The 72,089-nt window shown below is 38.8% G+C and overlaps 2 protein-coding genes and 1 long non-coding RNA gene across 3 annotated transcripts; 2 read left to right on the plus strand and 1 right to left on the minus strand.

The window, feature by feature from the left end:
• Positions 1–13,280: 13,280 nt before the first annotated feature.
• Positions 13,281–39,267, minus strand: LOC114680290 (uncharacterized). Its single transcript, XR_013397322.1, has 6 exons — positions 38,510–39,267; positions 38,176–38,249; positions 15,929–16,030; positions 15,604–15,665; positions 14,303–14,506; positions 13,281–13,624 (listed from the first exon to the last, which is right to left on the minus strand). It is a non-coding gene; the product is annotated as an uncharacterized LOC114680290 (long non-coding RNA).
• Positions 14,309–24,458, plus strand: CA3 (carbonic anhydrase 3). The gene is made up of 7 exons (XM_015145667.3): positions 14,309–14,452; positions 15,220–15,417; positions 17,547–17,665; positions 19,503–19,595; positions 20,649–20,711; positions 21,609–21,764; positions 23,471–24,458. The coding sequence occupies exons 1-7, from the start codon at positions 14,314–14,316 to the stop codon at positions 23,588–23,590; spliced, it is 888 nt and encodes a 295-aa protein (XP_015001153.1). The 5' UTR covers positions 14,309–14,313; the 3' UTR covers positions 23,591–24,458.
• A 225-nt stretch (positions 39,268–39,492) lies between the features above and the next one.
• On the plus strand, positions 39,493–57,319 carry CA2 (carbonic anhydrase 2). Its single transcript, NM_001195417.1, is given in 7 exon segments — positions 39,493–39,539; positions 40,687–40,884; positions 49,476–49,594; positions 50,102–50,194; positions 51,533–51,595; positions 52,864–53,019; positions 56,589–57,319. Coding segments are annotated over 7 exon segments (783 nt in total). The 5' UTR covers positions 39,493–39,505; the 3' UTR covers positions 56,709–57,319.
• Positions 57,320–72,089: the final 14,770 nt, after the last annotated feature.

The following is a 72,089-nucleotide window of genomic DNA, read 5'->3' on the forward strand; positions in this document are numbered from 1 at the left end:
TGTTATCCATTGTAATATCTCCTTTATCGTTTCCAAGTTTATTTATTTGAGTCTTCCTCTTTTTGTTTCTTAGTCTAGTTTAGGATTTGTTGATTGTTTGGCTTTTTAAAAACCAATTCAGTTTTATTGATTTTTCTCTATTCTTTATTTCACATCACACTATCATTTTCCTCTTTTTGCTAAGTTTGGGTTTAGTTTATTCTTATTTTTCTAGTTTCTTGGAGTATAAATCTAGGTTTTTAAATTGATATCTTTCTTCTTTAACATAGGCATTTAATACTAGGCATTAAAGTAGTTCCCTCCTAGTACTGCATTTGTCCCATCCCATAAGTTTTGGTAAGTTATATTTTCATTTTTACTTTTGTTGAGATAATTTTTTAAATTGCCTTTTCATTTTCTCTTTTACTTAATTGTTGTTTAAGAATGTGTGGTTTAGCTTACACGTATTTGTGAATTTTCCTGTTTTATTTCTATTATTGATTTCTAGTCTCATTCTACTGAGAAGATATTTGATATGAGCTCAATTTTCTTCAAGTTGTCAATACAACTTCAAGGCCACTGGGGACCATGGTGTCCTCTGTCATGTGGCTGATACTGATAGGCCCTGTTCTTCTTCTTTTATTCTAGTCATCTTCAGATATCTCAGCTGTGTTGGTTTCCCCAGCAATCTGCGTAGATGAAACCAAAGTGCGTCTTTCATGCAGTGCCCAGAAGGCTGGGGAAGCTGGGCATTCACCCTGCTCTTCTTTTCCCTGTTTGGGAAGCTCATGCATGGGCTGGGGAGTTATCACTGGTTGCTGAACTGTGATGGCTTGGGGGATGAGATAACGCAGTAAATTAAAACTGTTCTTCCTACCATTTTTGTGCAGTTATTTCTTGATTTTTTGCTTCATTGTGTTGTGACAGTATCTTAACTACACTTCTGAGCTCTCCTAGAGCTATTTTCATTCTTGGATAGCTAATTTTGTGTGTGTGTGTGTGTGTGTGTGTGTGTGTGTGCGCGTGTGTGTGTGTGTGTGTAAAGGCTGGGATCTTCTACTCCACCATCTTCCTGATGTCACTCCTCACATGTATTATCGTAACTAATCCTTAAAACTCTATTCTGTTAATGAGTAAACTGAAGCTCAGGGAAATTGCTGGCCCTAAGTAAGTGGCAGAGTTAGTCTTAGTCTCAGGTCTCTGGAACTGAGAGTTCCAGCTCTTAATTTCAATGCTTTATGTCTTCTTAAATTTATTTAAAAACTAACCAAATACATAAATAAATGCAAACAAATGAAGAAATAAAAACTTGTTTTAGCATTACCTATTTCTTGCTATAGCTAAACCTATGTGCTTCCTTTAATGGGGAGGGAGCTGTAAAGCTTTATACTACCCTTTCTCAGGCTGCTCTGGTCTACATGATTTAAGATCTATTTTAAGAGAAATCAGCCGGGTGTGGTGGCTAATGTCTGTAATCCCAACACTTTGGGAGGCTGAGAGGGATGGATAACCTGAGGTCAGGAGTTGGAGACCAGCGGCCAACATGGTGAAGCTCCATCTCTACTAAAAATACAAAATTAGCCAGGTGTGGCAGCATGCCTGTAATCCCAAGTACTCAGGAGGCTGAGGCAGAAGAATCACTTCAACCCAGGAGATGGAGGTTGCAGTGAACCAAGATTGCACCATTGAACTCCAGCCTGGGCAAAAGAGTAAAACTCTATCTCAAAAAAAAAAAAAAAAAAACCCCCCAAAAAAAAAAACAAAGAAAAGAAAAGAAAAGAAGAAAAAAATCATATAATGAGATCACCAGGAGCAATATCAATGACCTGTTAGTTAACCTGAACCTCTAACTGACAACCATGTCCCATCTCCTAATGTGGAGAAATACGTAGCATTGTTTAATATTTAAATTGTCTTGTTTTAATGATAGCAATATTGAAACGCATAATTGAGTTTTGTTTCTTGTTTCTTCTTCCACGTACAGCGAGACAAATTTCACTACTTGAATATTTGAAACTCTATTTGAAATCTGTAGCTTCATCACATAAAGAAAATTATGCACCAGAATCATAATAACAGAAATTACTCTTCTCTGTTTGCTTTCTGCTTCCCCTTCCATTCCATTTCCTACATATCAGTCAGTGATCTGCAAAAGTGAATTGGCTTGTGTTCCTCCTCAGCATTATACTCTCCAACTTGCCATTGCCCCAAAGGAAAAGATCAGCTGTAACCTGCAGGACCCTGTGTGCCCTGCCTCCTACCATCATTCCTAACTTCACCTTGCACCACCTTCTCCTTGGATTACTACCTTCCAGCCACAGTGTTCTTGGAGCTCCCATGGCCAAGAATACTCTTCCTTGAATTCAAGTGGCTAATGCTTTTCTATACTTTAGTTCTTTAATTTCACCTCCACAGAAAGACTTCCATAATTATCTGTCTAGAGAAGATCACTCTTTTTGAGTATCAATAGCTGATTATTCCTTATCTAAGTTTTTCGTTAGTTTTCATTCTAGCATGTATCACAAGCCACAATGGATATTAGTCTATTAATTTTGTCAGTACCACCCAATAGAATGTAAGCTTGAGGAGAAACTCTCTCTCTTGCTCCTTGATATACCACTGGTTCCTAGAACAGAACTTGGCACACAGAAGGCACCAAATAAATATGTAGAATGCATGAATAGATGATATTATTTCAATAACATTCATTAGATATATTTTTAAAACTTATTGGATTTTGCTAAAATATTATTCCATTTAGAATTTATTGAATGTAGAATGTCAAAGACACTGTAACCAACTGAGGGGTTCCTCCTGCCCACTGCACAAATAAAGACCATGGCATTGCAGTAAAGAAATTCTTTAATTGACGCAAGGCTGGCCATGCTGCATGGAGATGGAGTTATTACTCAAATCAATCTCATCAAAGGGTCATAGGTTAGGGGTTCTTCAAAGGTAGTTTAGAGGAAGGGGTGGAGATGGTTAGGCCATGGGTGAGTGCTTGCTGTTGACTGGTTAGGTCAGAGGTGAAATCATAGGGAGTTGAAGCTGTCCTCTTGCACTGAGTTGCTTCTGGGTGGGGCCACAGAAGCCATTGGTAAGTGGGATCAGGTGGTAGAGCCATGGGTGTCCAACATGCAAAAAACCAGAAAAGTTATCTCAAAAGGCCAGTGATATTCTCTGCAGGAGTAATTAAAGAAATTGCATATCTTTTGACCAGTCTGCACCTTAGCAAATTTGCAGGCTCCTCTCCTCCGCCTAACCTGGTGATCTCTCATTAGCTTTATAAAGGTGGTTAAGTTTTGGGGAAAGCCCAAACTGCAAGATATGTAAATAAATTATAGCCTCAATATCTTCCAAAGTTAACTCAGCCTAAGCCTAAGAGTAATTAAAGCAGCTTGAAAGCTAAAGACAAGAGGGAGGGTTGGCTAGATCAGATCTCCCCGACTGCCATAAGTTTCTCACTGATACAATTTTTGCAAAGGTGGTTTCAATATCCCTAGGAACTTTAAAAGTAGTAGCTTACTATAATTAGTCACCAGTATCACAGACTGTAGAAAAGTGTTGGCCCAGTCATTGAACAAAATAATATACTCCTATACTGTAATGAGTTAAAAATTGTAGAATGGGATGCAGTACCTCATAAGTTTCTGTTTGTTGGCAAAGAAACTACTTCTGAGAGATTGAAGATTTGCACTAAGATTTATGACATGCCATTTACTATATCTGTAGCAAAATTTAAATTTAAAATACATGCTCAAGTCAAAGCATATTAAATTTATTATAATTTTTATAATTCATTATAAATTGTTTTTATAATAATTTATAACAAATTATTATAATTTATATTTTCCATGTGATTAAGTGCTTACATTTCTGAATTTCTTTATTCTTGTGAAAAGAACAATGAATTTTTATTTTAAGTTCTGGGATACATGTGCAAAATGTACAGGTTTATTACATAGGTATACATGTGCCACGATGGTTTGCTGCACCTATCAACCCATCATCTAGGTTTTAAGCCCCACATGCATTAGGTATTTGTCCTAATGCTCTCCCTCCCCTTGTCCCCCACCCCCTGTGTTATTCCCCTCCCTGAAATTTTTACAGGATAAGAAGTAATGAACAACTTTCTAGTTTACCACTGCCAAAAAGATCTTCCTTAATTTATTTAAATAAGGCAACGTTAAAAAAAATCAACATAAACTTCAGTTTTTGTTGCTGGAATGCAACATTTCAGCAATGTGAAAGTGTGAAGAAATGAGTGTTCCTACATCAGAACAAATGGACTCATTTTCAAAAAGTTCAGTTTGGGGATTATGACACCTTTTAATGATGCTAAGGGAAAGTATGTGCAACATCAGACACACTGGGCTGCCATTTATTCCTCTTGCCGCCTTGTCCCAGACGAGGCAGTGTCGTTGGTTGCAATCTGAGTACTGAACCCTAGTCGACAATACCCATTACTCATTCTTTCAATCAAATATCAACGTGGGAAGTTTGTGACTTAGGCCAAAGATAAAAGGATCTGAACAGCTGTTCCTCCCAGGCTCAGTTCTGATCCTTGTGGGTAAAAAAGAATACCTTAGAAAAATAACTGTGAGTCCTAATACAATGGGTGCCAAACAAAAAAATCCAGCCCTGTTTATTTTGGAAGAGACGTGTGCATCAATCTGGCTGTAAGCAAGGTATTTATATGCGTGCTTCTGCCCAACAGGGACAGCACGGTTCACCCCTCTCATTTGAATAAGATTTCTCTGTGTGAATTGTTTGTCTTCTCTACCCTGGCACCTTCTGAAAAGAAGAATATCTTTAACATCAATAATAAATGATGACTTCTGTGTGTGAAACTAAAAACCAAAAATCTGGTCAGGATAGCCTCCCTTGAGGATTCAAGTTCTGACCATACAGAAGGATCAAGTGTCCTGAGGGTTACTGTCAATAGAACCTAAGAATTTAATGAGGGATTAGCAGTGGGGAGGCGGCAGGATAGATCTTCAAGTAGGAGCAGGGCAACTCATGTCTCTGCCTCATATTATTCCCCATATGACCACCATTTCCCCACTAGTTCTTGTCTCTCCGTCTTAAGTATCAAGTCTAGATTGAAACTTTTTTGGCTCCTGAATTGTGGATATACTTTCCAATTTTTCTATGTTGTTGACACTTATAAATATTAACTAATGATAATTAGGTGCTCTAGTTTAAAGAACGACACATGAAGTCTCTTCATTGCCCTGGAAATGTTCTCTGGCTGCTCCAATCATTGTAATTCACTTTTACATGTCATGCAAGTGCTTTTCATTCACTTATATTCCTTTTTCAATAGGATATTCTGAGAAATTAAAACTACAAAGACTAGCTCTCGTTTCTAGTAAGTAATAGCATGTTTCAAGGTTAAACTATACTAGGTCCTACAAAGGAATTTATTTAGTATTGAATCTAAATTTCTCAGTCTTTTGAATTCATCTGATACTTCTGATGTACAAAGAAAAGCACATCTTACTATAGCTAAGAAACTACAGATATACAGATAAGAAACTATAATTCCAAAGATCGCAATTGTATTTACATACTGAATTGGCTCCAGAAAAAGCATTTATTCTAGCATGTAACAAAACACATTTGTTTTAGACATCAATGTTTATACTGATCTCTTTCAACACTTTTAGTATTGCAGAATTTCAAATCATTAGGTATTCATTTTGCATTGTGCTTTTCAAGGTCATAGAAAGAGAATTCTCTATATTTTTCTAAGATATAGTTAAAAACATTCCTGTTTCATTAAAAACATTCCTGTGCTAAAACAAAGTAAATGGTTTCTGTACTAGAGCACATAGAAGCAGTTAGCTTCATATAGCTATTCACGCTCAAACTGGAAATTCCCTTTCTTAATTTTATGTTCCATATAAATGAGTCTGCATTATAACTGTCTCAAAGACTATGTAGCTCATCATATTATATCCATAATTGCATTTTTCTTTACATTGATACTTGTTAACTAGCATCAGTGGGTGTCTCTGGCTTGAAAAATGGATGTCTCTGGATTAAGGATGTCTCTGGATTAAGGATGTCTCTGGCTTGAAAAACTTTACTTAGGGATTTCATACTAGTTTAAAATTATTTAAATACCAAATACCAAACCATATGCCAATATATATTTGTAGGATTTCAGTTGACTGTAACCTATAAGAGTAATTAATATTATATCACAGTAATTATTTTTATAAAAACATCACAAGTCAAGAAGATGGATTAGGTTAAGTAAAGCAGAGTAACAAACATTATAGAGCCATATCTAAAGAGAAAATACATGGTTTTTTTTTTACAACGACAAGGTGCTCCTCATCATTTAGATGCAAAATCAAAAGTGTCTAAATAACTTTTTCTAAAGGCAACAGATAAAAACTAATCATATCTTAGTCTTAGTGCTAAGACACTATTGGTGAGATTTTGAAAAAAAGCAGTGTGTTATGGTTTAATTGACAGCATTTTTTTCGTAGATGAGCACAAAATAAGTTCATCTTAGGATCCGTGGAGAGAGTAGAAATACTGAGTAGCATTTTCTTTTTGTTCCCATTGCAATCTAGGGTATGGGGTGGTTAATTTATTTTCATCCAAATGTCAGAGGCATTTGAACCAGAGGAACTCCATCTTGAATAAGCACTGGGTAAAATAAGGCTGAGACTTACTGGGCTGCATTCCCAGATGGTTAGGCATTCTAAGTCACAGGATGAGATAGGAGGTTGGCACAAGATACAGGTCATAAAGATCTTGCTGATAAAACGGGTTGCAGTAAAGAAGCTGGCTAAACCCCACCAAAACAAAGATGGCAACAACAGTGACCTCTGGTGGTTCTCACTGCTACACTCCCGCCAATGCCATGACAGTTTACAAATGCCATGGCAACATTAGGAAGTTACCCTATATGATCTAAAAAAGGGAGGCATGAAGAATCAACCCCTTATATGGCATATAATCAAGAAATAACCATAAAAATGGGCAACCAGCAGCCCTCAGGGATGCTCTGTCTATGGAGTAGCCATTCTTTTATTCCTTTGCTTTCTTAATAAACTTGCTTTCACTTTACTCTGTGGACTCACCCTGAATTCTCTCTTGCGTGAGATCCAAGAACCCTCTCTTGGGGTCTGGATCAGGACCTGTTTCCAGTAACATAAGGAACATACTTTGTCCATGATTATGAAGCTTGTTTACTCTCCAGAATACCTTACAGATATACATCCATGGCAACATGCCTATATTGCTAGACAGATAGGTAGATATATAGATATAGATAATTGATTTTAAAATTAACCTCTGGAAACCATAAGTAATGAATTGTGGAAAGAGTTAATTGCTGCTAATTGACTGGAATCTTGATATTTTAACGTGAGATTCAAATTTATCTAAGAGTATTTTATCTGTTCATTTTATTTCACTGTGCTCTTCATCATGCCTTTAGCCAATGCCATGTTTCTTAAAAATGTGTATGACAGACCAATCATATACTCTGGTCCTGCTTTGAGTAGCATTTTTATAGTAGACATGTTTACCCTTAAAATGCTAAGAATTGCATGCGTCATTATATCAGTATTTAAAACATTTTAAGAATACATTATTTAAATTTTATTACTTATTTGGAATAAATGAGATAAAATAGCTTGTGGGGCATTATACTAATTGAAAGATTTCTATTAGTCTTCACTACTTAATTTTAGAAAAATAAAGAAATAATTAACATTAAAGGACTATAAAATTCAAGCAATCAGTGCAGATATTTTTCTGCAGTGTTATTTGGAAATTTGATGAAAGGCAATCTCCAATGTCTCTTAATGTCTTTAAGATGTTATGATCTTCAGTTCACCACGTTTTGCCTTGCAAAATGGCACTTGCAATTTTTTAAATGATGCTTTAGTTTTTAAATGATGCAATTTCTTTTCTTTTTCTTTTTTTTTTTTTTTTTTTTTTTGAGACGGAGTCTCGCTCTGTCGCCCAGGCTGGAGTGCAGTGGTCAGATCTCAGCTCACTGCAAGCTCCGCCTCCCAGGTTTACACCATTCTCCTGCCTCAGCCTCCCCAGTAGCCGGGACTACAGGCGACTGCCACCGCGCCCGGCTGGTTTTTTGTATTTTTTAGTAGAGACGGGGTTTCACCATGTTAGCCAGGATGGTCTCAATCTCCCGACCTCGTGATCCACCCGTCTTGGCCTCCCAAAGTGCAGAGATTACAGGCTTGAGCCACCGCGCCCGGCCTAAATGATGCAATTTCTAAAAATTGCGCTTCCTGCATGAAAACTTCCCAGATCTTAAGTATTTATTTAATTAAACTTAGAACATGAGAATAATAAATGCAAAATATTAGTTTTTAAGTGCTTGAGGTGTATTACTTCATTTAGTGTTAAAAACCAAGTGAAGTATCCAGGGCAATTATTATTCTGAGAAGTCAGCCAACCAGCCTAGGGTAACAATGCTTTAAAGGAAGCTCCAGATGTAGAATTGAAGTTTTTGTTTGTTTGTTTGCTTGTTTTGTTTTTTCCTAGCTGCTATAGACATGAGGTAGATGATTGATTGTTTTCCAAGGAAGCAAAATAATTTATATCACAGTGAAAATAGTATCCCCCCCACCTCCACCCTCCAAATATGAGTCAATGCAACTCCAACAGTGGCTTGGCCTTGAATTAGTATGGCTGCAGGGAGCCAAGGAAAGCGGGTTTAAGACAATAACTTTTCATGTTGAACTGTTTGAGTTCCTTATACATTCTGGATATTAGTCCATTGTCAGATGCATAGTGTGTAAACATTTTCTCCCATTCTGTAGGTTGTCTCTTTATTGATTATTTATTTTGCTGTCTAGAAGTTTTTGGTTTAATTAAGTCTCATTTGTTTATTTTTTGTTTTGTTGCATTTGCTTTTGAGGTCTTAATAATAAATTCTTTACATAGGTCAATGTCTTGAAGAGATTTTCCTAGGTTTTCTTCTAGGATTTTTATAGTTTCAGGTCTTAGATATAAGTCTTTTAATTCATCTCGAGTTAATTTTTGTATACAGTGAGAGATAGGGTCCAGAAAAACAAATAATCCCATTAAAAAGTGAGCAAAGAACATGAGCAGACATTTCTCAGAGGAAAACATACAAGTGGCCAACAAATGCAAAAAAAGTTCAACATCACCAATTATTAGAGAAATGCAAATTAAAACAACAATAAGATACCGTCTCACACACATGGACACAGGGAAATGAACATCACACACCAGGGCCTATCAGGGAGTGGGGACAAAGTGGAGGGACAGCATTGGGACAACTACCTAATGCACGTGGGGCTTAAAACCTAGATGACGGGTTGATGGGTGCAGCAAACCACCATGGCACATGTATACTTATGTAACAAACCTGGATGTTCAGCACATGTATCCCAGAACTTAAAGTAAAATAAAAAAGAAAAGAAAAAAGAAAGATACTGTCTCACACCAGTAAGAAAGGCTATTACTAAAAAGTCGAAAAACAGATGTTAGTGCAGTTTTGGAGAAAAGGGAATGCTTATACGCTGCTGGTGGGAATGTAAATTAGTACAACCTCTATGGAAAATAATATAGATATTTCTCAAAGAACTAAAACCAGAATTACTCATGGACCCAGCAATATCCACCACTAGGTATCTACCCAAAAGAAAAAAAATGTTACACCTGCATTTGTATGTTTATTGCAGCACTATTCACATTAGCAAAGACATGGAATGAACCCAGGTGTCCATCAATGGTGAATTTGATTAAGAAAATGTGGCATATATATACCATGGAATACTATGCAGTCATAAAAAAGAATGAAATCATATCTTTCAGAGAAACATAGACGGAGCTGAAGGCCATTATCCTGAATGAAATAACCCAGAAACAGAAAATCAAATGCCATATGTTCTCACTTATAAGTGGGAACTAAACAATGGGTACATATAGACATACAGAGGAAAACAATAGGTAACGGGGACTCCAAAAGAGGGGAAGGTGAGAGGGGCAGTGAGGGTTGAAAAATTACCTGTTGGGCATTATGTTCATTATTCAGGTGACGCATATACTAGAAGCTCAAACCTCACCACTACGTAATATATTCATGTAGCAAATCTGCATATGTAGCCTCTGAATCTATGAGAAATTTTTAAAAGTATGCATATTTTTAAAAAGTAACTTTTTCCACATAAAATATTACATAAATACTCACTACCTACACAGTCTGCATAACTATAGGTATAAACAGCTGAAATTTGTCAGGTATAAATGAAGGAAAGGACAATTGAGCCAAAGGGAATAATGTGTGAGAAAGGCAAGAATAAAGTGTGTTACAGGAAGAGTAAAGGATGCTCTGTAGCTAAGCAGAAGGTGGGCAAATTTGGGAAGAAAGGCTGGAATAAGGCTGAAAAGTAAATAGGCTACGAGGCTTCTGAAAACTCCTGAATGCCATTTGGAAGAGTTTGAATTTCACTTTAAAAAACTTGTTATTCAAATAATATGCCAAAGGAGTTTTAAGCTTTGTCAGAATTATATGATTTTTATTGTTTAGATTCTATTCGTTTCCATTAATTATGTTAGATGAATGCATTTTGTGCATAACTGGTCACGTATGGTTGAAAATGTTTACTTTGACTCCCACTATGGGAAGAGTAAACTGGTGATTAGATTATGCAGCTCAAACAGCTGAAGAAAACGGTGAATGCTGTATTAATTTTTATCCTACATGAGCAGGACGTGTCCTTCATTTAAGTGATGTCTGCAAGTTAGCACCTATGCTTTATGACATGCAAAGAAGGCACTGTTTATGGCCAACAAGGAACAAGGATTATTTAGGGTAGCTGGTTGCCCAGAGAGAAATTAGATGAAATGAACAAGGCCAGAGAAGGGCACTAACTTTGCTGAGTGCTAACTACATCGGCCTACTCAGTTGCCTTACATTTAGCATCTCATTTAAGCCTCACAAGAACCCTGCAAGGTGTGTTATTTTCTCCATTTCAAAGATGAAGTAACTGGGGTCAAAGAAAAATTTAAGCAAATGGCCACCTAAATGCTTCTGAAATGTTAAAGCAAAATTTCACTTTTTAGTTCTATAAGCTAATGTCATCAAGTTATTGAAAACTAAACTTGAGCATTTAAATTTGATCCTAAAAAAATCATAAAGTTTAAGGAACTTTCTTCCATTTAAGATGTTATTACTATATTCTAAGAGAAGAATTTGTTTTTGAAAGAAAATACTTTGCATTTGCTGACCCTGATGATGAAATCTTGCTGCTCAGATTTGGGAGGTCTTCGTCTTTGGATTCATGTTTCTATTCTCAAAGTGACTACCTTAGGTTGATACATTCCAGTGAGGGAGACCAGCTGGGACAAGGCCCAGGCTGCTCTCCTACAAATTTGCCATGAACAGGAGCCAAAATCTAAGACCTGATTCAAGTGGCCCAGCTGTCACTGGTGACACACTCAGGGGCTGGGCCTATCATGTTCCTATACAACCTAAGTGAGTCAATATTTCCACAATATTGGAAAATAACATTGTCAGGGAGGAAGGTAAAAGTTATGTTATTTGTGACAGTTCAGTAGATTAATCAACAATTTTAATTTTTATCAGCCATTTGCACCTTCCTATGCCAGAACTTGTTTTATAAAAATGAAAATGTAATAGAAAGTGCGTGCCTCTGTAATATGTAAAATATCTAGACAAAATTTTGCAATTACTTTGTGGGCAATTTCTCACTTTTTTTTTTTTTGGTGGTACAATAGAAATGCCAAATGGTAACTTGCAGAAGGTTTGAATTAGTTATATTACCTGATATCTTGCAAAACAAAATGCCAAGTCGTGAGTAAAATATAGTTAAATTTTATATCCTCAGATCTTTTAAGTTTATAATGTTAACGTACAATCCTAGATGAAACTTCTATATTGGACACTATTTCCCCACCAATAACTTTTGTTTACTTAAATATTTTCCTCTCTCTCTCTTTCTTTCTCTATATGTGTACAGTCATTTCCTACAAATTGCCCAATATATCAACTTTTCAACAATGGCACTGTGAGAAATGCTGCCAATATGCTAGGAGATCATTTGTAATTAATCATCACTCACTCTTTTTTTTTTCTGGCATTGTTTATCTCAGTGTATACCTAACAGTTTTCTTTTTCAAGTGAACTCCGGACATCTCAAAGTCTTGAACACACAGTTTAGAATTATCTGTTTATTGACAGAGAATTTTGAAATGTATAGGCAAACATGCTGAAGTAAATCAGCTAAGATGCAGATAGTAAATTTGCCGATGAGGTTTTTGAAAAATGTATTTGCAGAAAAATTTAGATGAAGTTTCTGAAAAACTTATTATGGCCTAGAATTACATGATTTAATATAAATTGTCTTGAAATTCCAATTTCTATTAACCTCTTATGAAAAAGTATAATGAAATACAAATCATCATTTTAAAGGCCACACATCTAAAGCTATTAAATATTTCACTTTGCAAAGTTTACCTAGCATTTATTTGAAATTATGTGCTATTGTGCACTTTTAAAATTAATCATAAATAGCACTTATTTTTTTAAAAAAGTATCCTTCTATGCATAAATAATAACAACATGATGAATTTCTAGATCGTTCTTGGTATAAATGTTATTGTCTTCTGTGTATGACTACTATATCAAATAACATGAAATTTAATTGCCAATCTTCTAACCACTCATACCAGAAAAAGAATATTGTAATGATTGAGTGGATTGATTTACTCATACAAATAATTATACATTTTATAAGAACTATAAAACATCTCCATTAACCACTGCAGTCTTTCTGATCAAACAGTGACAGATAGGAGCTCAGAGTTTAAGGGCATTTGTTTACTATGTTTGCTTGGATTTTCCGAACTGCCTTAGTTCCTGATTCCACACTGCTATTGTGTGGATCAAATAATCCCTTGTCACAAAAATACCCTGGGGAGTGACTCCCCTGGCGTCCAGGTTATGAGTGTGGTCAGTCATTCCACATGCCTTAGGGATGAGCTATCTTTGCCATGACGAGCGATTTCCTTTTCGAGTTTTGTAATCCCCGAATACTAAATACTATTATCAATAAAAGTTAATTAAGGAAATGTATATTAAAATATTGTTCAAGATAGCACTGAAATTAGCTTTATCTTTCCTCATTGTCTTAAAAAAATTATTACTGAATTAAAACAGGAGAAATTTTACAATATACTCTTAAAATTGTAAATATCTACTACTGACTTCTTTGATATGAACCATAACCAGATATTGAAAAATATACTTTTGTCATGTACACACTAGATATGCCGCTTTTATTCTCCTTTGCATGGTTCAATGTATCAGAAAACAACTTAGGAGGGGGAGAAAAAAATTAAAAGCCATTCTGTAAATCTTTCCCTCTTCCTTTTCTTGCAATCTCTCATTATATCTTGGAGAGCGAGGTCACAGGTTTTAAGAAATATGACTCATTTTATGTTAGTAGCCTTCCAATACTTCAGAATATTCTTGATTTTTCATGGACAGAGGTACAGCGCAGGGAGTGTGGCTAAATCAGTGCCAGTCTCCAGCTCCGCGTGAACCTAGGATCCAGACATCTCCTGGATGCCGGGCGCTCTCTGAGATCCAGCCCTTGGCTTCCTGCAAACCAAAAGGATCCGCTAGGTTGGGAAATGCTGCCTGGTGCGATTCCAGAAAGGGCCATCTCTTTAAGGATAACGGACTTGGAGGACCTCTTCACCATCCCACCCCGCTCCGGACTCTTTCTTCCCATCCTTTGCTCCCAGGATTTTACATGTTGCCTGCAAAGGGAGTCAAACTTAGGGGGCAGGCAAACAAACGAGTTCTTTCCAGCCTCCGTAACCGGATCGCTAGAACGAAATAAACGCAAAAGTGTCCAGAGTCGCAGCCAGACCGCCAGCCTGCGCTTGAAGCAACTTGTAAGTGAGGCTGCAAGAGCCGCCGGGATGTAGATTTTAGTTCGTGGCCAAGCACAGCTACGACACCCTGTCCCTGCCTCCACCCCATCCCCAAGAATGCATGGAAGAGGGAGAGAGGACGAGGTGAGGGCCGCCTGCATTTCTGCACGTCGGCGCCAGTTAGAAAGCCCTGCAGTTTTGCGAGACAACAGGAGGAGATGGAGGGGCCAGGAGCCACGACTCCCGGGAGAGCGCAGGGAGGGGCGTAGGTGCCCCTTCGCCCACCTCCGCCCCCCTCACCTCGACAGCTGTCCCGCTCTTGGAATTCATTGGCTTCCCCCACCCGGCCTCCCAAATACCACCCCAATCTAGTTTAGCCCCCTGCCCCACCCTCGCTGACCTAATAAGGCCATGCAGTGTGCGGGGGGGAGCTACATAAAAACGCGGGCTCTCGGAGACTCTGCACCACGCAGGGGAAGAGAAGGCAGGAGCAGTCCAGCGCGGAGGAAGGCGACCATGGCCAAGGAGTGGGGCTACGCCAGTCACAACGGTGAGTGCAGGCAGCGGCGACCTGGCCAGGAGGAGATGCCGGTCCTGGAGAGCCCTGCCATTGCACAGAAATGGGCAACTTTAGAGAGTGCAGTGGAAAATGTAGGAGTAGGATAAGACCTAACATTTACTGAGGTTTTTCAACTGCCAAATGCTGCTCCTTCTGTTTTCCCTTCATCTCATTTAGTTCTCCCTAGTATGGAGTTTTTATTTCTCTTGGAGGCAACTGAAGTGCAGAGAAGTTGGATCACTTGCCTAAGATCCCGTTGCCTCTGAGAAGTCAGACAGCCCGAGGTCAGGTGTGACTGGCCCTTATTCTGTTAGACTGGACAAGCACCTAACCTGAGCTTGGTGCTGGTGTGAGAATCTCTGCTCTGCCTAAGGTTCTCCCTAATCCAAGGAAAAGGAATACGGGTGTGCTCTGAAAACTGCAACATAATGCTCAAATGTAGGTGGTCAATATTATTGTATTCCAACTGTATGATGGAAGGTGGCATTGGTTTAAAAAAATGTGATAAAGTTTATCTCAAAAATAAGCCTTTGAGCAAGCAGAGTGAACACACCGAGTTAAATAGTCTCCATGTATGCTATTCACAAAACTACCAACAGGCCTGAAATGAACGGTAAGTCTCTTATTGCCCAGTCTGAAACCTAAGACCTTTTTGAAATCGCTGTCTAGCCTCTCTGCATTTTGCTGGTTTAGTCAATTAGAAAGAGGCCTTGGGTTGTGCCACCAAATAAATACATCCCCTCGACTTTATTTCCTAGGTCCTGACCACTGGCATGAACTTTTTCCAAATGCCAAGGGGGAAAACCAGTCGCCCATTGAGCTGCATACTAAAGACATCAAGCATGACCCTTCTCTGCAGCCATGGTCAGTGTCTTATGATGGTGGCTCTGCCAAGACCATCCTGAATAACGGGAAGACCTGCCGAGTTGTATTTGATGATACTTACGATAGGTCAAGTAAGTATGACAGTGAGGTAGAATCACATGGATGTTTTCAATGTCCATATTGACAAAATGTGGGTTATGACACAGTACCAGAATTAGTGAGGAGAGGGAGCCCTTTACCTCTGAAAATGGAGATGACATTTGACTTTGCTTTAGTTATGAATAATTATATTTATGCATTGAAGAGAAATGTCTCACCCTCCAAACTTGGTCTCTGTGAAAACGGCCCCATGTCCAAGCTAAAAGTTGGCAATGCATTCCTGAAATGGAACATGATAGGACAGAGATGACAATAAGCTCAAATGAGTATTCTTCAGACTCTGATGGCCTGTACCTGAAGGATTTTTATGCTTCTTGTCCATGGTCTGGAGAGCCAGGCTTCCACTCTCGATTGCGTAGATTCCATTCTACAAAGCCAGAAATATAATAGAAACCCTAAATAGGCACTTTCTTCCCCTGGTGCCTGGGAGGTGACCAATCTAGGGGAGAGAATGGGGCCATTGAAGGTGCGAAGATGACTTACCTTCAAGCCTTCGGTGGGGTTCATCTGATTAATCATTTTGGTGAGTATTTTTGAAATATCTGACAATTTCTTCTTGAGTAGTATTTGTGTGTGAGACAGCAACTGAAAAATACATGTTTAGAAAAAACAAATCTCTTTATTTCACTTACACTAGTAAGCAAATCAGTAAAATAAAAGAATGCTAGTCAAAAATACTTTATTTCACAATAAATGAGGTAAGAAATAATCTTCCTTTAATATTTTGGTGCTTGATATACAGCAAAATAATTCCTTATAGCCACATTTCTAATAAAGTTACATTTATTGATATACATAAGTGAACATTCTTAATGATGTTGTAATGAAGAATGATATTCATAATTCCTACCTACTAGGAGGTTCCAAGTTATAGAAATTTAAATTTTCTTAAACAGTGATTTTGTATTGCTATTGTTTTCTTTTTTCCCCTTCTCCTTATATATCAAGTACCATTTTGAAAGCACCATAACAAAATTAAACATGTCTATTAGATTGAACCACATGAAAATGCCATTTTTGTGAGCAAAAATAGTTGAATATTGCCAATTTCATACAGTTTATTCTAATAAATTGGACTCACATGTCCCTATAATAACTGTTCTGAGTGGCTGGACAGGAAAAATGCAATGAATTGAACCACTCCATTTCTACATGAAAAAACTCATATAGGCCTAGCCTCATTGTTTGAGGTCTACATTTATGGCTTTCCTGGGCCACTTAGTGTGGCCAACCTCTTCTAAAATAGCTGTGCTCTGAATTCTATTTTGATCTAGCTTATATTGCCAAATCTTGATCTTACGGTTTCTGCATAGTTTTCAATATACTTTGGAAGATATCTGAACCTCTGAATCACTCTGCAATGGGTTGAGATGTTTATCAACAAGCCCAAATTAATGCTGCTGAGAATTATCTAGTTTAGTCATATAAATTGATTGGTTTTCTGGGAAATTTCTGAATTTTCCATTTCATCTCATTTGAACAGACACGGTCTAAATTAGGCATAGATGAAAGTTCTTGCTTGCTGTCTTAAAGAAAAGTGTAGTTGGAAGCAACATGGGGAGAAGGAATTCACATTTGCTCAGTGATCATCGTGCAGGCACTATGATGAGCACTTTAAGGTGCTTAATCTCAGTTAATCTTCACAGCAGCTCTGAAAATTTGGTATTATTATCACCTTCTTAGAAATGTGAAAGTGGGTTCAGAGAAGTTTAGCAACTTGTCTGAGATCACAGAACTAGCAAGGGGTGAAGCCAGCATTGGAAACCTACATCCACCTGGTTCTCAACTGTCCAATTCTTCCCACTGCACCACACTACCGACCTGTTCTCTGGGTGTATGCCTCCTCATTGTCCATCTGTTGTTTTAATTTTACTTTCCTAAATGTTAAAATGATGTTTCAATAATAATGAAACAAACAAACAAAATAAGAAAAACAGAAAAGAACAATCATTTATCTTGACATATCCCAAGACTTCATTTTATGAGGAGTCTGGTGTCCTGGGAGTGGCACCATCTACCCAGCACACTGACCACATTTTGTCCATTAAGCTCTGTAAAAGAAGCATGAATTCACTGTTGACAAAGCTTATCTGAATCACAGTGCTGAGAGGGGGTCCTCTCCCTGGACCCTACCGACTTCGCCAGTTTCATCTTCACTGGGGCTCTTCGGATGATCATGGCTCTGAGCACACCGTGGATGGAGTCAAGTATGCAGCAGAGGTAGGAGGAACTGCCATAATCCATTCTGAGTCTCATACAGTGAAAATTGCAAAATTAAAAATAAGAACCACAGCAACAAAGCATCATCCACTGCTTTTGTTTCAAGTCTATAGTTATGAAAATAGCTGTACTAGTTTTAGCTAAACTGAAGCTGCCAGACATTCTAGGCTAGACAGGTAAAGGGGTATAGGTGAGTTGGCATCAAACATGAAGATTTCCAAGGTTACATTAAGAAACTGGGGCGAGTGCAGTGGTTCACACCTGTAATCTCAACACTTTGGGAGGCTGAGGCAGGTGGATTGCTTGAGCCCAGGAGTTCGAGAGCAGCCTGGGCAATATGGTGAAACCCTGTCTCTACAAAAAACACAAAAATTAGCCTGGCATGATGGCATGCACCTGTGGTCCCAGCTACTCAGGAGACTGAGGTGGGAAGATCACTTGAGCCTGGGAGGTTGAGGCTGCAGTAAGCCATGATTGTGCCACTTTGCTCCAGCCTGAGCAACAGAGTAAGACCCTGTCTCGAAAAAAACCCCAAAAAGTTAGAAATTGGATAGCTACTTAATAAGAAAGCCTAGGGTCCTCAATGAAACTGGAAAAAGGATAGCTAATACTTATTAAATGCTTACATGTATTAACTCATTAGATCCTCTTAGCTACCTTAAGAGACAGGTTACAAATGAGGAAACAGAGGCATAGAAAAGACACATAATAAAGTCACATGGCTGGTGAATGCTAGTGCTCTACCTGATACAGACTGGCTTCAGAGTTCATCGTCTTATCCAGTGCCCTATGCTGCCTGTTTTATAAGAATATAGTACTCCAAAAATAGCATTTAGAAATTCTGAATAATGCTTATGTTCCAATCTCTTAATGAACCGTGTGCATATATATATGTGTGTGTGTGAATATCTATATATACACACGCACACATATTTACACACACATAGAGATATGTGTACACACATACAATTTAATCTGAGCATATACTACTCTCTGTCTCAGTTAACCCATTAAAGAAAAGAATGAATCGTAACTCAGATCAACGCATCAAATTACAAGGGCTTAAGACAGGCCTCTGACAGGTTTTCTTTATAAAGCCAAGCCAATAAGTGGTGGCAGTTGCCTTGGAGGTGAGGACCAATTCATTTTTCCTGCCTTTCTCTTTTCCAAAGATAGGCTCTGGTTAACATAGGGGCTGTGACAGAAGCCCAGAAATACACTATGAACATGTTTTTAAGCAGAATCATTAGGCAACTTAGTTCTTGGTTAAATTAATTGCTAGAAAACCCAAAGTACTTCACTGTGATCTTTCTGTTTCTTTACAGCCAATCTAGAAAGCCATGGCAAGATAAATTAAATATTGAGAATGCCTTCTAGACATCTTCCCCAACCAAATGGGGAAAGTTGAGTATATTTCTTACAGATGCAGTCAATATTTTCAGTTTGACTTTTGCATATGGGATTATTTCATACTTTTGGTCTTGAATAAAACATTTTTTAACTGCTGCAAGTGATTGTATTCTCTTGCCATTCTCTGTAACTCAGCATAGAAAGTTTGATTAACCTAACTGGTACCCATGTTCTAAATTAAGATCAGGTTGCCACCAGGTGTCAGAGCTCTGGTTGATAAAAGGAGATAAATAATTTTATATGCCTTTTATTTGAGCCACTAGAAGTGTTACCAAAATACTACATGCTACTCTTTCAAATTTTCTCAGCTTTTATGAGAGTGCTCAGCAACCTTAGCCTGTACAACGGTTGGATTTACTGTGGATAATGTTATACTTACTTCCATATTCCAGGAATTTACCTTCTAATCTGTCTTCTATGGTTTCAGCTTCATTTGGTTCACTGGAACCCCAAGTATAACACTTTTAAAGAAGCCCTGAAGCAGCGTGATGGGATCGCTGTGATTGGCATTTTTCTGAAGGTAAAGTAAAAATTGACCATATATTTTCTTTCAAAATGTATTTCCCTACCAATGCTTAGCATAGTTTGAGTTTCATTCCCTCATTTTTACTTTCTTCCCTCTATATACATTTTATTATTAATTCAACTAATCAAGATATTTCTGCTAAGATCAGCTCAAAATGTCTTGCTTTTCTCTAAAAGTGTATATTTTACCACACTCCAGGACCCCTAGCACTTCTAAATTTTCCCCAGATGTGGGATGTGTGTGTGTGTGTGTGTGTGTGTGTGTGTGTGTGTGTGTAGGTGGCGGGGACAGAGCCTTAGAGTGCGCTTATTATCATGGTGGTAAGGGCAAAGGTGGCATATGTTCATTTTCCTTTCTCACTGCTCCACTTCAATTGCACTGGAAACCAGAAAAGTCAGTGTTGGGAACCATATGATGCCAAGTCCCTGGCTGGACATCCCCTCGGCTTGAGGTGGTCACCACTCACATGATCCCTGGCTAAGATAGCACATGGAATGTGTGTGTTGTTGAGCCAGCCTTGCTTTAAAGAGGACTTAGTGTCATTAACACATGAGGTTAGAGGTAACATAATCTAGATTTCAAGCCAGAGGTGAAAATCTGGCTTCTTTCTCTTTGAATGACCTAATTTGTTTTAGGTTCTCAATTCATTGGGTCATTTCTGGTGCTTGAACACAGCACAGCAGGAGGTGGAGTAGGTCTAAGAAGAAAGACAATGAGTTTAGTTTGGGAAACATACGGTCCATTTTGGTTCTAAATCTGTTTTTTAGAAAAGTGGAATGACTTTGCGGAGAAGGTCAAAGACACAGAACTAGATCAACATGTAATTTTGTGGTCCTGTACTTCAGAGGCCTGGAGTCCAAATTTAGATCAGAAAATATATACTCTAAAATCTTGAGGAAAAATAAACTTAAGTTTTTGCTTAGTACGAGATATTCTGGCAGATTTATAAACACTAGTTGCAGATGGATGAATCAAAATCAGCTTTGAAGACAATCCTAAATTATGGAGAAGTAAAAGAATTATACTTGGATTTCCGTTTTCTTACAGATAGGACGTGAGAAAGGCGAGTTCCAGATTGTCCTTGATGCATTGGAAAAGATTAAGACAAAGGTAAACAAAAATCATTTTCCCTCCTAACACATAAAGCAGATTATGCAAATTTTCCTTACACATTTTCAAGTGTTTTTTTTCACCTAAAATCTGTTACTAAGTTTGATGGATATGCTAAGCATAAATATAAAAATAAATGCTATTATATTTGTATGGCATGCAGTTTTTAGAGCAATTTCACATATATCAGTTTTTTAATGGTGATAGTCATCCTGTCAGATAATCTCTTTCTCAATGGAATAAGTGAGAATCAGAGAAGTTGAGTGGTCACCGCATCCTCGCCCCCCCACCCCCCCACACACACACTGCATATATGCATGCATACCATCATGGAGATACTAAATGTCAGCCAGCACTGGTCTGTTGAGTCTTGGTGATGACCTTTCTGGGAAGCACTTATAAATTTAAAATCTTAACAACAGACTCATATAAGTAACAGAAAAATTTTGATTTTTTTTGCGACCATTCTAATAAAATAGTATTGAATTTTATTAACAGAGAGAGTAAGTATTCCAAGTAGAACATTCAATAAAAATGCAAGCCTGATATTTTTTGGTATCATCAACAACAAAACATTAACTTACATGAAATAATTCAATTACGCTTGGGATATCAGTTTCTCCTTTTTCTTGAGGAGTGATAGAATTACAAATTCTACTCACAGTTAAAACAATAAGGAACACAGTGTGACAATGATTGTGTCAGATCAAGTAATAATGTGCAAAACCAGCTTCCCCGCTTTGATCTTTATTTTTGACAGGCCTCTACTTTGTTCAAAAGTTCTATTTTCTCTATTGCATTTGAAATCCATTCTCACAAATGAAGTGATAAGGGCATTGGGGTGGGTGAGCATGTGCATGCACACACTCACTGCACCTGCAACCTGCTCTTACCCAGGGCAAGGAGGCACCCTTCACAAAGTTTGACCCATCCTGCCTGTTCCCGGCATGCCGGGACTACTGGACCTACCAGGGGTCATTCACCACGCCACCCTGTGAGGAGTGCATTGTGTGGCTGCTGCTGAAGGAGCCCATGACCGTGAGCTCTGACCAGGTGAGCAGCCTTGTGAACACATGGGCTTATGTTGCTGTCTGCCTATGTAAGATACAGATACCAAATCAAAAATACATAGCTACTAACTGGATACTCACTGAACATCTCTATAGCTAGAGATTTCATGGTCTGCCCTGGTTAGTTACAACCAGCTTGTTCAGCTTTCTAAAACTTGGCCCCCAAAGGGTACCAGGATAAATAGAAATCATTTAAAAGTCGTTTTGATACTGACCATGACTGAGTTTATGCTCTATAAACACTTTAACGGGTTTAGGTTAATATGAATCTTTGTTAATTTGGATGTTGCCAAATACTGAGCACTGGTAAGGAGATGGGATGATAAATACAGACCTGGAGAAGAGAAGGGTGCTAATGGAAAGGATTTAACAATTTTGTATGCTATATATTATTTCTGCAGTTTTACAGATACGTAATTCAAGGTTCAAAGGTTCAGTAATTTGTCCATGATCACACAGCCAAGTGCAGGATTGTAATTCCACCTCCAAACTGTTCCCAGTATTTTTGGCATCTGTTCTCAAGGTTCCCTTCTTAGTGTTCAATCTAAAGAGTGTCCTAGTAACATTCATTAAAGACACTTTCAGGGAAAAGCTACATAGGAGAAAATAAGTGGGCAAGAACATGGAGAAAAACAGATTGAAGCAAGTAAACAACACAGGGACTTACAACCTAGAGCATGCATGTTCTGTAATAGTAAAATCAGTTTCCCAGTGTGTGTCTCTTGCATAAGGCAACAGTTTTCATATTTATGTCAGTTTATAAAGACATTTTTATTAAAAGATCAAATTTAACAACATCGTTCAGTGATGTAACTATTTGGAAAGAATGAAATTTTTTTCAAGAAGAAATGTAAAAATATTTTAATATAGAATCATAGTGTTACTAATGAGAATTTATTGTCTTATCCTTTAAGAAAGAAAAGACAATTTAAAAATTGGAAATGTAGCGTGAGTTGGATTTCTTTTTGCTCTTAAAATAATTGACTCCATAAACTTATACAAAAAAGGTCTATTACATTTTATTTACACTGATATATGGATGTGGTCATCCTCTCCAACAAAGTATATAGTTCATACTGACCCCTCAGATAAAAAATAAATGTTTCAGAATTCAAGAGGAAAAGACTGTGACCAGAGGGCATAGTGATCTTGTACAGAATGAAGAAAAGGGCTTTTACAAATAAACAAAAAATGCGTGTCACTCTGCAGCGACTAGCTAAATAGCTCTGGACTGGACACTAGGGATAGGTTGTGTGGTTTGCTTGTCATTTTTAAAACACCAGTATTGGCTGGGCATGGTGGCTTACGCCTGTAATCCCAGCACTTTGGGAGTCCGAGGCAGGTGAATCACCTGAGGTCAGGAGTTCGAGACCAGCCTGGCCAACATGGTGAAACCCCATCTCTACTAAAAATACAAAAAATTAGCCAGGTATGGTGGCAGATACCTGTAATCCCAGCTACTCAGAAGGCTGAGGCAGGAGAATCGCTTGAGTCTGGGAGGTGGAGGTTGCAGTGAGTCAAGATCCACCACTGCACTCCAGCCTGGCTACAGAGCGAGACTCCATATAAACAAACAAACAAACAAACAAACAAACAAAAGAAACCCCACCAGTATTTACACCTCTTTGTTGCGTAGTGTGTCCAGTTCATCCGAATGTCTTGTTAACAGTCTGCCCCTGCCCTTTGCAGATGGCCAAGCTGCGGAGCCTCCTCTCCAGCGCTGAGAACGAGCCCCCAGTGCCCCTTGTGGGCAACTGGCGCCCTCCACAGCCTATCAAGAACAGGGTAGTGAGAGCTTCCTTCAAATGAGGCTGCTGGATCTTGCCCTCTTCAGGAAAGGAAACCTGCCATTGGAGAGCTTGGTTCCTTGCCTCCTTCTGGTGCTCCTTACTCCAAGTCTATTTCATTTCTCCACACTGAGCAATGAATGTGAGAGATGTGGTCACCAAGAAACCAAAGTTACTTTTGACAAGACCTAATATGAAAGAATAGATTTCATATTTGATCTCTGTAATAATCATCTTTCCTATAAAAGTAGCATTTTTAGTAAAGTTTCAAAGAAGAAGAAACAGAGATGGAAGAGTAAAGATATTTTTAAAATGGCTAGCTATTGGGCACCAGTTTTTCTGTTACCTAAAATTTCACAGAACTTCATTGTTTTTATTTTTATATTATGAGTTGTCCATCTTAAAGAAATATGAGTAATTCTACATGTAGTAGAGGTGTATGAAGATCATGTAACAATTAAACATAAGCCAGAAATTAAAATGACTATGGACAGCAAGAACTGAGCTAATAATATGTTTTAACTCAACACCAGCAAGAAGTCAGTCATTTATTGAACTTTTAGCTACTAAGATTACTTGGTTTTTATTATTAGTGAAAAGAAAACACAATACAATCAGGAGTTTTCAAATTTTTGATTCAGTATTTGAACTTCTTCTTCATAATTGTAGTTGAATTTATCCTAGTATTTTTCTTTACCTGAAGGAGGGCCATTTATTTTTAATTTCACTACATTTTCCTTTGCATGATTATTAAAATAAAAACTGCCTCTGTTGTCTTTCTCACTGGAGGCTGGAATGAATGATCATTAAACACAAAACAGTGAATGATGGCACTTGAAGTTAAAGCAGTTGTACTGATCACCAGAACCAATAAAGACATGAACGGAAAACGTTGAGTGTTGTGTTATTTTTAAAATGGAAGGGCAGCATAAATGACAAAAATGGAGTTTAAGAGCAACAAACTTTGTAAGTTTGTTTTTATAGCTGAAGGATGGCACTAAGGACTGAAGTTCTCAGTTTGGATGCTACATTCCTCAAGGAGCGTCAGGAAAAAAAAAAAAAAAAATTAGTACGGGCCTTCTGAGGAAACTGCAGACCAGAAGATGAATGTGTGGCCATATATCTGATAGTGGGAAATACTTTCCAGAGGCCTCAAAATTGGTTTAGAATTCTGGGGTTCAGACTAGTACAATGGGTTTCAGGGGCATGAAATCAAGTCAGACTATAGCTTTTACATCCATATTTTTAAAAATTGTGTCTTTAGGATGATGCTGGCCTAACACTGCAAAAATCCATATATTTAGATCTTTAAACCATTTAATATAAAATCTTTAGACATAAAGTCTAATTTTGCAGTTAGTGGTTTTGATGCGTCTTTCATCACCTCACTGGCCAATATGTTAACTTACTTTAAAAAGTGACAGGAATAAGTTCATTACCCTAAGGAATGAAATAATATTGGGTCAGGAGAGTCCTGAGATGCCAGAAGTCAAATCACGTGACAGAGTCCTATGAGGCTAAAGATATTTAATAGATTACCACCCAGGTGAAGTCAAACCAGGTTGGTCAGTATGAACTGGAAGTGTTAATTAAATCCCTTGAAATTAGGAGGTGTGGAGCTTTGATCATTAGTGATAATACACAAGCTGATTCTCTCAAGGTACTTACTTAATAATGCTTATGCACTGTAAAAGATGTATCCAGTATTGACTCTATGTGGGGGAGGAACATATGACTTAATGCCAGCTACAAATGGTCCTTATTCCAGTACACAGGCTGAACAGGTTAGAACTGTTTTGAGGGAAAACGCCCCATCAAAAGAGGCTATCTTCATAGACCATATGCTCTATGAGGGCACAAATATGAGTCTTGCATGCTGACATTCACCTTGCTGTCTAATACTGTGTCTGGCACATAATGATTACTCAATATTTGTTGAATAAGCGATGTCATGAATATAGATGAATCCAGGTAAAATACTTACCTTCTTGAACAACACATTACATGGTTAATAGGAATATTGTTTTTTGTTTATCTTAGTTTAGATCCCCTTGGAAAATGATCTCATTAGCTTCAGGTGGGAGCTTTCTAGTAGAACATAGTTCTCCCCTCCCTCCAGTCTGAGTCATTGTCAATGCTCACAATTATCGCCCATCTTAAAATTTCCTCCCAGCTTCTCAAAGTGCTGAACTCAAAGTGCTGTGATATTATAGATGTCCATTAGAATATTAAAGACATACTATGTCCTTATTCAGCAGGGGGATGATTTTCCTGATCATAAACAGGCCCCTAAACAATTGCATTTCAGATACACACAGCCTTACAAAGGGGCATGGCTGGGAACTGCTGTGGTAAGAAGATTTCAGCATCTGCCAACTTTTGTTCTTCAGGGTATAACCATTGCAAGTATTTTAACATTTCAAAATAGGGCAGAAACTAATTTGAATTCGTGTTTCATAACATTCAGATATCATATCATTAAAAGCCTATGAATTGGGCAGAATCAACAAGAATTTACCTAATATAGGGTATTGTTAGAAGTATGCAAATATATCTATATTTACATATATATATAACTTTTTTTTAGATGAAGTCTCACTCTATTGCCCAGGTTGGAGTGCAGTGGCATGATCTTGGCTCACTGGCACTTCTGCCTCCTGGGTTCAAGCGATTCTTGTTCTTCAGCCTCCCAAGTAGCTGGGATTACAGGCATGCACCAGGATGCCATGCTAAGTTTTGTATTTTTAGTAGAGATGGGGTTTCACCATGTTGTTCAAGCTGGCCTCAAACTCCTGACATCAGGTGATCTGCTCACCTGGGCCTCCCAAAGTGCTAGGATTTCAGGCGTGAGCCCCCGCACCCGGCCAAGACTAAGTGTGCAAATATACTGTTAATATAATCCCTGCCTTTTAAATGAGCAGATATATTTATGAAAAGGCAAATAATTTCAGGAGTATTGATTCAAAATTCTTTAAACTGTACAATCAGTGAATATTTACGTAGATGAGTGAGAAGCGTTCTACACAGAACATGCAAAACTGAAGCACTCAATGTTTAACCATAATCATTTATATAATTAAATATAGTTGAAACTGATCAGCTATTAACAAGCTTGGATACATGTGGAAAAATTAATATGACAGTTATTAAAATGAGAATTGGCACAAATAAAATTGGCCTAAGAGAAATACATATGGTCTAAACCCACATAAAGAAAGTTAATTAGATTCTAGGTTCTTTTCTAATGCCTTCTTATCTGATATTAAATATGAGCTCCAGTTATGAGTAAAATATATTATTTTAGCAGAGGAAGAATAAGTGAGAAGAGGTAAGAAAAATGAATCACTGTGAATTTCAGATTTTTTAAATTTCAGATTTGAGGTATACAAATTTAATGATTCTTTTAAAACCTACCGCTAAAGTAGTTCTTAAAGTCTTAAAATGCAGATGGGAAAATAAAATCATATTTGAATGTTATTTTCACTTAGGTCATTAGATGGCAGCAAAATATTACAAAAATTTCATGTGCATCACTAGATGGCAGCAAAATAATTACAAAAATGACTATGACATTAAAAGCCATGCTGTGCTTTATTCACACTAATTGCAGAGCAATAAGATTTAAAAATTGTTTTTGACAGCCTATTTCTGTTTTTCAAATGTTTACTATTAGTCATTAATACCTATGCAAAAGAAAAGAGAGTGAAGGATTCTTACATATTTTTAAGAGTCTTTATAGCCAAAAATAAGGCCTGAGGGATAAAAGAATAGTAGTTATTGCACTGAAACTTAAATAATGGGAAATTAACATTTTAAAGCCCTCTTCAGTATTCAGAAGGACTAGATTCAAGACACACAACACTTGCTGAATATGTGGCATCAGGCAAGTTAATTTCTCTATGCCTCAGTTTCCTCATCTGTAAACAGGAATGAGAGTAATAGCTGTCTCCAGAGAGATTTTAAGAATTCCTTGTAAACCACTTAGAATAGTCCTTCTGACATAACTCACAATAGGAGTTAACGATGATCTTTTATTAATTAATTTCACACCAACCAAGAAAAAATTGGATGCCTTATTCAATACCTAAACTTACATTTCTTTCTTTAGGTATCTATTAGTAATATCGTGAATCCACACCTCATCAACAGGTAATATTAAAAGAGTTTCTATAACAGGCTCACCTCTGGTTGTTATTGGTGAAAATGGTATTTTAAAACAGTAACTTTTGTCCTATATATATAGCAGGCAAAACAAGATGTGGTGACATTGGAAACCAGCACATCACTAGAAGCAGCGATTCAGAGGAGGACCAAATAACTTTTCCTGAGGAAGCTTCTGCTCCAGGAGTTCTACCCCTCTCCTGAGGAACATACAGAGTTAGCAAAACATCCAGAAAATAAACCAAAGAGGAGAGTTGTAAGAACCATAGCGTTCCTTTTGTTCAATACTGATTTTCAAATGTTAGCAAGATAGAAGCCCTTGGAGTGCAGCGTGAAGTGGAAATCTATCTTAATAGTAAATACAGAAAGTCTCCTGCCATGAAATTGATTTTGGACTTGTCTGAGCATGCCATAAAGTCAGAATCCTAAATGAGATGCACAAGTCACACTTGAGAGAAGAGCTTGTACTTTGGGGGTGATTCGACTACAAAAAAAACAAGGAGATAAAACAGTCTAGGCATAAAATCTAGCATCAAGGAATTAAGTAGAGGGTTAAAGCACTACTTTAGGTGTGAAGGTGTTTAGTAGGTGCTGCCACTCGACAACTTGACCACGTAAGTAATCACAGCAGGAGTAAGAGCGAATCTAATGGTGTAATCACAGGGGACCACGTGTGCAGCAGCAGCATAAAACCCAGTGATTTAAAAGCTAATTTTAGCCAGGTTAGAATTGACTCTGTGCAGTAAACAGGAATCAAATCCTCCCTTGTATTTAAATCTTTCTCAGGTAGAGGAGAGTGGAATTCCAGGGAAATATTTTGGCCATTAAGTGTACATATTCTCTGTTCAACATGTCCATACATTTCTATAATATGTATTCAGCGCACTTGAAATTTGGATGGTTCCAAATGCATTTGTTCAATTCTTACCCTAAAAGGAACCTGGCTCCCATGGAACTATAATACAAATGGAAGTGTTTGAAAATACTGCGCTCACAGAATTCACGCTTCTGCTCCTGTGAGATCAGTTTACAGCAAGATCTAAGGCATCACAAGGTGCACATGGATGGATCAGGACCCCAAAGAAGGGGGCCTATTAAGGGTGGGAAAATTGTACAAGCCAAGCACAGCATATGTAAGGGCAAGGCCAAGTGCTGGGAAGAACTAAGAACTGAGAAGGCTGCACATCAGTGAATATATAGGAGCTCAGATTCTCACACTGGGAACTAATTTAGGAGTAACAACAACACTTTTAAATTATGTTTATAATATAAGAGCTGGTGTGTGTGTGTGTGTGTGTGTGTGTGTGAGATAAGTAGTGGCAGCAGGGAGGTTTTGTGAAGGTAAATACTTTATCTGTTTCATTACACTATTGAAGCCCCAGCCCTTCACACAGTATCTGGAACCTAGAATAGAGCCCAAAGATATTTGTTGCATGGTTGAAGGAATGAATAGATGGATGGATAAACTGATAGAGGGATGGATGGATGAACAGATAGATGGTGCAATGAAATTCCTAAAATACTGAATGCCAGTCTAAGTCCACAAGCTACTGGGAGCTGTCGCCTCATCTTAGGAAGGCCAGAGACTGGCATCTCAATGAGTTTTTATACTTCCTCAATTAGGGAAAGTTCTTGTACTTTCTCAATGCAGAATATACAGATGTCTGTTGCTGCAACCCAGGCTTCTCTATAAAAAAAGTGTGCATGGAAGAAGAGAAGCAGCTTTACATATATCCAAAGCTTCTCATTTGCAAATTTTAATCTTAATAATTAATTTCACTTAGCATAAAAGCGACATGTTTTAGGAGATATAACAGCAGAGTCTTTCCCCGCATATTTATCTCTTTTAGCACTCATGCTTCTAATGTGCAAGTTGAAGAGGTAGATTAGCAATGAGTCTGTGGCATTAGACTCTGATGACACTAATTGGCATGATTCATGCTGGTACTTGAACTACCCCACTCTCTCTTTTCTCTAAGTTTGCCTTAATTTTCTCATTAGTGACTTTAGTTCTCCATTTCATTCAGTTTTGCGTAGAGATATTTATGGCAAGTTCACATACATAATAAAGGTACCTCTTCCTAACACAAATCCTTGTTTCACAGTCATGATTAGCAAAGTATGATGCTTTTGAAAATCCAATAAGCATTTCCAACTGACACATTCCACTCCACACCTGCCAAATAGATGGTAAATTCAGGTCAATTTCCTCCACAAACAACATAGGCCCCATGTATGTTCAGGTACTGATAATTACTACCTCGAGCTTTATAGTATAGCTGAGAATTTTTTTTACAAAAAGCTTTACCTCAGACAGTAAATAACTAGAAGTCACCGTCAGTTATGATGGTAGTGGGCTGGGGAGTGGCAGGGTGGAATAGTAAGTACTTTGCGGCTTAACTTGTAACTTGATATGTAAATTTCAGACAGCCTATTATAAATATTTCTTAATTAAAAGAGTATTTTAATGACATCTTATCTGAGAAGGTCTAATTCATTCCTTTTCGTTTGTTTTCTCTAACAAAGGGCCTGTTGTCAAGATTGTGTGGTGTACTGAGTCTCTTATTCTTGGGAGCTTAATTGATATGAAACATTGATGAGGCCCCAAGAGGAGCAGAGAGTTGCAGAGGAATTAGAAAATCACCACAAGGCATAAAGAAGAAAGTTTATAGCTACAGCTGGGCAAAAGTATCCACTATTTGGTATATAGTTTTAAAAGTATACACAGATGACTAAAATAAGGCTCTTTTTTGTTTTTTGAAACACAGTCTCACTCTGCTGTCACCCAGGCTGGAGTGCAATGGCGGGGTTTTGTCTGGGATTACAGACACGTGCCACCAGGCCTGGTTAACTTTTGTATTTTTAGTAGGGGTTTCAGCAGGTTGGCCAGGCTTGTCTCAAACTCCTGACCTCAAGTGATCTGCCCACCTTGGCCTCCCAGAGTGCTGGGATTACAGGTGTGAGCCACCATGCCCGGCCATAAGAAAGGCTCTTTTTGAAAAGATTTCATGCTTTTCAAAAGTGTTTATGTGTCAAATATGGAAGAAATAAAAGCAGGTTAAGGAACTACTTAGAAGCATCAAGGAGAAGAAAAAAATAGAAAGATAAAGGCGACTACCAAACATTGCTCAAGAGAAATGATACTAGACATGGCTGTGAATACTGAATGAAAGGGCTTATCGGGCACAAGCACAGTGCCCAACACACTGGGCATGAAATACATGTTGAACAGTGATATCAGTGCCATAGGAAAGAAGGAACAGATAGCAGGACTGAGGGTACAGGCGACCTGCAAAACACGGCTCTGGGTCACCTGGGTCTTTGGGTCAGCAATGGACTCCAGACTCTTTTTGAATGATGTAGGGCCCCTGGGACACAGTTCTTCCACATGTTCCCACAAGATTGCACTTAAAAAAAATAAAGTATATATTCACAGTATTTTGTTATTTTATATATTATAAAATATAAACAAAGTAGAAAATTTTAGAGGCTAAAAAATTAACTATAAATAGAATTTATCATGTTTTCTTCCTGTCATGGGGCAGTCATCATGTGCACCCCTGAAGTGTGTACAGGGTCATGTGGGGGGCAGCTGGTGCAGAGTCGAATGCTAACAAAATCAGCCTACAGAATCTCCTGCCAACTGGTCCACTTCGTTCTGTCCTGTGGTTTCTCACCAGCCATGTTGGCCCGCTGTCTCATTCACTGTCTCACCGAGTGGGGACTACCGGAGAGTGGAAGTAGGAGATAATTCTATAACAAATCTTAAAAAAGAGAGAGTCATTAAGACTGCTGTGAACTGCTGCACAGTTGAAGGAAAGAATGGATGGATACATGGAAGGAAGGATGGATGGATGGAGAGATGGTACAATGAAACCCCTAAAATACTGAATGCAAGTCTAGGTTCATGAGCTAATGGCCTCATCCTGGGAAGGTCAGAGACTGGCATGTCAATGAGTTCTTGGAGGAATAGCACACATTTTTGACTCATCAGTTTTGATCTTGGGTTGGGTGGCTTTTTGAATTTGGCTGTAACTCTTTTGGCTTGGTCAAAGCTGACAAAAGATAAAAAAAAAAGAAAGAAAAAAGCATTCACAATACATAGGTCTAGGGAAATATACTTGATTATTGCTTCTGTTCATTAAAATATTTAAATGACATTTCTTCTTTCAAGTGTGTATTATTTTCTAGCCATTGTACTCAGATGGAAGAGAGAGAGAAAGACACTAATAGAAGCATAGAGCTAACTGCATGGAATAATCTTTAAAAGTTTGTGTGAAATGGTAAAAACACATACAATCTAACAAGAAGCAAAGAATTGCAAAGAAAATGTCATGGGGGTTCAAAGCCAGCAGCAGTTTTCTTAGGTTATATACTACTTCTATTTCCCCAAATCTTAATTTTGAGTAGTTCAAAACTTTTTAAGACATCTTTTCATGCCTATAGATTTTCTATCTTCTTTAGAATCAACCTGGATAAACACAAACCAGAAAACTACAGAGTTATAAAATATAATTATCTTTGTTTCCTATAGCCTATCTACATATGTTATAGGATTATAAAGTGCTGATTTTCCACTTGTATACTCTTAAGACAGTTGTCAGTTAGTGACACTGGTGAATGAGGACTCCTGCCCTTGAACAGGAGGAAAAAACTTATTCGTAATGCCTACAATTCCCCTTGCATGGAAAATGTTAAATTATTCTTATAACTAAAGGGAAGTCAAAAATTCCCCTATACAAAATGGTGATTTATAAGCAAAAGAGAAGTTTAATCATGTGGTGAAGCTAATATTAACTTAACCAAGTCACTATGATTTAGGTGCAAAGCCATCATTGGAAGTGTGTTGAAGCAAAGTGAAGAGACAACAATCTTAAGGTGCAGAGGCTGGATTTTGTTCTTTTCTATCCAATCCAATAAACAAAAGATAAGCGAGGGAGTATTATGGGCAAAGCCCTGTCCTAGGGCTCACATGTTGCTGGACACATATGCAACTCTAACACAGACCTTTTACAAAAGCATTACCTTATGTATACTCTTAAGGTAGGGTTCCAAAATCTTGGTACTATTAACGTTTCAGACAGAAAAATTCACTGTTGTCAGTAAGTGATTCTCTGAATTGTAGGATGTTTAGCAACATCCCCAGCCTCTATCCACTAGAGGCCAATGGCACACAATCCCTGTCTCCCCCAGCTGTGAAAACCAAAAATGTGTCCAGACATTGTCAACATCCCCCTGGGGAGCAAAACTGCCTCCAGCAGAGAAGCTATGTTCTAAGAAGAGGTGGACTTTTATTTTTATTAGATTGATGCTAGTATCACATGTGGCAGCTGTTCTGGAATATAAAATATTTAAAATGTGTACTTTATGTATTTTTAGTGTAATTGTCCCACTTAATACTTCTTCCAGTTCTGGTTGGAAATGAAACTAGGTAATGAGCTTGGAATTCATCCACTACTCTTCAAAACTAAATAGATTTTATTACTTATAGAAAAGTTAAGTGTTGCTAGGCATTATGAAAAAACAAAGACATATTCAGAAACTACATTTTTAAAAGTCTGAAAAGTTATTTACTAAGGGAAGTTGAATTCAACTGTTCATTATATGTAAAGTTATTGTTATCCCCTGCTACCCTAAATAGTCAAAAGGAATTTAGCAGGAAACCCTAAAAATGGCCAGCATTTTGATAGAACATTCTATTTTATAGAGGAGTACTGCTTACATAATCTTAATGCACTGCTATTCCATCATGACAAGGCAGGTGCCTTTATAAACTCCTTGAAGGCACTTTGCTGGCCCTCGGAGAGACAACACAGCAGATGGCTAATAGTTCAAACTGTCTGGTTTCATAGCTGGCCTCATCACTTCCTAGCTGAGTTACCTGGGGTAATCTGACTTACCTCTATGCCTCAATGTCACCAGCTGTAGAGTAGGATTATGTGAAGTATTCAGAATTGTGTTGGTGCGTAATCAGTTTTCAATAAGTGTTAGCTGTTTTTATAGATCAGGAACTCAAATAATGTTAACTAAATACATGTGAATTTTCATCCAAGCTAGAGAACTAGAAAGGTCAACCTGTTATTTGACAATGGAAAACATTACATGCGATGACAATCATACCATTTATTCAACAAAGAAAATGTGCCAGGATTGTATCTAGCATCTTCCAGACATTCATGCTCATCACGTTGTGGAGGTAGAATTCCCTTCACCCCACTCCGCCCAGTCGCCATCCACAAATAAAGCTCGTGAAGTTCAGAGGGATTGATTACTTTGCTCAAGGTGAGGCAGCAAGTAAGTGTTCGAGTCAGAGTATGAACTCAGGTCTGTCTTATTACAAAGTCGATTCCCATTTCACAATTCTATGGCTTTTGACTACAATAACAAGAATCCTAATGGAGCAGCTAACATACCAGGCATCATGTTCATTCACACAACCAATTCGCACAAACTAGTCCATTTGACACAATCAGCAGCCCTGGGTACTCATTACATTTCACATACGGAAACTGAGCTTTGAGAAGGCGAAACAAATAATATAAGATCATGTAGTGAAGAAGTCCTAGAAGCCAAATCCAAATTATAAAACCTGGGCTCTTGACCACATGTGATGCTGCCTCCCATCTTACCAAAGAAGAATACTGAGAGACTCAGAGCCCAAGTGGGAAGCCAGAGACAGGATTAAATGGCTTTATAGTCAGAAGAAGGAGTTTGGATCTTTCTGTAAAGGAAGTTGTCAGATGAATAAAAGCAAGGAGCTAGGGAACAGCATGTTGTATCTGGGGACTTCTACAAGTTTCCTCATCTATAAAATAAAGAATTGGACCAGTTAACCTCCAAACTTCTTTTAATTCTACAATGCGATATTGTTGCAGTTTGTATTACACCCACCCAGCACATAATACACCTGTGCATAAGCCACTCCCCAGTGGCTTCCCTGTGCAACCAGTATAAAATCCTTTCTTGCTATCATTGTCTGCAAGGCTCTGCAGGCTGTAGCCCCTGACTCTCTCTGACGTCACTATCTGTCTTTTCTTCCTCAATCGCCATGCTCCAGTCACAAGCTTTTCTGTTCTAGAAACTTCCTTTCTCAGGGCCTTTATACTTGCTGTTTCCTCTGCCTGAAATGCCCTTCCCCAGATCTTTTTTTAGTGGTTCCTCAAATGCACTTCCTTCAATAGGTTTTCTATAATCACTGCATCTAAAGTAGGATTTCCTCACTTGTTATTCTTTACCTCATTCCTGTTTTACTTTCCTCATACTAATTCTCAGTATTGGAAATTTACTTTTTTTTTTTTTGAGTCATTTATTGTGTAGTACCCTCATCCATCCCCATGTCAACTCTGTGAGGGCAGGAGTTATGTTGATCTGGTTTATGGCTATAGCCTCTGTGCTGATGCCTGACACATAATAGCACTCGGAATGATTTGCTGAGTGAATGAATGAAGACACGAGTCATCTTGTGTAGCCCACTTATCACATAGAAAATATTAAGCACAAAATAGGAGCTGAGAAACATGTAATGGTAGTAATGATAACTAACATTGATCAAGTTCTAACTATTGGCACTAGGTTAAATCCCTCACACACATTGTATCATCTTAGTCCTCACCACAACTCTGTGACGTAGGTATTACTGTTACCCTAGTTTTACAGACAAGGAAATTGAATCTTAGCACAATCAAGCAATTTGTCCAAAGTTACAAAGCTAGTAAATTAATCCAGATTCAAAACCAACCTAATTTTAGCACAACGTTATTTGCTAACTGTAATCTGTAACAAAATTATTTACTAACTTCTGCAAAGTGAAACTGCCGTTATCTCCATTTGGATTTTTCAAAGTTTATAATTTCAAGGAGTACTATGTGAGTAGCCACTACATGTATCCTGGGACTCAGCCTAGGTAAAGGGTGCTAGGTGCCTAAGATACAGAGATAAATAATGTGACACAGTACCCAACTTCAGGGGGCACAGTGTAAGAAGAAAAACACAAGTGTGGTAGAATGCACACCTCCATGACACAAACACTTCTCTGTCCTCCCACAAAAAAATAAAAACTGAAAAATAAAAAACAGCTAAAAAAAAAAAACGCCTCTTGCTGCTGGAGACTCATTCCTCTTAAATGTTTCCCTTGAACCTGGCCCAGGTGTTTAATTTTGCATTCCTTACATTATTTTCTAACTGTTTAGCACTGTCTAGGAGGAACTGAATAGCCATCATTTACTGAGTGCCTACACGTGACAGGTGATTTACCTATGCTCACCGACTGAATTCTTACAACAATGAGGTGGGTGTCATTATTCCTGCTTTACAAATGAGCAGTCAACAGTTTATTGGGTCATTGGATTATAAGCCAATGATTACAATAGAGTATCTGATTACAATGCAGAACTGCTAATATTAGGACAGAAGGATGTGCACGCAAAGATCTATGGGAGCCCCAAGAAACAAGTGGCTGTTGGCCTCCATAGATATTTATTTATTTTTATTTTGTTTGAGACAGGGTCTTACTCTGTTTCCCAGTCTGGAGTGCAGTGGCATGATCATGGCTCACTGCAGCCTCGACTTTCTGGGCTACGATCCGCCCACCTCAGCCTCCTAAGCAGCTGGGACTGCAGGGGCACACCACCATGCCTGGCAAATTTTTTCTTTTTTGTAAATATGGGGTTTTGCATGTTGCCCAGGCTGGTCTTGAGCTCCTGAGCTCAAGCAATCCGCCTGCCTTGGCCTACCAAAGTGCTGGGATTACAGGCATGAGCCACTGAGTCCAGTCCCAGATATTTACTTTAACACTATAATTGTAACAAGTATGAGAATATCTAGCTTTTTATTAGCTTTTTAATTAAATATTTAATAAATAATGTATATCTCACTTTGTAAAATATCTTAACAATATCTTTACATTTTTTGAGAAAAAGCGAATACTTTTTCTTTTACATTTTTACTAAGATTAATATGTTAGAAGTTTTGTATTCCAATAATTGGAACACAGACTTTAAGATTTTTTTATATTACATTTTCCTGATATACTGACTGATTTTTTTTTTTTCTGAGGCAAAGAAAAGTACTTTTCTCCAGTTACTGTCAGTTCCTTTACTTAGGATTATTCTGAAATGAGCCAATCCTTCCCTCTGATGGAAACATAGGTACATAATAAGATAAGCATTATTTTTATTTTGACAAATCCAGTATTAGAGTAGTCTTTTGCAGCCAGTGAATCATGACAGCCTGCTAAGAATGCCTTCAGTAAAATAAAGTTAGATTGGGACTGACTGACGTGAATGCATAAAGTTAACTCCATTTAAAACAATTGACTAGGAAAATAAAACAATGCTAAGCCAACCACTGTACTCCAAAAACGCTACTAAAAAATTTAGATTGCTTCTGAGTAACCAAAGGCAAACCACTCTCCACCCTGTGGTGAACATGTGATACTCTCCCTAACAGCAGCTCTGTGGGGAGGGCCTGCTCCCACTGAGAATTAATTCACTTTCCAGAAGTGAGAGATAAGGGAAAATTCCCACAACAATAATCCATTTGGTGAACTGCAGTTTGGTGGTGTTTGAAGTTTTACACATATTTAAGAATCAAACATGCTCTTACTTCATCCCTATTAGGAAAGTCATAATCCAGCTTCACAGAAAACGAAAGACAAGCATTTCTGCTGATCAAATAGCCTGGCTCCCTCTACAGAATCCCGGGAACCCACTCTACATTCATAAACTTTGTACTCAGTTCTTGGCACCTATCAACGCCATATCCCCAGGGCCAAGTGAAGAGTCTCACAGCAACTAAGTTAACCCAGGAGGCGGAGCTTGCAGTGAGCCGAGATCCGGCCACTGCACTCCAGCCTTGGCGACAGAGCGAGACTCCGTCTCAAAAAAAAAAAAAAAAGAAAAAAAAGAAAATTATGTAAAGAATCAAAGTTACCTCACTGGGACCCAACAGATAGGATGCACCTACAGAGGCACAAATAAACTCCATTTTGCAATGGTCCTAAAAATTTTAAAAATGTATTGCTGCTTTCGTGCCTAAGAATTCCCTGTGACATCAACCCAAAACCCACATAAGCAGAAGCACACAATTTTCTAGAATCTTAGAAGAAGAACAAGTAAGTCTAAACATGAATCGTATTTGTTTGGGTGAAATTGACTGAAATAAATAGTAAAGAATGATTTTGAGATAAATATTGCAAAAATGTACACTAATAACTTACCTTTTATTTATCTATATATTTTCAAATGTAAGTAATGTGATGTCAAGGCCGACACAATCACATTAAACTGTGTCCTGCTTCCCCAACTGTAACTCTAATACTATTGCCCTCAGAGATTGCAGAGAGCACAGAACCGAACTCCTTCCCACAATCCCCCGGATTTTTTTTTTTGTGGCCAAGTCCCTTGTAGGAAATGAATTCTGTCGATATCTCAAAACAGCCTCACTTACCCATTAGACCCTGTAAGCACAGTGCCTCAGGTCCACAATACTTTTAGATGCTCAGGAAAATGTTTCCTTTTAAACTAAGAACAAAAAAGAAAAAAATATGTTTTGATCAAGGAAAATGTTTAAATATATAATATTAAGGTATTTATCTTTATCTCAGTGTAGGTATAAATGCGTGTTTACGAAAAAGGGAACCCCCAAGGCGAAACTCCATAGGACCCACGAAAGTCATAATGCTGGCTGGGCCTCAAAATGTCCTTCCTATTAAACTATTTTGAATGATTCCTAGGTATGCCAGATGCCAAGTTTTTTTGGCCAGCCGGGGAACTTCTCTTACCTTTGGAAGAAATTATCTTTCTCATACTAGATTCTTCCGAGAAAAGTGATTTGTTAAAAGTTTTGGTTATTTCAAATCAACATGTACTCAACTTAGGACATCTCCTCACCCACGTTAATTTTTTAAAGAGAAGGAAAGTAGAAGGAGAAGATGAACACTTCGTCTGAGGCTCTGCCAGCCTACGAGGAAATGCAATCCTCCAGGCTGGCCCGAGCGTGGGCTGCGGGCAGGGGACTGTGGCGCCGCTGTCTCGTTTTATTCCACGGCCGTGCAGCAGAGGGCGCGTGGCACTCAGCACTCAGTGCTGCGCGCTCCCCTGCGCCTCCAGGATCGTATCCCTATTTGCCCCAAGGTCATAGCTCCTAACCCAGCTTGCCAGCCCCAGGCCGGGGAAACCAGAAACGGAGCCCTTTGCGCTGGAGACCCCGGCGCGGGTGGGGCGGAAGGGCTCCAGGGCCAGGAGACAGATCACAATGGGGACAGGGGATGAAAGGCGCCGGGGGTCCGGGTCCCGAGCAGTCCCCGCCGCCGCCAGACTCCGCGCCCGGGAGGGGGATGGGGTGCGCGTAGACGCTCCGCGGCCCGGGTCGGACGGAGGAGCCCAGGAGCCACCGCAGCCGACGCGAGCCCAGAGATCCAAGCTTCGCTGCCAGCCCAGGACACTGGGGCCCGGACGCGGGCCGAGGGGAGCCGGGCGACGGGAGAGGAGCCCCGGAGCCCCGCTGAACGCCCGCCGAGAGGGCGTTTTCCCCGCCCCCGGAGCCTAGCCCGCCCGGCCCGCCCCGAGCGCGGGGAGATCACCTCCGCCCGTCACCTCCTCCCCTTGTCGCCTAGGTCCATCCGGGCCCCCTCCCCCGGGCCGCCCCCGAGCACGAAGTTGGCGGGAGCCTATAAAAGCCGGTGCCGGCACGACCCGCGGACATACAGTGCAGGCGCCCGAGCTGCCGCCGCTAGACCGGTGCCGATTCCTGGCCAGCCCAGACCGCCGGCGCGATCATGTCCCATCACTGGGGGTACGGCAAGCACAACGGTGAGTGCCGGCGGTGGCCGGCGCGGCGGCCCCCAGATCCCGGATCCCCGAGCCTGGATGCCGGCCCGGGGCCCACAGCACCCGCACATGCTGTTTACTGCGGCCGCGGGGAGCGCTGGATTCTCAGGTGCGCCCCGGGCGCTCAATCCGCTCGCGGCTCCCCGGCGCCGGGGATGCCCCCCTTGCCCCAGCTGCGAGGCCACTGTCGAGGAATCCCCGCGTCCGCCCGAGGCGCACAGGGCCCGAAGGAGGGGAGGCGCAGCCCTGGCCGCGGGACCCGAGGACAGTCCCTCCCGGGTCCCGACCTGGGGGATCATTTTAACCGGACCTAGGAGGAGGCGGGAAGGGTTTTAACGGAAAATTCCAGTTGTTGATCGCAGAGAAATTAAGAGACTCCCCTTCCCCCTTCCCCTCCCCCCCCCCCAGTCCACCCCCACACACCCCTGCAGTTTCAGCACCACCTGTGGCTAAGGCGCTCAGCACGAACTGTCCCGGGGCATTTTCCAGTGCTGGTTTGAATCCATGGCGCTGATTTCCGAGTGTTCCCTTCATCTCTCGACTTCTAATGTTAGGGGGTCGGACACCAGGAATCAGGTTTTATCTTGGCCTCAGACCTGGTTCTTCCGAGCCAGCGGAGCAGAGAAGCATGCCTCTGGCGCACCTAGCGCATCTTTGGAAGGTGTGGGGCTTCCTAGGTAGTGGGGACCCTGACGGTTAAAGGAGGGGTGGGCCCGGGCCTGGGCAGTGAGGAAAGGATCCGGATCTCCTTGAATGTCTTAAGTGAGCTTGCATATCCCAAAATCCCAACCACAAGCCCTGACATTAGTGTCTGCCCAACTTCACTTGCTGAATTTCAGTAAAACGACTTTAAAATAGCTAATATTTATATAGCACTCAGTGATCTAAGAACTTTACATATATCAATTCTAATTGTTACAGCGACATCTATGAGGTAAATTTCTAATTATTCCATATTACAAATGTGGAAACTGAGGCACAGATTACGTGTTTTGCCAAAATTTACCCCACTGTTAAGTGGTGCTTCTAAAATTGGAACTGAGCAGATAGGCTCCGGAATGATTGTTCTCTAGGGGTCTGGGTGTACCTTTCCCTACAATGGGGGATTCACACGTCTTCTTTCCCCCAGGACCTGAGCACTGGCATAAGGACTTCCCCATTGCCAAGGGACAGCGCCAGTCCCCTGTTGACATCGACACTCATACAGCCAAGTATGACCCTTCCCTGAAGCCCCTGTCTGTTTCCTATGATCAAGCAACTTCTCTGAGGATCCTCAACAATGGTCATTCTTTCAACGTGGAGTTTGATGACTCTCAGGACAAAGCAGGTCAGTATTTAGAAAATAACTTGTGTATTTCAGACAGTAGCTGTTTTCCGAGCTTAATGGAAGGAGCCAGGAACAGTGGTAGGAACCCTCTTAATAGCACAGTTTGTCTCAGGACTCAAGGATGCCACCCTGATCATTTTCATTAGGTCTCAGATTCTGAGAAGTAGGCTAATTAGTTTGAAGTGTCCCGGGGCCGTTTCTCCTCTGTGAAATCCCTGACTTCTATGTAGGGCATTGAATAACTGCGCTATGCCTGTGAAAAGTCACAAAAGGCACAAAGTCCCCTAGCAATAAAGATCAATCATGATGAGATTTGCACTAATTGAACTTTTAAGATTGTAAAATATTTGTCTTCCAGAGCTGATGCGTATCCATTAAAAAGTATATCTTAGTGAGCCTTATCTTCAAGGTAGCAGCGAGAAGAGTAACAAAAAACGTGCCAATTTAAAATGCTGAAATTCTTGGAAAATGTTATGGGTATTTCTTCAGATTGGGCTAGTGTGATAAAGATGGCAGCATATTTTGATATCTACTCAGAAATTCATTCCACAAACGAAGATGTTGTAGAGTTGGTGGACATACCTGGCCCGTTACTGACAAAACCAATTACCATATTTGTAATAGAGCTGTTTACAGGATGCTCACTGTAAAAAAAAAAAAAAAAAAATGCTGCTTTTTTTTTTTTTAATCTCTCTCTCTTTTGAAACAAGAGAACAATCCCATTCAGACATAGTAGCTGCCTTCTTTGCTCAGCAGTTACTTTAATTGCCAGTGCCCTATTTTCCTGAGTGCTTTCCTCGGAAGGTCATTGAATGAAATGGTGCTGCAAACACATTTTGTTTGGTGGTGGGAGTGAGGGGAGTGGTGCAGCAAAATGAGAAAGTTTTGGAGTAGTGACCTAAGGTACTAATATATTGTATAACATGCAATTATAACCATTTGGGTTGACTATTCTTTGTCAGCAGCTATCCTATATAGTCAGCTTGGTTTTGTAAAAAGAATTTTTCCCTCCTTTCAACTTTTAAAAAATTTGTAAACACCTGGCTTTCTGAAATGGTGATTCTGGAAGACAATTAGATGGGGGATAATGTGGAGATCATCTGAGAAATGTTTTCAACCTACCTGTGCCTGCCTGTGTGCACCGTCCCCAGTACACACATACATACATACACACACACACACTCACAATCATACTCACACATTCTGACACAGTATGATGATTTATTAGAATCAAGTCAAGGTTGTACATTGAAGACAGTTCAGTGATTCTGCTACATTGCTTTCCCAAGCATTTCTCTCACTCCAAAGGAACAGTGTTATATAATTAAATTAAACACTTTTTTCCTTGTAAAGAATACTGTATATTTATAACATGACAAGGCCAAAGGTCTCAAGGTATTACACATACAGAAAGGATACTATAACATTTCATGTCTAGTCATTTACAAACCAAAAGAAGTGAGCTACTTTAGTCTGTAGCTGTGCTTTTTGAAAGAGCCACAATGATGTCATTGTTTTCAATGGATGTAATGTCTACCACATTTTGTATCTCATTGGATGCTACATAGAAATTGGATACTTTGAGTCTTTTTTGGGACGCTGAAGAAACAAATCTCCAATAAATGAAAGCAAATGAGATTCATTATCGTCCTCACGGTGGCTCAAGCCTGTAATCCCAGCACTTTGGGAGGCCGAGACGGGCGGATCACGAGGTCAGGAGATCGAGACCATCCTGGCTAACACGGTGAAACCCCGTCTCTAGTAAAAAAAATACAAAAAGCTAGCCGGGCGAGGTGGCGGGCACCTGTAGTCCCAGCTACTTCGGAGGCTGAGGCAGGAGAATGGCGTAAACCCGGGCTCGGAGCTTGCAGTGAGCTGAGATCCGGCCACTGCACTCCAGCCCGGGCGACAGAGCGAGACTCCGTCTCAAAAAAAAAAAAAAAAAAAAAAAGAAAATGGATAGTGAAATAAATTATTCTAGTAATACATATTATTGGAAAGTGGATTTGAACATATGGTCTGGTGGTTATCAGCATAGACCGGGGTCAGAGAGACCTAGAGTTGAGTTCTAGCTCTGCCGACAACTAGCTCAGAGACTTTGCGAGTAATACTGTCTAGGTTTTAGTTGTTTTTAACTGTTAAGTTGGAGTAACAATAGTATCTGCCACAGTGGAAGGATGAAATGGGACAGTATATGTAAAGCACCTAGCCCAGTGCCTGGCGCATAGAAGTTCCTCAATAAATGGCCTCTGTTGTTGTCACAATTTGAACCCTTCGACCGCCTCTATTAGACAATTGCTGTAAATGTTGCACCTGAGGTAAGATTTCTGAATAAACTTTTTCTTTAACAGCTTTAAGATTAGTTCCCATCATTGGATGGTATTTTAAAATTTTATTTTTATATTTTCTGAAGCATTCTGTTTATCATACTGAATATGTACTTATTTTATGTATGAAGTTATTATATAGTTATATATTTTACCATGAATCTGTTAAACTTTGACGGATTTCTCCATAAGCAGTAACTAATTGGGTCTAGCTACATTTTTAGCAGCTATTTCTTGTGGAGAGCAATGCATACATTTTGAAAGAAGTTGGCCATGTTTAGATTGTGAAACAGATGAAAACCATGGCGTTTAGGTAGGAGCTCCCACCCATGCCTTTAGAGACACATGTATTATCCACCTAGTTCTTCTACAAAAAAAAAAAAAAAAAAAAAAAATCATTACTAACACCACTTAAATGCATGGGAAGCTAAGCATCATGAAAGCAGGGTGGAGGCCTGGTCCCTCTCCTGTTTCCCGGAGCCCATGCTGGAAATATCTAAAGTAGAAAGACATAGAAATAGTAGACCCTGACTGCCACTTTGATAAGTGCAGAAAGGAAGTATTCCCAGGAACTATGGAAACATGAAGGAGGCTTAGCAGTCTAACTGTGTAAGACAGGAAAGACTTTCCAGGGTAAATAAGGCTTATGTGGAGGCTTGAAGGATTTTGATGTCTTGGACAAGAGTCCAGGCAAAGGGAGATAGGAAATACCAGGGGACTTAAGAGAGCACAGCATGTGCTCCAGAAAGGCAAGAAGGCACACTCAAAGCAAGGTCAGGAAGGACTTGCCCTCATTTGCATAGGAAAGATTCCTTTGTAATTTTGCCTCTCTTTTCCACATTTTCAGTTACTTTGGTTAAACAAGGATGCAGAATATATTACAATGTCAATATTAAGGGAAAAGACATCTACAGAAGAAATTTTTAAAAATTATACCATGTGGGGGCCAGGCATGGTGGCTCACACCTGTAGTCCCAGCACTTTGGAAGGCTGAGGCAGGCAGATCACTTGAGGTCAGGAATTCAAGACCAGCCTGGCCAACAGTAGTAGAAACCCCGTCTCTACTAAAAATACAAAAAAATGAGCTGGGTGTTGTGGCATGCGTCTGTAACCCCAGCTACTCAGGAGGCTGAGGCAGGAGAATCTGGATCCCGGGAGGTGGAGGTTGCAGTGAGCCAAGACCACACCACTGCACTCTATCCTGGCGATGGCATGAGACTCCATCTCAAAACAAACAAACAAACAAAACCACACACAAAGAAAAAACATGTGGAAAAACTCCCTTTAGAATTTTTTTTTTTTTTTAAATAAGACAATCCTAGGCTCTCAAAGCTAAAACAAAGAGTAGAGATACTCTAGTTAAACTCACCTAAAATAAACATGAAGAAACTGAAGCCGAAGAGTTTAAATAACTTGCTAAGTCATCTCCTTGCCAGTTTGCTGGAGGGACTAAATAGCAATCACTTAAAAATAGAATTTGAATAAAAATATTTGAAGGATAACCATATTTGACATTTAGTTTGTACATACCATGTTTTTTAAAAACTGGCATTTTTTTCTGTACACTTAAGTCAAAGAGTTTTTTATTTCACTCATTTAATTTTAACAAATCAACAGTTTAACATCTTTTTGTTAGGAGTTATTTTTGTGGTGAACATTTTTAGATTTCCTATACCTCTTATTTCCTGCATTTAAATGCATTTCATTTACCTGTCTTCTTTGTCTTAATGAGATTTCAGCCTTCTAGAACTTCTCATAAATTGAGGTTTTCCAATATGCTTTAAATGTTCTCTTATATCCAAACTTAGGTACTTGGGTATCAGGAACTGAGTGGGTTGACTTTATTGCTGATTTAAGCTTGAGAGAATTTTTTAAACTGTGGAGTTAATAGGATTTAACTAGAAGCTTGGGTTAGAGCTCTGATCAATCTTCTAAATTCCTTTGAAAATAAGCCACCTTAAATTCACCTTAAGTTAATGAAAAATTGCTAATCCCTTTAGGTTTTTAAAAAAGCTTATTAAATAATAACTCACCCTGCTTGAGATGTTTTATTAATGGCCTTATCTAGGAGAAAAGAATAGTAGTCAAATTATTAACTCCTGCTAACTTATTAACTTTTATTAAGGAGTTTAATACTCTCCTGCTTTATTGCAAAGTTAGGGACAAATTTTGAAAGCCAATACCAGAATTATTGGGCCAACTCTTATCCAAGTCTTACATCATTTCTGTTTTTTAGAAATTGAAATTTTAAAAATCTGTTTGTTATTTCAAGAAAAGATTAAAGGAAGCTGGATGAGTTTACCTGTGCTCTTTCTAAGTGACCCATCGTCTGTATGACATAATGGATCTTCATACATGGATCCTGCTTGACTTTCAGAGACTTGCTTTTGAAGCTCTAAAAGTTTTCTTCCACAGCAGTCCTAAGTTAAAAGAAAGCATGGCAACAAATGAAAGGGCTTGTCATGCACACAGTCATGGTGTCAGCAAAACCCTAAATACCTAGAAAATGGACCAACATATTCTAAACACTGTAGTTACTATATTCACATCAAAACAGCTTCTTTTTTTACTCCCATATAATTGCCACATAGCTTAAACCACAACTTCTGTTGAATTTCAACAGTGTTTACTCTAGCGAAAGTGACAGCTACACATCTTATTGCTTTAAAACAAATGGAACACATGTATGTTTTTTATCCCCAGATTTGTCTATATTGTCACGTAGCCTTAGGATTATTGGCTGCTGCCAACAGTCAACACAGTAATACATGATTTTAACATTTTCAGGTTATTTATAGAAAAGATAGTCCCGAAAATGACATGTTTTCTGTAGAATTAATCATTTGCTTCATTAGTAGGAAATCATTTAAAATTTATTTTTAAACTAAAGATTATTGGGACTAGTTTATTTATATTTTGGACTTAAAAGAAACTGTTGACATTCATTAAGGTCTTTAGTCTGTCACTTCAGTGCATCTTAATTTAGTTTAAGTGAGTAGGGAGAAAAAATTAAAAAATATTAAATGTTCAGCTTTTAATTTGTGTAAGCAATGTGATTCATTTCCATATTGCTAGATCTCTTATTTTTCTCAAAAAGTAATTTATATAATTTCCTCAAATAATATGTATAGGAAGACAGATTATTCTATAACATTACACTTAGTGCTTGTTTTGTGTTATATACAGAGTATGTATAATTGATGACAGATCATGAAAATTAAAATTGGCTGGAGCTCTTGATGTTGAGATTTGAATTTAAATTAAATTTGGGAGGTCTTGAAAAAACGTTAGAGTAGAAAACTGTATTTATGTCTCCATCCCGCACAAAACACATTTCTGGGGCACAATAAACCATTGACTCTTTAAAGCGCCACTGCCATGGCTGGATTTTACAGAGAAAAAATACGCAGTTAGCAATTTCTGCTATTTTTAAAAATTATTTTTACATTAGAAAATAGATTTCATTTTAAACTGCAACAGTTTAGAAAAAGGCATGGAGTTATTTAAATAAATAAGTAGATCCAGAATATAGCATAAAGTCCCTAACTTAAACCAAAATATTATCTTTTATTTTTCGCAAATAAAAAGTTTGAGTTTATGTCAATTTATTATAACCATGTTTTTGAAGGACTTCATTGACTAAACTCCATGCTAAGAGTTTGCTAGAATTGTTGCCTTCTGTAGCAAGTAAACGTTAAGGATTTAATAACTTTTTCTAGTTACAGTGGGTTTCTAATCTTCATAGCAATGAGTTTTATTTTAACAGGGGCTAAAACAGGTATCTGGTGATAGGAGATTAGCACTGAATGTGTTTAATCATTGAGCCCAGAGTACTTTTTCTTTTTTTTTTTTTTTGTCTTAGCTGTTAGCAAGCATTGTTTAATAAAAGCTTGCACACACTCTTGCCTAATTCTAAATGTTCTTAGAAACAAATTAAGATGAAATTTTAAGATTTGTAAGAGAAAGAATAAGAATAAGAAATAGCAATAAACTTTATTCTCCTTAAAATGTAAGATCCTGCTATGATTCTTCATTGGGGAGAAAGAAGCTACATTTGGAAAACTGGTTATCTCAAGATGCTTAGTATAGTTTTATTTAGTTAGTTTTACCACTTGGTAGAATTAATGATGTGACAAATGACATTTGCTTCTTATTATCAGCCAGTTGGTTGCTAGCTTTAAAGAGTTATTATAAAGGATTTTTTTCAGTATTAATTTATTTCATGAACATATATTTAATTTTTAAGGGTATATTATTATTAAAAAAAAGAGAATTCTTTCATTCTCTTAAAAAGAGTCTAGAATTAGAAGCTAATATTTCCTTATAGAATTATCAGGAAACATACTGTCATAATAAGTTGTTTTGGTGTTCCAAGAGATGTGACTTTGTCAGAATACATCCAAATTCATATTTCTTAGCAGATCTGAAACATAACACCATTTATAATTCTTTCTGTTTTCATTCTTCCTTTTTTATCCTGGCCTACTGTAAAACAGATCTGGCAGCCAGAGGTTGTATCAGGAACCACAGAAAGACCTCACTGCTTAAATATCTTCAAAGCAGTGTTTCACTTTGAATAGATGAATGGGTGTTGCTACCATGTAAGCATATTTAGGTGAAGCTCATGAACAAATCTTGTTGTACCGAAGTTATCCCTTTGTTCTGCAATGCCAAAGTAAATTTGGGGTCGTTATTTTATGGAAGTATAAAGTAAAGCTAATAAAATACACTTATAGCAACAGATGTTTAATTCCCAGTACTAGAAAAATAAAATTTAAATTGTAGAACTAAACTACCTCTAAAAGCTTTTGAATATATTGGTTAAATCCCATTAATATATATAAAGTTAGGTACAGAGTTTTCTTGGTGGAGGGGAGGAGAAAGAGTGATTTCACACTATTTTAATCCTCTGTCAAGACGCAACTTGTTAGTTATGTACAGATAGTTCGTAGCCCAAGTATGTGAGTTTTAGTACTGATTTGGCTTAGTGAAGTTACATTAATGCCAAAATAGTAGAATCATGGAATAGTTATCAAGTTAGAATTTTAAGTTCTTAGAGATAATAGAGCACATTACACTGCATATAGAAGACGATCCATAAATTATTAGTAAAATAGTAAATGATTTAGTGTATCCACTTTACAGATGAGTAAATTAAGGTCAAAGAAGATTAATAAAAACTTTTGGCTGGGCACGGTGGTTCATGCCTGTAATCCTGCACTTTAGGAGACCGAGGTGAATGGATCACTCAAGCTCAGGAGTTCCAGACCAGCCTGGGCGACAAGGCAAGACTCTGCCTCTACTAAAAATATAAAAATTAGCTGGACATGGTAGTGCACGCCTGTAATCCCAGCTACTCGGGAGGCTGAGGCACGAGAATCACTTGAATTCTGCTTGAGGCGGGGGTTGCAGTGAGCTGAGATCGCACCACTGCACTCCAGCCTGGGCAACAGAGCAAGATTTTGTTCAAAAAATAATAATAGCCAGGATGGACTCGATCTCCTGACCTCGTGATCAGCCCACCTCAGCCTCCCAAAGTGCTGGGATTACAGGTGTGAGCCACCATAATAATAATAATAATTAAAATATATGTAAATAAATAATAAAAAATTAAGGGAACAAAGCTAGCCAGCAGCAGTGACAGTCCAAATTCTAAAGAATTTGGGAAGCCTATATAAGGATAATTGGATTTTGCAATGTTAAGATCAATGGAATACTTATTTCACAAATTCCGGTGTGTAAGAACTGGTATCAGAGGTTAGCAAAGCAGGCTGTATGGCAGCCATTGGGCCTTGGTAGAGCAGACGGTCCCACGTTTGCAAGTGTATGTGGCAGACCAATTATTTGGCCAGTGGCTACATGGGTGCTTCCTAAATGATTCACAGAGGGATTATTAGTTTCACTTAAAATTTTCTCTCTCTGGACCTGAATCTATGACTCTAAAACAAATCCAGAAAAAGGAATCAGTATGCTCAGAAAGAAAGATGTGAAAAGCATCCTTTCTCCAGACAACACATGTGAGGAATAAAAACAGACGAAGTGATTTTGTTCAGCACCATAGACTAAACTTGACTCTGGATTGAATTTTCAGAGTGAAATGTGATGAAAGGCAAACATTTAGTACTGTAAAATAGAACTAAAGATGGTAATATTTAGACATGTGTTTCATGTGCGTGTGTATGAATGTATGTGTGTATACATATGTATGTATGTGTATGCAGATACATACATATATGTTACATGTATATATGTTTTTAATTATAGTGATCAAGGGAGGACCCCTGGATGGCACTTACAGATTGATTCAGTTTCACTTTCACTGGGGTTCACTTGATGGGCAAGGTTCTGAGCATACTGTGGATAAAAAGAAATATGCTGCAGAGGTAAGATATACTTTTTTTTTTCTTTCCAGGGAAAAATGTTTATATGTTGATAGCATTAATTTCAAAAGCTTAATTTGTAAATTCAACTCGCACCCAGTGAACCACTTCTTTTACAAAGGACCTTCATATTTGCTTTTTATAACCTTTAATTGTGACATTATACTTAATGCTGCAGAACTTTCTCTACTGTCTCCAACTCCACCATTTGCAAAAAGTAAACAGACTCAAATTAGAGGATCCTGTTTTAACATAAATTTGGATATCAAATGTGTGCCTTCTGTCAAAACTGTACATTTCTTTGTCTTAGAGTTATTGATGAAAACACTTGCTATTATACCAAGTACTCTGTGGATAATTAGAATTAAAATGAAAGGAAAGTTTTGATTTAAAATTATCCATATTTTCAATTTCCTAAGTAACCTTTACTGTGAGAAAAAGACCATTGGACAAAATCTGTCGGCTTTGATTGTGTAAACCACTCACTGTGGCTTTGTCTCTTCACCTTAGCTTCACTTGGTTCACTGGAACACAAAATATGGGGATTTTGGGAAAGCTGTGCAGCAACCCAATGGACTGGCCGTTCTAGGTATTTTTTTGAAGGTTAGTTGATGGCCCAATTATTTCTTTTTTTCCTATTTTTAATAAAGAATGACCAGACAGAACATTTGTAACATACAGGGCATTCTACAAAAGAGCTTAGGAAATGTCTTTGTCCCTGAAATGTTTTAAAGTTTATCTCCTCCTTTCATATCTGCTAGTTGCAGTGGAGATGGAGGACAGAAAGACAATAGGAGAGGTGTTTATTCGGTACTGTTTGAATGTAAAAGTGAAGAACATAAAAAGATCAACTTGGGTGACTGCTAGGTGTTTGTTTTCTTTTCATTTAATCTGAGGCTAAACAGTACTGTATCATGATAAAGTAAGATCAGGTACTGAAGAGGGGAAAGACAGTGAATTTCAGGCAACAGTGGGACAAAACTGGTTGAGCTGCCTTCTAAACAGTGGTAAAGCGGAATGGAGAAAAGTCTGGACTGGAGATTTATGAGCTCTGATTCATATGTTGAGGTGAAAGCTACAGGTATCTATGAAATCATCCAAGTACAGCACCAAGAGGGAGATGAGAAAGCTGCCCAGGGGGCAATCATGAGAAACTGCAAAATGTAAGGCCTTTACAAGGGGAGAGATGCAAATTAAACAACTTAAAAGGGGTCAGGCGTGGTGGCTTATGCCTATAATCCCAGCACCTTGGGACACCAAGGCAGGAGGATAGTTTGAGGCCGGGAGCTCAAGACCAGCCTGGGCAACATAGCGCCATTCCATCTCTATGAAAAAATTTTAAAAATTAGCTGGGCATAAAACAAACGAACAAACACAAAAACACAAAATTAGCTGGGCATGGTGGTGTATACCTGCAGTCCCAGCTACTCGGGAGGCAAGGGCAGGAAAATCACTTGAGCCTAGGGGTTTGAGGTTACAGTGAGCTATCATCATGCCACTGCACTACAGCCTGGGTGACAGAGCAAGACTCTGACTCTAAAAAAAAAAGGCAAGAGTTAAGAGAGATTTGGGATGTTGGAAGGCATAGGGAAAGCCAAAGAAGAAGATAATTTTTAAAAAGAAGGGATGACCGTAGTGTAAAGTCCAAATCAAGGAAAGTCCTTGAAGAGTATTCTAAAAGTTAGAGCTCTGTCACTGGGGATAATTGAGCCAGTGGTTTCAGGAGTACTATCTGAGTGGAAGCCGAGGCAGGTTGAAGATTCGGTGAAAGTAGGCAAGTCTATGGTGTCAGTGTCATCAAGCCAGTACTGATGGGTGTCATGTATAAAGTGGAGGATTTGGGCTATTTGGATGTTTTCTAATAGAGCTACCCAAATAAAAATAAAAACTGGTACAGTACCAACTGGGTGATAGTATCTTGCCCTTTATGTTTTTCTTTAGGTTGGCAGCGCTAAACCAGGCCTTCAGAAAGTTGTTGATGTGCTGGACTCCATTAAAACAAAGGTAAATTTGAATTTTCTGCCACCTCCTTAGGGTACTGATTTTCAATACTCCATTGGTTTTAGAAACTTCTTTTGATCAAATTGTACAGTCTCAATGACATGTGATATTTGGATGAGCAGTTGATAAAGGTAGAATATTCCTTAAATATTTAATGTTTCTTTCAACAAAGTTGATCCTAATGCTAGCATAATTCTAAGACTTGTGTTTATTTAATCTTGCTCCCCCATCATTTGAACATCCATATGTAAGAGTCAGAGAATCTTATGACTACAAGGCGGTTCAAAGGTCCTCTAGTCAAATTATTCACTCACTCACAGAGCAGATATTTGTTGAGTATGTACTATGTGCCAGTCGCTTTGCAAACAAGTAGATACAATGGTGAACAAGATAAACAAGGCCCTGTTTCATGGAGATTTCTATTCTATAACCTCTTTGCATTCATTCATCCTACATTTAAATCCTCTCTACAGCATAGTTGTATTGAGGTCGTTGAGCATCTGTTTAAACACTACAGTCACTTCCCGTAATGGGGAACTTATCAGCAGGGACAGCCCTGGCTTTCTAAAGCTGATCCTCACATTGAAGCAGCATCTATCCTCTGAAATGCTCACTCTACACCCCTGGCTTGAGGCCCTTGAATTCATAGAATAAACCTGATCTCTCTTCCACATAACTTACTCTCTCTCTACTCTGTTTTTTCACCTACCTCAAGCTAATTATCTTTAGTTCCCTTTAACTATTCTCATATGACATCATTTTCTCTCTTTGCCACCACCTTGTCACTCTTCCAATAAATCATTCCTGTTTGCTTGAAAAGTGTAGTGTCCAAAACAGAATGTAGTTATTTGATTCTGACCTAGAGCGAGAAAAATCACCTCCTCATCAGGGATACCCTATTTCTGTTATTGCAATCTGAAGTCACCTCATTTTAGTGGCAGCAGTCTCACTTTAAATACTGGGTGTGATCAGTTAATGACTTAATGGAGAATGTAAGGATTTTAGATAAATGGCCAACATGAAAAATGGACATGTGAAAATAGTTTTTGTTTTGTTTTGTTTTGTTTTGCTAAGACCTGCCACATATTTTCAAGTCGAATGTCTTCTGTTAATTTCTTTTTATTTTGTTTGCCAGTGAATATAGGACCTCTCTTTTAACAAGTGTTTTTGACCATCAGAGAGGAGTATACCTATTTGTGTCTCCTGCTTTCCTACCTTCCTCCTACTGTGTCAATGTGACGGTTTGAACCTGCGTATTTGCCTTGTTCTAGGGCAAGAGTGCTGACTTCACTAACTTCGATCCTCGTGGTCTCCTTCCTGAATCCTTGGATTATTGGACCTACCCAGGCTCACTGACCACCCCTCCTCTTCTGGAATGTGTGACCTGGATTGTGCTCAAGGAACCCATCAGCGTCAGCAGCGAGCAGGTTGGTTTTCTAATGACAGGTCTGTTTATAGGTGGAGCATTTAGTCAAGGCAGAAGACCTTGGCCTCCAGAGTGAGAGAGACCTGAGATTTAATCCTTCTGCTACTTCTTGCTGTGGAAATAGTGCCTTTGACGGTGCTTAGCAAATAAACAGCATTCAGTAAATCTTTGTTGTTATTAGCTATAAACTTACACAGTTTGTTTAGCCTGTAAAATTGAATAGTCATTGTAAAGATTCAATGAAAAAGGTGTCTGTCACCTAATAAATGCTTTTTTTTTTTTTTTTTTTGCCAGTTATGAGGAAACTGAGGCTTAGAAAAGTGAGAGTTCATATTCAAGGTTACATAGATATCAGTGAATTCCCAGCTTACTACTCACTCACATAAGAGCTTTCTGCAGTTTTATTTATATCAGAATGCATTTCTGAATCCTGACAGGTGAGAGTCATCCCTTGGAGAACACATATCTATTAAAACTTACTCCAGGTTGCTTTAGAGGCTTAGAGCAGGTATTCTTACATTTCCAATACAATGTATTGTGTGATGTTCAAGTGATTAATGCAGCTTCTAAGTCACTGATGAGTGGCCACAAAAGTGGATACAAATGAATTTTTCCTAGACTTGTCTCTTAGCACACAGTTGAAATGTAGAAAGTGAACATTCCTTAGGATTCGCAAGAGGTTGGATCCTGAATAATTTAAGGAGAGCTTTAGGAGCCAACAATCTTGAAAATGGTCACTATGTGAGTAGTGATAGTGTGATTTAAAGCTACAAAAATGCTGAATAATAGAGGTTTAGAGCTGCAATGTGCAATAGAGATTATGTTGTCCACCTTTCTCATTTCACTGGCTTGAATCACTTTGATCAACAACAGTCTGAGAAACAGGAAAATTGAAGTGTTTTCCCTTCAGCTACCTTGGGACAGAATCAGGTCTGGGAGCAAGGATTCTATTCCTGTGTCCTCCTTTAGAATATGAACTTATGAATGCTGAAGATGCTTCACATCTTTCTTTAAAGGAAATATATATCTAACTGGAAAATTACTTGTAGCATATCAAAGTGTGCCTAAAAAATAGCCTGCTTGTCTTGTAGTATGTCACTTGAAGATTGACCTTGTAGTAATAAGATATTTGAGCAAGCTTCTTGAAGTTATAGTGTAAGGAAAGATTATAATGCCACTTTGCTATGTAGATGTGGTGTTTACGTTGTAATTTAAAACATGGAATTTTTTTTTCTTCTTTCACTGAGAGCAATGCAACTTTAAAGCAATAGTCTGACATTTAGAGCCATTATAACAAATAGATTTATGGCGTATACACACCCACAGGCCGAAATACACATATAGATAAGGGCAGTTGAACCTACTGCATTAATCCTTGTGCCCTGAGTTTGCTCTTTAAAGTTGAAAGTGGTATTAAACTAATAATGTTAATTGCATATATTGGCAAAATACCAATAGGGCTATTTTTCTTGTCCTATAACATGGAGTCTGGAGGGAGGCTCATGCTTAGCTCAGGAAGCTAGGGTTCCAGGTCCTCCTCTGTCTGATTCCCTTGACTTGGCCTTGCCCATCTTCAGGTGAGGACTTCATCTTCAAGGCAGTTGCAATAGCGTTTTGAGCATCACATCTGGATACAACCACTTCTTGAGGAGGAAATGAATACCTCTTCCATTGGCTCCCTAGGAGCGGAGAAGCTTTTCCCTGAAGGCCCCTAGCAAACCTTTCACTTCTCACTGGCTAGAATTGTGTTTTCTTGCTTAGTCTCTAGCCAGGGAATGTGATCATTTCGGCCTGTGGGTGTGTATACACCATAAATCCATTTGCTATAATGGCTCTAAATGTCAGACTATTGCTTTAAAGTTGGATTGCTCACAGTGAAAGAAGAAAAAAATTCCATGTTTTAAATTATAACGTAAACACTCCATCTACAAAACAAAGTGGCATTATAACCTTTCCTTACACTACAACTTCATTACCCCGCTGAGGCTTACAGGGAGAGGGCCGATGTCTGTTAATGAGGAAGTATAGGGGTGGGGGGGTGTGGATTTTAGGTAAGCAGTATAAACGGGTCTGCTAATTCTGCTACCTTTATTTTCTATACTCAGGCTCTGTCTCTGTGATGCTAAAATAATGAGTCAAGTTGACTAATGTGACGAGTGTAATTTAATTGGTGCAGTGAGGAACAGAAATCGGTTATACTAGTTTGATCAAAAGTTTGACCTGATTACACTTTATGAATAGACTCTCTTTCAGATTGCTGGAATTCTGTTGTAATGAGTCAACCCTATATATCCTTAGAATGCTCCCTAGCATTCAGTAACCATAGCTGTGCATGTTATAATGTACGTGCATGGAAGGTGGCTTTATGGGAGTGATTGAGAGACTATTACCAGACAAAAGAGATCAAAGGCTGTTGATTCCTGGGCTGCTGTATTACTGCCCAAACCACCCTTTTTCATTTGGATCAAGTCTTGGTTAGAGGGAGGAAAGTAGCACTTTTTAAGAACCTTGAAGAAGTGGGAGACTGTTTAATGGCTTCCTGTATCTCAGTGGTGGCCAGTAAACTGAAACAAGTTTACAAGGGAGTAAAAATCAACCAGTGACAAGGGGTTCTAATGTTAAATGCATATATTGGCAAAATACCAATAGGGCTATGTAGGATGATGAGCACTCACAATTGTTCACTAAAATGCTATTTTTAAAACAGGAAAGTAGAATGGTTGAGTGCAACTCCATAGCATGAAATAAATTGAGCTAGTTAAGGCAAATCAGCCTGGGCAAATTCATTTCTGTGTTTTTGTGTATTTGGAGATGCCAGCTCGTCGCTCAGCCTGTAGAGCTTACAGGTCCTGACCACTTGATCTAATTGTACAGATGTGATAGTTTGTCTTCCCTGGGGCAGAAAACAAACTTTAGTTTGGAACTAAAATTGTTATTATTTTGCATCTAAAGGTATGAGTTTATAGACTTTTGAGATTAGATTTTAAAATTAAAAGGTCACTGAAAATTTCCTTTAAAAATGTCCCCAATGAATTTGTGTATTTTGTATAAATTGGTTTGTTATATTAAAGCATGCATACATAATCTATATGTGATTATGTATTTATTAGGAATCAAATTGAATTTTGGCCTTTGATGCACAGCACTGTGAATGTTGGGGAATGTAATTTTTGTTTGTTTTTGTTTCTGCTTTTTGAGACAGAGCCTCGCTCTGTCACCTAGGCTGGAGTGCAGTGGCGCAATCTCAGCTCATTGCAATCTCTGCCTCCAGGGTTTAAATGATTCTCGTGCCTTAGCCTCCCGAGTAGCTGAGATTACAGGCGCGCCACCACGCCTGGCTAATTTTTTTTTTTTTTTTTTTTTAGTAGAGACAGGGTTTTGCCATGTTGGCCAGGCTGGTCTTGAATTGCTGACCTCAAGTGATCCACCTGCCTCAGCCTTCCAAAGTGCTGGGATTACAGGCATGAGCCATTGTGCCTGGCAGGGGAATGTATTTAAAGATACAACACAAGCATATAACTGAATACTGTTGTGAAACGTGAATTATCAATGTTTTATTGTGTCTTTTAGATGTCGAAATTCCGTAAACTTAACTTCAATGGGGAGGGTGAACCTGAAGAACTGATGGTGGACAACTGGCGCCCGGCTCAGCCACTGAAGAACAGGCAAATCAAAGCTTCCTTCAAATAAGATGGTCCCATAGCCTGTATCCAAATAATGAATCTTCGGGTGTTTCCCTCTAGCTAAGCACAGATCTACCTTGGTGATTTGGACCCTGATTGCTTTGTGTCTGGTTTTCTAGACGCTTCGTCTCTTACTTGATAGGCTTACTAATAAAATGTGAAGACTAGATCAATTGTCATGCTTGAAACAACTGCTGTGGCTGGTTGGTGCTTTGTTTATGGTAGTAGTTTTTCTGTAACACAGAATATAGGATAAGAAATAAGAATAAAGTACCTTGACTTTGTTCACAGCATGTAGGGTGATGAGCACTCAATTGTTCACTAAAATGCTGCTTTTAAAACATAGGAAAGTAGAATGATTGAGTGCAAATCCATAGCACGTGATAAATTGAGCTAGTTAAGGCAAATCAGGTAAAATAGTCATGATTCTATGTAATGTAAACCAGAAAAAATAAATGTTCATGATTCCAAGATGTTATATTAAAGAAAAACTTTAAAAATTATTATATATTTATAGTAAAGTTATCTTAAATATGAATTACGTTGTAATTTAGTGACTTTTGAATTACAGAGATGTAAATGAAGTATTATGTGTAAAAATTGTTATAATTAGAGTTGTGATACAGAGTATATTTCAATTCAGACAATATATCATAACTTAATAAATATTGTATTTTAGATATATTCTCTAATAAAATTCAGAATTCTGTTTTGGGTTATTTTATTGTGGACTGAGTAGTGGGTAATACAATAATGGAGGAACAAATGTCTACTTTTATAATTCATAATAATTCCTTATTAATAATGAGCCATCATAATTGGCTTACTGATAATTGAAGAAATCTCCATAAAAGGAAAAACTCTGGAGGTCATTTACTTATTATGCCAAGTACCGTTTTAAGTGCTTTCTGAGCATTCATGTGATCTTCATGACAATCCTATGAAGATTAATTCTTCAAGAGAAATGATTACATTAAAAGTAGCAAGGTAGAAAAGGGGGAAGAGTCTGCACGCTGAATCAATATAAGCCCCTTGGGAATAAAATAAATAAAAGTTCATTTTATTAAAAAACGGAACTCAATTGATACCCAGAAGTGAAATAATAATTTGAATTTTAAAAAGAGAAATTAAGCTGAGCATGGTGGCTCACTCCGGTAATCCCAGTACTTTGGGAGGCTGAGGCAGGATGATTGCTTTAGGCTAGCAGTTTGAGACCAGCCTAGGCAACATAGTGAGGCCTTGTCTCTATAAAAAATGTAAAAATTATTCGACCGTGGTGTTGCATACCTGTAGTCCTAACTACTTGGGAGTCTCGCGCACCAGGATCACATGAACCCAGGCGTTCAAGTCTGTAGTAAGCTATGATTGCACCACTGTACTCCAGTCTTGGTGACAGAGTGAGACCCTGTCTCTAAAGAAACACACAAACAAACAAAACAGATGAATTATACAACTATTACAGACAGGAAAGAGTGAATAAATGAAAATAAATCTCTTACTATTATGCCTTTCTGGATTTAGCTCTGTGCCTTGACCATGGAGTCTTTGGCTAATGAATTATTCTGGAAAATGAAATGGAACACATATCAGGTTCTACACGTCAGGGAATAAAAACTCGTTGCTTTAGATAGAAAATTTCCTAAACTCACCTTAGATCTTTAGCTAACTCAAGCTTACAAAAATTTTATTCTGTATTTTCTACCAAATAATAGGTCTAAGAGCCAATTTGAGTTAACTTTTTATATGGTATGAGGTAAGGATTTAAGTTCAGTTTTTTGGCCTGAGGATCCAACTTTCCTAGCACCATTTGTAGAAAAGACTATCCTTTCCCCACTGAATTGTTTTGGTCACTTTGTAGATCAAGTAACCAAAACAACTTACTTTCTCACCTGTTTTCCTAAAGAATTGTACTGAGTTTGATTATTTGTTTTGAATCCCAGCTCTTCTCAACCTCTCTGATCCTGGGTATATATTGAGAGTGACACCCAGGATTGTTGCTTTTTTTTTCTCTTTGAGATAGGATCTCACTCTGTGGCCCAGGCTGGACTACAATAGCATGATGGTACGATCTCAGCTCACTGCAACCTCTTCCTCCAGGGCTCAAGTGATCCTCCTGCCTCAGCCTCCCCAGTAGCTGGGACCACAGGTGTGCACCACTACACCTGGCTATTTTTTTGTATTTTTAGTAGAGGCAGGGTCTCACCATGTTACCCAGGCTGGATTGTTGTGCTTTATTTGCTACAGCTCATCTCATCTTCCTTGGGACCACCCTCGTCTCCAATCCCCACTCAGTGGCGGCAGGGCGGCTGGCAATTAAAACTTGTCAGTAAAGGACATCTCAGTTTGTTCAGGTTTCAGCAGTCTTTTTTCGGGTTTTTATTCTGCACTCATACCAGCCCACACAGATGGTGTCTGGGTGACAGAGGAGAGGGCCCAGGATCTGTATAATGCCCCCAGATCCTTGCTGGCCTCTGTTGTGGGGTGGCCTAGGCTGGCCCTGGCTCCATCTGTGTCTGCTGGCGTTTGGTCTGTTCCGTCTGGTTTTTGGAGGTACTAATAGCAGAAGGCTTATCCCCACCACTGCCTCTAGTTGCAAAGTCTAGAGCTCTTCATTTATGACCCTGGGGAAGGGTCCAGGTGAATCTTGTTTCCAGAAAGAAACAGTAAAAGGGAAGCCTCTGTCATACAGGAAGAATCACACAGAGGCAACCTATCTTCTGATGAAGAACCAGTTTCCTTGCTTTTCCTTATCACCCAGATTGGACCCTTAAAGAATGAGGGCAAAGAAGGACACTAGTACCTGACATCCTTGCTTAATTCTTCTCTCCCCTTCTTCACACAGGGTCAGAAAAGGTTGGTTTGTCCTTCTGTAATTCTTCCCTGTGTGGCGGCAGATTCTCTTGTACCCTGTTTCTTTCTGAAAGCAGCATTCACCTGGTGTCTTCCCCAGAGTCATAATAGCAGACAAAATGCACAGAAAGAAAATTGGTTTTACAATAGGAGAAGGGCCATCAGAAAATATTTCAAAATTAGGACCCACGTTACACTTAGCAATATGCTGCTGCCAAAGACTCAGTGAGATTTCTTTAGTCCACTTGGTAAAATCTAGAAGTTCAACTTGTGTTTCTCTCCTGTCTCCATCTCCTCTCTGCCCCTGACCTCTGCCTCTAACATAAGTAATCTATATGCCCCTGACCTCCGCCTCTAATACTATAAGTAATCTATAGTGCTTCCATGTTTAACAAAAGGTAACATCATTACTTTTTTTTAATTTTTTATTTTTTATTTCAATAGATTTTGGGGGAACAGGTGGTGTTTGGTTACATGAATAAATTCTTTAGTGGTGATTTCTGAGATTTTGGTGCATCCATCACCTGAGCAGTGTACACTGTACCCAGTGTTCAGTATTTTATCCCTCACCACTGCATCCATGCCAACATTTATTATTATTATTTTTTTATCTTTTGTTTATGGTCATTCTTGCAGGAGTGAGGTGGTATTACATTGTGGTTTGGATTTGTATTCCCTGATAATTAGTGATGTTGAGCATTTTTCCATATGCTTACTAGTCATTTGTAATTCCTCTTTTGAGAATTGTCTATTCATGTCCTTAGCCCACTTTTTGATGGGATTATTTGCTTTTTCTTGCTGATTTGTTTGAGCTTTTTGTAGATTCTGGATATTAGTCCTTTGTCAGATGTATAGATTGTGAAAGTTTTCTCCCACTCTGTGGGTTGTCTGTTAACTCTGCTGATTATTTCTTTTGCTGTGCAGAAGATTTTTAGTTTAATTGAGTCCTACCTATTTGTCTTTGTTTTTGTTGCATTTGTTTTTGGGTTCCTGATCATGAAGTCTTTGCCTAAGCCAATGTCTACCAGGGTTTTTCATGTTATCTTCTAGAATCTTTATGATTTCAGGTATTAGATTAAGTATTTGATCCATCTTCAGTTCATTTTTGTATAGGGTGAGAGATGAGGTTCCCATTTCATTCATTTACGTGTGGCTTGCTAATTATCCCTGCACCATTTGTTGAATAGGATGTCCTTTCCCCACTTTATGTTTTTGTTCACTTTGTCAAAGATCAGTTGGCTGTAAGCATTTGGCTTTATTTCTAGGTTCTCTAGTCAGTTCCATTGGTCTATGGGCCTATTTTTATATCAGTACCAAGCTATTTTGGTGATTATGGCCTTATAGCATAGTCTGAAGTCAGGTAATGTGATGTCTCCAGATTTATTCTTTTTGCTTAGTCTTGCTTTGGCTATGTGGGCTCTTTTTTAGTTCCATATGCATTGTAGATCCTTTTTTTTTCTAGTTTTGTGAAGAGTGATGGTGGTATTTTGATGGGAATTGCATTGAATTTGTAGATTGCTTTTGGCAGTATGGTCATTTTCACACTATTGATTCTACCCTTCTATGAGCATGGGATGTATTTCCATTTGTTTGTGTCATCTAGGATTTCTTTCAGCAGTGTTTTGCAGTTTTCCTTGTAGAGGTCTTTCATGTCCTTGGTTATGTACATTCCTACGTTTTTTTTTTGTTTGTTTGTTTGTTTGTTTTGCTTTTTTATTTGTTTGCTTTGCACCTATTGTGAAAGGGGTTGAGATCACAATCTGATTCTCAGCTTGGTCGCTGATGGTGTATAGCAGAGCTACTGATTTATGTTCATTAATCTTGCATTCTGAATTCCTTTGTCAGTTCTAGGAGCTTTTTGGAGGTGTCTTTAGGGTTTTTTAGGTATACGATCATATCAACAGCAAACAATGACAGTTTGACTTCCCCTTTACCAGTTAGAATGCCCTTTATTTCTTTCTCTTGTCTGATTGTTCTGGTGAGGACTTCCAGTACTAAGTTTAATAGAAGTGATGAAAGTGGGCATCCTTGTCTTGTTCCAGTTCTCAGGGGGAAAGCTTTCAACGTTTCCTCATTCAGTGTAATATTTGCTGTGGGTGTATCATAGACGGCTTTTATTACCTAAAGGTATGTCCCTTCTATGCTGATTTTCCTGAGAGTTTTAATAATAAAGCAATGCTGGATTTTGTCAAATGCTTTTTCTGTGTCTATTGATATGATCATATGGTTTTTGTTTTAAATTCTGTTTATGTGGTGTATCAAATTTATTGACTTATGTATGTTAAGCCATCCCTGCATCTCTGGTATGAAACCCAGATTATGGTGGATTATCTTTTTGATATGCTGTTAGATTTGGTTCATTAGTATTCTGTGGAGGAGTTTTGCATCTATGTTCATCAGTGATATTGGTCTGTAGTTTCCTTTTTTTGTTATGTCCTTTCCTGGTTTTGGTATTAGGATGATACTGGCTTCACAGAATGATTTAAGGATTCCCTCTTTCTGTATCTTTTGGAATAGTGTCAATAGGATTGGTACCAATTCTTCTTTGAATGTCTGGTAGAATTCAGCTGTAAATCCATCTGGTCCTGGATTTTTTTTTTGTTGGCAATTTTTTTATTACCATTCCAATCTTGCTGCTTGTTATTGGTCAGATCAGAGTTTGCATTTCTTCCTGGTTTAATCTGGGAGGGTTGTATATTTCCAGGAATTTATCCATCTCCTCTAAGTTTTCTAGTTTATGCATGTAAAGTTGTTCATAGTAGCCTTGAATAATAATCTTTTGTATTTCTTTGGTATCAGTTGTAATATCTGTCATTTTATTTGTTATTCAGCTTATTTGGATCTACTCTCTTCTTTTCTTAGTTAATCTCTCTAATAATCTATCAATTTTATTTACCTTTTCACAGAACTGGTTTTCTGTTTCATTTATCTTTTATGGTTTTTTTTATTTTGTTTGTTTGTTTCAATTTCATTTTGTTCTGCTCTGATCTTGGTTATTTCTTTTCTCTGCTGGGTTTGGGTTTGGATTGTTTCTCCAGTTCCATGAGGTGTGACTTTAGATTGTCTATTTGTGCTCTTTTGGACTTTTTGATGTGGATATTTAATGCTATGAACTTTCCTCTTAGCACTGCTTTGGCTGCATCCCAGAGATTTTGATAGGCTGTGTCACTATTATCGTTCAGTTCAAAGAATTTTTTAGCTTCTTGATTTCATTATTGACTGAACAATCATTCAGGAGCAGGTTGTTTAATTTCCATGTATTTGCATGGTTTTGATGGTTCTTTTTGGAGTTGATTTCCATTGTTATTCCACTGTGGTCTGAAAGAGTACTTGATAGAATTTCAATTTTCTTAAATTTACTGAGACTTGTTCTGTGGCCTATCATATGGTCTATCTTGAGGAGTGTTCCCTGTGCTGATGGATATAATGTATATTCTGCAGTTACTGGGTAGAATATTCTTTAAGTATCTGTTAAGTCCATTTTGTATAGGATACAGTTTAAGTCCATTGTTTCTTTGTTGACTTTCTATCTTGATGACTTATCTAGTACTGTCAGTGGAGTCCCCCGCTATTATTGTGTTGCCGTTTAACTCATTCCTTAGGTCTAGTAGTAATTGCTTTATAAATTTTGGAGCTCCAGTGTTAGGTGCATATATATTTGGAATTGTGATATTTTCCTGTTGGACTGGTCCTTTTATCATCAAATGATGCCCCGCTTTGTCTTTTTTATCTGTTGTTGCTTTAAAGTTTGTTTTATCTGATATAAGAATAGCTACTTCTACTAGCTTTTGGTATTCATTTACATGGAATACCTTTTTCCACCATTTTACCTTAAGTTTATATGACTTCTTATATGTTAGGTGAGTCTCCTGAAGACAGGAGAAACTTGGTTGGTGAATTCTCATCCATTCTGCCATTCCCTATCTTTTAAGTGGAGCATTTAGGACATTTACATTCAATGTTAGTATTGAGTTATGAGGTACTATTCTATTCATCATGCTATTTCTTGCCCTCATTAGTCTTTTTTTTTTTCCATTGTGTTATTGATATATAAGTCTAGTGTGATTTATGCTTTAAGGAGATTCTATTTTTGTGTATTTTTAAGGATTTGTTTCACAGCTTAGAGCTTTAGCAGTTCTTGTAGTGCTGGCTTGGTAGTGGCAAATTCTCTCAGTATTTGTTTGTCTGGAAAAGACTATCTTTCCTTCATTTATGAAGATTAGTTTTGCTGGATACAAAATTCTTGACTGATAATTGTTTTGTTTAAGGAGGCTAAAGGTAGCACCCAATCTCTTCTAGTTTGTAGGGTTTCTGCTGAGAGATCTGCTGTTAATCTGAAAGATTTTCCATTATAGGTTACCTGATGCTTTTACCTCACAGCTCTTAAGATTCATTCCTTTGTCTTGACTTTAGGTAACCTGATGGTTATGAGTCTAGGTGATTATCTTTTTGTGATACATTTCCCAGGTGTTCTTTGAGTGTCTTGTATTTGGATGTCTAGCTCTCTAGCAAGGCTGGGAAAGTTTTCCTTAATTTTTCCCTCAAATATGTTTTCCAAACTTTTAACTTTCTCTTTTTCCTGGGCAACACCAATTATTCTTAGGTTTGGATGCTTAACATAGTCTCAAACTTCTTGGAGGCTTTGTTCATTAAAATTTTTTTTTCTTTGTCTTTGATGAACTGGGTTTATTGGAAAGCCTTGTCTTCAAGCTCTGAAGTTCTTTCCTCTGCTTGTTCAATTCTATTGCTGAGACTTTTCAGTGCATGTTGCATTTCTCTAAGTGTGTCCTTGATTTCCAGAAGTTGTGATTGTTTTTTAATTATGCTATCTGTTTCACTGAAGAATTTTCCTTTCATATCCTGTATCATGCTTTTGATTTCTTCAAGTTGGACTTCACCTTTCTCTGGTGCCTTCTTGATTAACTTAATAATAAACCTTCTGAATTATCTTTCTGGCAATTTGGAGATTTTGTCTCGATTTAGATCCATTGCTAGTGATCTGCTATGATATTTTGGAGGTGTTAAAGGTCCTTGTTTTGTTCTTTTGTTCTATTACCGGAATTGTTTTTCTGGTTCCTTCTCATTTGGGTAGACTATATCAGAGGGAAGATCTGGGATTCAAGGCCTGCTGTTCAGATTCTTTTGTCCCATGGGGTGCTTCCTTGCTGTGGTGTTCTCCCTGTTCCCCTAGGAATGGGGCTTCTTGAGAGCTGAACTGCAGTGATTGTTTTTGCTCTTCTGGGTCTAGCCACCCAGCAGAGCTACCTGTTCTGGGCTGGCACTGGGGAGTGTCTGCAAAGAGTCTTGTGATGTGATCTGTCTTCAGGTCTTGCAGCCATGGATACCAGCACCAGTTCCAGTGGAGGTAGGAGGCGAGTGCAGCGGACTCTGCCAGGGTCCCTGGTTGTATTTTTGTTTAGTGCACTGGTTTGGTGTTGGTTGGCCCCCAGCTAAGAGGTGGCACTTTTCAAGAGTGCATCAGCTGCAATCCTATAGGGATGATGCAAACTTGCCCTGGGGACATGTGGTTAAGTATTTAGGCTTCTTAGGCAATATGCAGGGCCATAGAGCTCCCAAGAGATTATGACCTTTGTCTTCAGTTAACAGGGTGGGGAGAGAAAGACCACCAGGTTAGGGCAGGGATAGGCATGTCTGAGCTTAGACTTTTCTTCAGTGGGTGAGACTTGCTGTGGCTGCTATGCAGGATGCGGATGTGGTTCCCAGGCCAATGGAGTTATATTCCCAGAGGGATTATGGCTGCCGCTGCTGAGTCATGCAGTTCACCAGGGAAGTGGGGGAGAGCTGTCAGTCACAGGCCTCACCCCACTCCCACACAGACCACAGTTTTAAAGGTCAGTCTCACCCCCACCATGCACCCCCAGCAGCACCAAGTCTATTTCCAAGCAGCCAGTGACCAGGGCTGAGAACCTACCCCAGACCACAGACCTCACTGTTGAGAAAGAAAGCAGACTCACAGTATTTCAGCATCTCAGGGAGCCTGCTGCAGTGATCCAGTTCTTTCAAGGGGTCTGTGGATTCCCTCGGCTTTCCTGGTATGTTCCTGCGGTAGTTCTTGGAGCAAAAGTTCATGATGTGATTCTCTACACGCTGCTCTGTCCTTCTGAGCAAGAGCTGCAAGCTAGTCCTGCCTCCTATCCGTCATCTTAATCCAAAAAGTGCATCATTACTTTTCATCTGGTATCTTTAACAATTTATTTTATGGAATGAAACAAAAAGGAACTCTGAAGGCTCAGATACCGAAAGGTTCATGTTCCACAAATAGAACAGTGCACAATTTCCTTGTGTAGGAAACAGAGATGGTCCCTCTGTGGGACTTATGGAAGAATCTCAACCATTGACTTGCGGCTGGACACAGCACCCCTGATGGAGTTACATTCTGTAGAACAGCATGGCCCCCACCAGCAAGGATCTGTTTTTCAAGTAGAGATGCCCAGAAAGAGGTTTAGGAACAGAAGGAGCCCTCAGCTAACAGGGGCCTGCAGGTGCAAGTGGAGAGAGTGAGTCCAGCACAGTCCTGGGCACTCTGCACACTCCAAACCAGGACCCAGACATTGAAGGTTTCTTCCACATACCTTTGGTCTTTGGAAGAAAGATTGTCCCTGATGTTTTTAGAGAAGTATTTTTACCTTCTCTTAGAAGAATGATTGTGATACGTTTGGCAGAGGGCAATCTGCCCTCCTAGAAAGGGTCTGTCTACTGCTCAGTCACTGGACTGTCATTTATGTCCTCTTTTCAGTCCACCTGTGTTTCTACTTTCTGAAGAATTCAAGTCTGCATGCTTGGAAAGTTCTGGCAGGCACAGTGATGCCTTTCAGCCTATAGAAATGTGCATGGGGGGCGGGCACGGTGCCTCATGCCTGTAATCCCAGCACTTTGGGAGGCTCAGGCAGGTGCATCACCTAAAGTCAGGAGTTTGAGACCAGCCTGGTCAACATGGCGAAACCCCATCTCTACTACAAATACAAAAAAACTAGCTGGGCGTGGTGGCGCGTGCCTGTAATCCCAGCCTCGAGAGGCTGAGGCAGGAGAATTGCTTGAACCAGGGAATTGGAGGCTGTAGTGAGCTGAGATGGCACCACTGCACTCCAGTCTGGTGACAGAGTGAGATAAAGGCTGGCAATATGTGTTTTTGTGATACATAAGATATTTTATACACGGCTACCTTGATGAGCCACCTGGTTCCTTTAGGAGCCAATATTGATACAGGATTTACTGATTCATCTCTTCCTACATTACCTTATAGCCTACATCACCCACATGCACCTACATCAGCCATATAGCCTCAAAAATAGAAAATATAAGTATTGAACAATGTGGACTACAGTTGTCATAAAAAAAGGAATGAGGTTTTATATCACACAGTGTGCAGCATTTCATGGCCCAAATCCCCATTCACCATCCTCTCTCCTTCCCCTTCAAGGACTCAGAATCTCCCCTGGCTGCAGTTTCCTGTGCCTGGAGCCTCCCTTGGGGCTCATTTTCTTCTCTATTTCTAACACAGAGCAATTTAGTTCCACCTTCCCTGCCTCCCCGTTCACAATACACACATACACACTCTCACACGTACACCAAGAAACTCACACACATGTGAATGCACACACACACATGCACATACACATCGCTGTCTCTTGTTACTGTACCGTTTACTGTATCACACTTAAGCATGCTAAAGGCTAGCAAAGGTAATTTCCTCCAGTTTCAAAGTCTCTCCATAAAAGTGGCAGGAGAATTACAAATATTTATTTTTCTTGTCAGCAGTCATTTTCGTATTATCTGTCGTATTCCCAACAAACATTATTCCTTCTTTTTTTTTTTTTTTTTTTTTTTGAGATAGAGTTACCTCTTGTTGCCCAGGCTAGAGTGCAATGGCACAATCTCAGTTCACTGCAACCTCAGCCTCCTGGGTTCAAGCAATTCTCCTGCCTCAGCCTCCCAAGTAGTTGGGATTACAGGCACACGCCACCATGCCCAGCTAATTTTTTTGTATTTGTAGTAGAGACAGGGTTTCGCCATGTTGGCCAGGCTGATCTCGAACTCCTGACTTCAGTTGATCTGCTTGCCTTGGCCTCCCAAAGTGCTGGGATTATAGGCGTGAGCCACTGCACCAGGCTGACATTTATTCCCATTTTACAAATGGAGACTTGGGGGCTCAAAGAGGATAGGAAATATGCCCAAATCCCACAGCATATGAGGCAAAAAGGAGATGCAAGCCCAAGCTTTAGTGTTCACATCCTCTCTACAGCACCACATGAAGGATGACACTTAATGGCCTAGGACCTGTTCTTTAACTGTATCAAACCTTCTCCCCATTCCCACCCTTTCAATTAACTACTGGTTTTGGTGTCCAAACTATAAGAAATAAAGCTCATCAGGTGGGGCCAGCTAGCCCTGTAAGGGGAATCTGAGAAAGTGAATTGGGCCATACTTCGCTCAGCACCTGGCTCAGAGCAGAGGTTTAACTGGACTTCAGTAGCACTGCTGAATGAATAGATAAATGTGTTTTAAATTCAAGAGTAATGAGAAGTTGGAGATGGATGTTGGTGATGGTTGTACAACAATGTGAATGTACTTAATACCACCAAACTGTAAGTTTAGAAATGGTTAAAATGGCAAATTGTATGTTGAATGTATTTTATCACAAATTTTGAAAAAGTCAAACGTGCATGGGGAGACTGGAGAGAGTCATATAAAGCCATATAAACGAATTTACTTATTATCAACTGTTTTATTATTCATTTGTTCCCTGCCAGTTGAAAGCAGTCACATTCTGCACAAAACAAACTGACATATACAAAGCTAACTTAAAAAGATGTATAAGACCTTAAACAAGATGTGGCATCGAGATGACCTGGATTTAAGGGTGACAAATGTTGTGGTTGACCACAGTGGGTTCTGGAATTAGATTGTCTAGGTGTAATGCCTGGCTTTTTGTCTCTTAGCTGTATGAACTGGGACCAGTTAGTTAATGTCTTTTTTTCTCATCTGTAAAATGAGGATTATAATACTAGCTAACACATAAGATTCTTGGGAGCTAATCCAGGTAAGAGACAAGCTATCATGCTTTGAAAGCACTCAAAAAATCCCAACTGTGATTAGTAAGGCTCCAAAAGTGACTAAAAACGAAGGGCCTTCAGTTATCAGTCTAACTCAAACCAGGCTCCTGCCTGTAAACAGCTATGAGTGACTTCGTGTGTCATCTTTCCTCTCTTTTCCCTAGGTATGGAATATTCTCTACGCTGACCTCTTGAATAATGCCCCAAGAATGCATGCCTTTCCTGATCGTTCTGTGAAATATTGCTCAGTACAGGAACGAGTGAATTGTAGATGGATAAATATCTAGTATGTTCTCCACTTATTTCAAAGTCTAGAAAGCTTTTATGTAATCAGAAAATAAAATCCAATTGCTTCCTATTGCGTTGTCTTCCCAAATACATTACAGATTATATTTTAAAAATTTGTATTAATCAAGTAAGCCACACTTGCTTTCCCCCAATGGAACCTGTAGAACTATTCCACTGCTCCTGGGCAAGGTGGTATTGGATACAAACTCCATATTGCCAGGATTCCCTCTCCCCTTTCATCTCACTTTTGCTTTAATTTCTGTTGTTTGAAAGGGCGATGATTAATCTATTTCAGATTGGCATTTTAACTTGTTTTACTTACTGACCACTGTGGTGAAATGAACTGAGAGCTATTTCTCAGCTTATCTTAGTCTAATGTAATATGAAAAGACAAATATCATATTTGAGGAAAAATATTTCCTATGCAGCATTATTATTAATCAGGGATAATAGGTAAAATATCAGAAACTGATTAAATGAGAATTTTATAAGTAAGAGAAGGAAGTTAGAGTGAGAAATGTAGTCTTTAGAGTCCGACTGAGAGGCCTGTATTTTAACTGTGTAACCTTGAATGTGTTACTTAATGACTCAGTGACTCAGACCTGCTCCTTCATGTATAAAATGAGGAGAGTGATACATTTCAGAGAGACAGTGTGAGAAGTAAATGGAATTATGCACAAAGAGCACAGTGCAGTCTGGCTCATAGTAAGTGCTCAATAAATGGTTACTCTTATAAATATACTCAAAATAAGATATATGTTCCAATCAAACAACAGTCTTACTTAAGGATCACATCAACCTCTTTCTGGCTGACTCAGGTACAGTAAGATGTGAGGTCAGCCAGACCACTGACAATTAAACACTGGCTTAGCTATCACTTTCCTGGGCTCCAGTTTCCTCATCCATTCAATGGAAATAATAAAGGTACCTACTTCTTAAGGGTTGTTTTGAGGATTTAAAAAGATAATTTAGGTACAACTCTTAACACCAGCAAATGCTATCTGAGGTTATTAAAAGTTCATTGAATCAACCATGCAGAAATTCACTTCATGATGTGGCAACTGGGGTTTTTTCCAGGCTTCTGGAAATGTATAACCAAATAAGTGAATATATGGCTGCCTCTAACAACCATGTTGAGTATTTTTTTTTTTTTTACTTTAGAACAAACTTTGGTCATGCTGCAAGCCTAGTGGAATACCTGATTCTTCTGGGTATAGCTCAAGGAACACCCACCCCAGAATGGAAGTCATTTCGCAGGTAATGGTCACTGTGGAATGCAAGTCTTTAGAATGAGTTTGTGAAGACCCAAGTATCTGATGCCTTCCTTGGTAGACAGTGCTGTCAGGGGCTGATAGGCTCCACCATTTGTTTCTTCAGCTGATCTTGTAGAGTTCCAAAACCACTTTTCTTGGGATACTCCCAAGCATTTTCATAGCCTTTTCTACTGTGCCAGTAGCAAGCAATTCAATGTCTTGCTTAGTTTTCATTTACCTACCTCTCAGGTAAATTCTCTGAGTAACTACAAAATGGTGGCTATAGCCACAAGAACATAATGTATGTTTTCTGCCATTGTCCTTGAAATCATTAATTTTATATTTGTATAGAAGACAAGAAATTGACTTTATATGTACACTAGTGAGATTGCTATATCTAAATTTGCATACAAATCAGAAAACATTTACATTGAGTTTTGCATTTTTGATGCTCCAATCCTACCTGTTAGACTCACAAGGAAGTCTGATCTGCAAAAGATTCTTTCTCTCCAGAGATTTCTTCAGGTCTGAGAGGTATACACATCTATTCAAGAAACATTCATTGGACATAATTCACTATTATTGCCTGCTGATGAAGTAGAAAGTCACAGACATTCCTTGTGGGCAAGTTCCACAGGTGATGGTCCCCTGAAAGGTCTCTGATTCTCTCTCCTCCCATCACTCCTGCTACCAGTGAGAGAAAGGGAGATCTGTCATTGTCATGGGACTGGGGATCCACTCACATCTCTGCTAGCACTGTCACCATTGCCAGGGCTTCTAGCTGAGCCTTGTAGTCTCATGGCCTTAGTGCCTACCTCCTTCAACTCACAAAAGTTGTGATGCTCTTGAAAGAGGGATGAGCACAATTCACAATTGCCAAAATGTGGAACCAACCCACATGCCCATCAATCAATGAGTGGATAAAGTGGATAAAGAAACTGAGGGGTGTGTGTGTGTGTTTATATATGTGTATATAAAGACCTCGGTTTCTTTCTTTATATATATATATAATGATAAAATACTACTCATTCACACAAAGGAATGAATTAATGGCATTTGCAGCAACCTGGATGGGAAAGGAGATTATTATTCTGAGTGAAGTATCTCAGGAATAGAAAACCAAACATATGGTTTTCACTCATAAGTGGGAGCTAAGCTATAAGAATGCAAAGGCATAAAAATGACACAATAGACTTTAGGGACTCAGGGGCAAAGGGTGGGAAGGGGATGAGGAATAAAAGACTACAAATCAGGTTCAGTGTATACTATTCTGGTGATGGGTGCACAAAAATCTCACAAATCACCACTAAAGAACTTACTCATGTAACTAAATACCAACTGTTTCCGAAAAAACCTACAGAAATAAAAAAAATTTTTTTTAAGACACAAGGAATTAAAAATAAAAAAAAAAGAAAAAGAGATGAGTAGAATCCCTTCCTGTCTCTCTGTATATTATAATGTATTGGCTTAGAACTGTCTGTGTTCCTAAATGTTGGCAGGCACAATTCTTTCACACACACACGCACACACATACACGTCATTGTCTCTAGAGTGCTCCCATAGCACAGGCCCCATTTGGCCTTCACACCGAGGACAGCTTGGGGTCCAGGCACCATCTTCCCTGTTGGTGCTTTCCCTTTCATGGTGCAATCTGGTTTCAATCACGTGTCACCCCAGTTTATGCATTTTTACAGACTCGAATCTCAATAAGGTCAGTGTTCCTGTATCTTTTTCAAAGGCAGGCAGATTTTCAGCTCTTATATACACTAATTCATTCTAATAGACACTTGGGGTATTGTCTAACTCTGCTCCTCCTCAGCATATAAGCTTAACTTTATTATGGATTCACTGAGTAAGAAGGGATTCCTATATCCACTTACCAACTGTGGTTGACCATGTATTAGTTTGCTAGAGTGTCTGTAA

This window comes from Macaca mulatta, chromosome 8 (genome assembly GCF_049350105.2).
Source record: "Macaca mulatta isolate MMU2019108-1 chromosome 8, T2T-MMU8v2.0, whole genome shotgun sequence".
Taxonomy (NCBI): Eukaryota; Metazoa; Chordata; class Mammalia; order Primates; family Cercopithecidae; genus Macaca; species Macaca mulatta.

Coding starts and splice junctions, on each gene's coding strand:
- CA3 (XM_015145667.3), top strand. CDS start 14,314: ATGCAGTGTGCGGGGGGGAGCTACATAAAAACGCGGGCTCTCGGAGAC. Junction 17,666..19,502: donor GAGTCAAGTATGCAGCAGAG/GTAGGAGGAACT, acceptor CTATGGTTTCAG/CTTCATTTGGTTCACTGGAA. Junction 20,712..21,608: donor TGGAAAAGATTAAGACAAAG/GTAAACAAAAAT, acceptor GCTCTTACCCAG/GGCAAGGAGGCACCCTTCAC.